Source organism: Rissa tridactyla, chromosome 18, assembly GCF_028500815.1.
Source record: "Rissa tridactyla isolate bRisTri1 chromosome 18, bRisTri1.patW.cur.20221130, whole genome shotgun sequence".
Lineage (NCBI taxonomy): Eukaryota > Metazoa > Chordata > Aves > Charadriiformes > Laridae > Rissa > Rissa tridactyla.
In genome coordinates, this window is record NC_071483.1 from 8,351,637 (window position 1) to 8,412,584 (window position 60,948).

The window sequence follows — 60,948 nt, forward strand, 5'->3', positions numbered from 1 at the left end:
ACAAATCATTACAGTCATTCGCCATGTGAATGATAAGGAACATCTCAGTACTTGGAACATGCTGTGAGCTTCAGCACCAACGTATTGAATTCCGGTACCCAACACCTGAGTTCAGCATTTGAAGACTGAATGTTGAACAGAAAACCTGAATGGTCTGGAGGAATAAATGAAAACGGACATCTGCACTTTTTGAAAAGAGGTCTTGATTTACAAATCTGGCAGAAATTAAGTTTACAGAAGGAATCCAGGCAGTATTGTTTTATATCTTGGGTACTGTCCTAACAAAGCGTCCCTTATAAATATCAAAACCACGACATTCAGCTGTTAGAGAGGAAGGGAAAATACTCTTGAGGATAGCTTTGTCCCAAGCCCAGGGGCATCCATTACATGCCCAGATGTTTCTTTTTCGGACTTTCACTCTTCAGTATTGATTTATGCACTTCACAGAAGATTTGTTCAGAAAGGAGGTGTGAATAAAAGATAATAAAGAATGATTTAGTCATCTGCAAGGCGAAAATGAAACCCACCTAAATTCCTATCACATATAGTACCACTTGTATTGTTATACACCAGAATTGTGTCTGGATGATTATGTTAACATTTTGCTGTAACAATGATGTCATTGATGTGATGTGATGGAAAATCTAGCTTAGGAGCATACTGTGTAAGCTGAAGTTTTCAACAAGTAAATATTTCTTCAGTGTTGGACTCTAGTATGAAAAGTTCTATTTCAGCAAAAAAGTAAGCGTCTTTCTTCATTGTCCCAGAAAGATTACACTGGAAAGTGAAAAGTGAAATCAGAGCAGAGGATGACTCAGTATAACCATTCAGCAGAGCTCTCTCTCCAGAGCCCAGCAAATAAGTCATTAAATTTCACTGAAACACCGCTGGCTTTGGATGAAAGGACCCTGTTAGGGATGAAGATTTCACTGTCGGTCCTTCTGTCTGTTATAACTTTGGCAACGATCCTTGCAAATGTTTTTGTTGTTATTACAATTTTTCTGACCAGAAAGCTCCACACACCTGCAAATTACCTCATTGGCTCCTTGGCAGTGACTGATCTTTTAGTGTCTGTCCTAGTAATGCCCATCAGTATTGCTTACACTGTCACCCACACGTGGGCCTTCGGCCAAGTGTTGTGTGATATCTGGTTATCATCAGACATCACGTGCTGCACAGCCTCCATCCTACACCTCTGCGTTATTGCACTGGACAGATACTGGGCTATCACAGATGCTTTGGAATATGCCAAACGCCGGACCGCTGGCCGAGCAGCGCTCATGATTGCCGTGGTCTGGATGATATCTATTAGTATTTCTGTGCCACCATTTTTCTGGAGGCAAGTGAAAGCTCATGATGAAATTGCAAAGTGTACTGTGAACACAGACCAAATTTCCTACACAATTTATTCCACTTGTGGAGCTTTCTACATCCCAACTGTGCTCCTCCTGATCTTGTACGGTAGAATTTATGTAGCAGCTCGATCCAGAATTCTGAAGCCACCCTCATTATATGGGAAACGCTTTACTACTGCACACCTGATTACCGGCTCTGCTGGGTCTTCCCTCTGCTCCATTAATGCAAGCCTTCATGAAGGGCATTCCCATTCAGGTGGATCTCCAATATTTATCAATCATGTTAAAATAAAACTGGCAGATAGTGTCCTAGAAAGGAAAAGAATTTCTGCTGCAAGAGAAAGGAAAGCCACCAAAACTTTAGGCATTATTCTGGGAGCTTTCATTTTCTGCTGGCTGCCTTTTTTTGTCATGTCCCTTGTCCTACCAATCTGCCAAGATGCTTGTTGGTTTCATCCCATCCTACTGGACTTTTTTACGTGGTTAGGTTACTTAAACTCATTGATCAATCCAGTCATTTATACAGCTTTTAATGAAGAATTTAAGCAGGCTTTCCAAAAACTAATACATTTCAAAAAGTGTTCGTCTTGATCCTCTCCTGTTGTGTTACTGACCCTTGTGCAATCTGGCAGCCTACCTGGAAACTTTCTGTGCTTTTATTCCTGAGGTACGGAGTAGTAATTGCCATCTCTGCTGCTACCCTGTGCTGTGCATGTAACTGGGAACTTCTTGCCAATTTGGTACTTTCTGTCTGGAATTCTGTATCCCATAGCAGAACTTGTCTGTGGTCTCTGCAGTGATTGTTTGTGTATGTAAGATCAACACATGAAGCAAGCTTTGTAACGAGTGGAGGAGCGTGAAGCAGAGAGCCGAGTTTGTACAATGAGATGACACGTTATCCAATTCTGCCATGCCTTTGTAACCTGATGGGAGGAAAATGGGTGCATATTTGCAGGACATCGGTATTTCTGCTGTATGTTATTAACAATTTATGTAGGCTGAGAAAGTTTCTGGAGAACAGGATCTGATGTCTACATTTTCTATGGCACGTATGTTATCTATTTGAAACTGATAAACCCTGTAACTTTTTCAGAAGTTGTGTGACACAGCTTGACTATAAGCAGCAAGGCATAGAAGCCATAGCATGTATGTAAGTTCTGTTCATGAATGCTGCATTTGAAGCTCTGCTTTTGGTGAACTGTAGAAAGAAGACAATTTATTTGAAACAATTTTTACATATTTTATCATGAATAGAATAGCCAGTGCAGAAATACTACAAAATAAATAGCATGAAAATTATTGAAAAATATCTCGATCTTATGTTTCTGTTATTTAATTTTTTAATACATAATGCATAACTTGGAGCTGTAGGCTCCCTTCTGGGCTGCCATCCCTGTATCCAGGCCTGTCCCATCTTCTGCCCTCGTGGGACAGCTGGTATGGCACTGCCAGTGCAGCGTTGGTCTGGTGGTAGCTGAGGTACGGTATCACAAAAGGTTGATATAACCACCTCTGCTAGAATAACGGGATATACAGTCTCATACTGGGCCTGCAGCAGGGCACCTATGTGACTACATGAAATCTGGAGAGATACAACTCCTGGATCCTTCAGGGCCTCGTCACTCTAAAGAACCATTTGTGGAGCCTGGGGGAAGTTCTCCTAGCCTAACATAGGACATGGCATATTCCAGAACATTGGCGTCTTCTAAAGCAGGCAGACAAGCAGCCAGTTCCTCCTCAGAAGACACAGTCTGTGTTATTTTGCAACAACCTTTTCCATCATGGGTCTGAGTGATACAGGTCTTCCTGGACAGCAGTGGCCCACAACAGGGTTTCAGTCAGCCATTGAGCTCATGTGTTTCAAGAGCTGATGTTTAAAAACAGGTTTTGTGCTTCTGGGCCCACATCACTGGAGCTCTTCACATCCTCTACTAGCTGTTCAAGGATTTGGAGGAGCCTTTCTGTTTGACATTGACTGCTTTTAAACTGACCCAGCAGTGCTGCCTGCAGCGGCTGACCCTCAGAACAAAGAGCACCCTGGGAAGTTTCCCATAGGCATATAGCATAAGCACTAGTATGAGAGTGCCCGTAATATATGATATCCCCTCATTCCTTCAGGAATCCTCTCCTGTCCCCCAACAATTTAACCTGGGAGACAGTCCCAGCCTGAAGAGTGTGTACCTCCAGAAGTCACGGGACCAGATCTCTGTAGACTTATTTTCATGCCATAGGCAAAGGTTTCCTGTCATGAAGACACTGGGGGTTTTGGATATCTGAAGTTTCTCCTCTTTTTCCCCAATCCTCTTTCAATGCTGTCCATCTTGCCTGCACCCTGTACTTTCTGGACCCCTTTGTGCTCATGTGGCACAGCCCAGTGACCTGAGGGGCCCAGGGTACAGGGAGACGGTCACACAGATTTAACTGCACAAACATACCGGTTTTACAGCTTGAAAACAAAAAAGACCCAACTAGGGCAAGTGAATAAAGGACAAACCAAGTAAATGATAGTGAGGGTTACAGTCGGAACCCAGAATGAAGGTCTGAGTTCCTCAGAGACTCGAATGAATCGAAGATGGTTTCTCCGCCTCCGCTCCAGCAGCCTGGCCAGCATAGTGGTGGTGTCTTCTGCCTTGTACCAGCCTCTGCTGAGAACTATAGGCTGGACTTCCCACCATATGGCTTCATGCTGCCTAAGGCTGGCCTTGCCTTCAGCCAGGTCCCTTATGAACTACTGATTCTCTTCCTATATTATGTTTCAAGATGTCATGCTAGCAGTGAGCCCTCAGGTCGCAGTGTTCCTGTGAAAACTTGGCAGCAAGGCTGTCACTGGGTTGTCCAAATGATGCTGAATTTTGGTCTGCATTTCACTTAGGGACCTTCTCCACAGTGTCCTTGAGGTGGCATCATGCCTGGTTCTAACCTTGAAATCAGAGCCTTGGAGCAGCTCATGCCAACATCTCATTAGAAATACTCATCGAGGCAATGACAGCAAGTGTGTCATTCCTTGATCAGATCTGGGGACATGCAATACAGAGAATCAGAGTAATTCAGGTTCAAAGGGACCAGGCTACTCAAGGTTCTCTTCAGCCTTCCAAGGATGAGGATGCACAACCTCTCTGGGTAATCTGTTCAAGTGCTTGACCGTCCTCATGGTGAAAAAGATTTTCCTTATATGCAGTCTGAACCTCTCTTTTTTCAACGGATGTCTATTGTCTCTCAGTCTCCCAACAGTCACTTCCTCCTAGGTCCTGGGGGAGCTGCTGTCAGGTTCCCTCAGAGCCTTCTCTTCTCCAGACCGAGCAAGCCTGGTTCATTCAGCTCCTCCCTCTGCGTTCCTGGGGCAAGTTCTCCAGTCTCTTGGCCATTCTGGTGTCCCTCCATTGACCTCACTCTGGTTTAAGTATGTCTTTCTTGTACTTAGAGGCTCCAAACTGGACACAGTATTCTAGATGTGGTCTAAGAAGGACTGAGTAGAGTAGGATAATCACTTCCCTTGATTTATTAGCTATGCTTCTGACAATATAGCCTTCTCTGCTGCCAGGGCACACTGCTAGCTCCTGCTCAGCTTGCTGTCTACCAAGACCCCCAGGTCCTTTCCAGCAGAGCTGCTACCCAGACAGTCAGTCCTCAGCTTGTGTCATTGCAAAGGGTTCTTCCTTGCCTGATGCAGGATTTTGCATTTGTCCTTGTTGAATTTCATAAGGTTCCTGTTAGCCCCTTCCTCCAGCCTGTCTAGGTCCCTCTGAATAGTGGCTCTGCCCCTGAGTGTATGCACGGGACCCTCCAGCTCAGTGTCATCTGCAGACTTGAGTGCACTCTGTCACCTCCTCCAGCCATTGATAAAGATATTAAACAGGACAGGTCCTAGGAGTATTCTGGAGTATTCTGGAGTCCCCTCCAGTATTCTGCTTGTTACCAGGCTGTCCACCCATCCAGACCACAACATCCCAAATTGGATACACGGATAATGTGGGAGTTATTGTTGAAAGCTTTGCTAAAGTCAAGGTAAATTACACTCCTCTCTGCTCATGTACACCTGCAGTCAATGTATCATACAAGGCAATCAGCCTGGTCAGGCATGATTTACCCTTTGCAAATGCATGCCTGCTGTTCACCTTCTTCTTCACTATACTCCTGCTCAGATCAGCCTCCCGAGGCAGTACAACCAAAGGCCACATCTTTGCCATTCTTTCTCAGACTGTTCAGACTGTGGTGTTGTTACTTAGAGAAAATCTCTGGGCAGGGTGGCACAGAAGCAGGAGCCTGAAAGACGTCAGTCTGAGTGACCTCTGTAGCACCTCGTAGCTTAGACTACAGACCACAGGGAAGAGTGTCTTGGAGAACAAGAGAAGGAGGGGACCACATGGTTTATGTCTGCTATGTGAGGAGTTCTAATTAATAAATAATGTTTCCCTGCTATATCTTTACAGCTGTTTCTAAGTAGTCAGTGGATTGAGATTTCTTCACTATTGCGAACAGTCCCAGAGAAGATGGCTCAAATGGATTAAAGACCAGTGGGCAAATGGAGGTAGGGTTTGTAGAAACCCAAGGGTATGTAGAAACCCAAGTCTTAGGGAAGTCCCTAAAGAAAAAGGCTTCCTCTTCATCTCATCCCTTTGGACTGAGGGATATTATCTCTGCTTCTGTGCCAATGTTCTGAGCCTGCTCTTTGTGCAGGACGTGGTGTGCTCTGTTTCTTCCAGCTATTCAGATGGGCATCTGGAACCTAGCAAGTTGATAGCACCCACCATCCTTCCTTCAGTGCTACCCACCACCTTCAGTGGTGCCCAGTGATAGGAGAAGAGGTAATGGGCACAAACTTGACCATAGGAAGTTCCATCTCAACATGAGGAGGAACTTCTTTCCTGTGAGGGTGGCAGAGCCCTGTCACAGGCTGCCCAGAGAGGTGGTGGAGTCTCCGCCTGGACGCGTTCCTGTGCCACCTGCTCTAGGTGACCCTGCTCTGGCAAGGGGTTGGACTGGATGATCTCCAGAGGTCCCATCCAACCCCTATCATTCTGTGATTCCCATAACTCCTGGATCATGAGCTGCTTGACTTTCCCCAGGCCTATGATAGTTCCTAACTAGAAAATTTTGCCCTCTTTGCACATATACAAATGAATCTGGGAAGAGGGAAAGGAGAGGAGGACCTTGACAGTACAGTCCAGAATTTAGAACGTACCTAGAAAGCAGATAACACAGGGCCAAGTCTGTTCTCTAATAAGTAGTAGGTGGTTTATGCACAGTAGAATTACTTCAGCAGGTGAAACTGCGAACTTTGTCCTTTGGTATCTGGGGAGTGACATTGTTTAACAATAGGCTTCCCAGCAGAGCATTCTGGTCACTGACTCAGGGGGGTGGCATTTCCAGGAAAGAGCCTGGTTGATATCAGTACCCAAAGCTAAGGAAAGTTCCCAGCTGAGAATCCTGGGACAATATTGACCCTTGAGGAATGCCACTCCTCACTGGTTTCCACTTGGACATTGAGCCATTGACCACAACCCTTTGAGTGTGGACATCCAGCCAGTTCCTTATCCACCGAGTGGTCCATCCATCAAATCCGTGTCTCTCCAATTTAGAGACCAGGATGTTGTGCGGGACAGTGTCAAGCACTTTGCATAAGTCCAGGTAGATGATGTCAGTTGCTCCCCCCTTATCTACCAATGCTGTGGCAACATCATAGAAGGCCACCAAATTTGTCAGACATGACTTGCCTTTGGTGAAGCCATGTTGGCTGTCACCAATCACCTCCTTATTTTCCATGTGCCTTAGCAGAGATTCCAGGAGGATCTGCTCCATGATCGCGCCAGGCATAGAGGTGAGACTGACTGGCCTGTAGTTCCCTGGGTCTTCCTTTCTTCCCTTTTTCAAAATGGGAGTTACGTTTCCCCTTTCCCAGTCAGCGGGAACTTCACCAGACTGCCATTCTCTGCCATTCTCATTCATTCCCATTGCTCTATCTGGATCAACTACGCTTTTGTCCTTTTCCTGTCTTGCCTACTCTTGAAGATTTCCAATGATGAATGTAATGGCAAAATACAGCATAGGATGATGATTCACTACTATTCTTTGGGCTTTTATAAGACGCTGTTTAATTCAAGAGCAAACAAATTAGGCCCTTTCATTGATTAGATTATAGTCTAATTTAAAAAGGCACATGGTCTAATTTTACACCATTCTGAATGCTGATAAATATTTGATACAGTGCTTCAGGAACTCAGAAAAAAATTATATGGAACTGGCACAGGAAAACACTACCTAAACATCATAAATGAAAGATAAATAACACCCCATAGTCTCTGAGTTGAAAAGAGGAGGCTATCATGTCTCAGAGATCAATGTCCGTATTTACCATGTCATTAATGCTCTGTGGATCAGTCAAGAGTACACAAATGCATTTCACAGAAGGTAGATGAGGGCTGCATGATTTCTAAGTGCCTCTCCAGTGAAGCTCTTGCAGTATTGAGCACACAGGTAAGTTAAAACACATTTTTTTATTTGTACAGAAGTATATATTGGGGTTGTCCCAGCAGATGGTTATTTCCATGATAATGTGGAAATTATTGAAAACAGAAGAAATAGCTAAATAAAAGTCAAAGCACATGTGTTCACTGCAGCACCTTGCAATTAAATTTCAGCGCAGGTTATTCCTACAACTGGAGAAGGGGATGAGCATCTGCAATGAGGAGTCACCATGACTGAAGGCTGGCAAGACAACGAAGGTGGAAGCTGATCATGGTCATGGAAAGTGTGTGAGTTGAAGCAATACTGCTATGCATACCAATCCAAAGATGCTTCCTTGTGAGTGGAGTAGGGAGGAACAAATGTCGTATGTGTAAGACTACTCCCTCCGCAGTAAACCTTCAGAGCCCTTGAAGGAAAGTCAGGAGGGATGGCTGTAGTTATGGTTCCTGTGCAATTTCCATTATGACAATCCAGCTACAAGTGCTCAGTAGCTCTTATCACTCAGAGGTGAGGAATTCCCAACAGCTTCAGCAAAATTCATTTAACTTTTCTGAATTCTGTTTTGAGAAGCCAAGATGCTTCTGTTGAAAATGCCAATGACCAGGCACATTCCATGCACTTGTCAATAAAAAATTTTGCATTTAGATTTCATCATGGGTGACCACAGAAGGAAAATAACAGTAGGTTAGTATATAGTGAAGATAAGAGCCCTCTCAGCCAGATTTCCTCTAAGCTGCCTTGTTCATATACACACCACATCCAGCTTCTGGTGATAACAGGCACATTTTCACAGCAGTTGTGTTGCCAGCATCTGTTACTGAGAGGGTGGCCCTTTTCCCTAGCTGCCGAGGTCCCTCCGAGTAGCAGCCCTGCCCTGCAGCATAGCAATAGTTCCCCCTGATCTGGTACTGTCTGCAAACTTGCTGGGAGTACAAGACAGCTCATTGTCCAGGCCATTAATAAAGACACTATTGACCTATGAGTGTGCATCTGTGAAGAACGCCCTAGCAACTAGTTGCCCCTTCAGCCCAACTGTTCAGCTAGTTTTTCATTCACTTCACACTCCACTTACCCAGTCCAAATCCCACCAACTTGCCTACAAGTAGACTGTGGGACACCATGTCAAAGGCCTTGATAAAGTCAATGCTAAAATCAATCACTACAACATCCAGTGTCCTCCTGTTGCCCACACAGGCTGTTGTCTCATTGTAGAAGTTAATCAGGTTCGTCAGACACAACTGGCCCTTGGTAAATCCCTGCTGGCTGCTCCCAGTCACTTTTTCGTCCTTGATGTGCTTGGAAATAGCTTCCAGGAGGATATGCTGTCCAGTCTTCCCAGGGACTGAGCTGAGGCTGACCAGCTTATAGTTGCCTGGATCCTCCTTCTTGCCATTCTTGACAACAGGTATGACATTTGTCTTTTTTCATCATCAGGAACTTTTCCCAATCACCAGGGCTTTTCAAAGATGATAGAAAGCAATCTTCAAATTACAATTCCAAGCATGCTTGGCACCTTCAAATGCTTCCCGTCTGGTCCCATGTGTAGGCCTAATTCAGCGGACATTTTTAAGACGTCTGCTCCAGGAAGGGGTGAAACACTCCCTAAACTCAACTGACTTTAATGACAATAGCAGGAATAGCGTGGCCAGCAGGAGCAGGGAAGTGATGGTGCCTCTGTACTCGGCACTGGTGAGGCCTCACCTTGAGTGCTGTGTTCAGTTCTGGGCCCCTCTGTACAAGAGGGACATTGAGGTGCTGGAGCGTGTCCGGAGGAGAGCTACCAGGCTGGTGAGGGGTCTGGAGACCAGGGCATATGAGGAGAGGCTGAGGGAGCTGGGCATGTTTAGCTTGGAGAAGAGGAGGCTGAGGGGAGACCTCATTGCCCTCTACAGCTCCCTGAAAGGAGGGTGCAGAGAGGTGGGGGTTGGCCTCTTCTCCCAGGTGAATAATGACAGGACCAGAGGAAATGGTCTGAAGCTGCGGCAGGGGAGGTTTAGATTACATATTAGGAAGAATGACTTTACTGCAAGAGTGGTCAGGCACTGGAACAGCCTGCCCAGGGAGGGGGTTGAGTCACCATCCCTAGAGGGATTTAAGAAACGTCTAGATTTGGCACTTCAGGGCATGCTCTAGTGGCAGAGATTGTAGGGGTTTGGGGGTTTTTTGTGTGTGTATGGTTGGACTCGATGATCTCAAAGGTCCTTTCCAACCATGAAGATTCTATGATTCTATGAATATTTCCACTGTCTAGGAAGGAAGACTGAAATGAGACTTCTATGGAAGAATCTGTAGTGTAGATGTCTAATGTATTCAGATAAACCCTGCTTTCAGTGTGTGCAAATCCTGTTTATTATTCCCAGCAGCTGCCACTCCCCATCCTGGTGTTCTCCAGATATGTCAGGTTCTGGATCCTTATGAAGCTGGTGAAAACAGATACGAAGATCCTTGATTTGGGGAGGACTCTCACTGCAATGCCACAGCATATGTTTTTTGACCAAGAGGAAGACTGCAGCAGTACGAACTAAGACATAGACCTGCTTCTGATGTTGCTGCTTGCTTCTCCGTGCCTTCGTTACTGTACCTTGATATGGCTGCAGGGTCCTAGGGGAGGCAATGGTGGTATCTTGCTGATCCTAGGAACAAGAAACAGTTACACACACGCATGCACCCGCGCACAGAAAAAAAGCATACCCAACAAAACTTATGTTGGTTGCCATACAGAGTGCTGATAATGATGTAAGACTAGCAAGCTATGCAGCACTGCTGCCCACAGAAGCATGCATCTGTTTCTTTTTTCCTGCTTACCGTGTTTAATAACATTCCTAAATTCTGTGTGGCACCTCACGCAGCCAAGGCTCCAGCTCTGTTAGGAGGTTTAAGAAACTAATTCAATAAATGCCAGGATCTTAAGAGGTTATAAATACTTCAAGCCAGAATACCTGGAATCAGGTAATGACAGGGGAATCTACACTTCCATTTAAAAAAATTCTAGTCTTACTTTGCAGAGACAAGCAAGAAATTTTGATTTGATGGATACCACTGGCTCAGAAAACAGTGGGCTGGTTCAACTCACTAAACTGGCAGAAAAGTATTCACTCTGTATTGGTCTTCTGCCAGTTGAATGAGCTGAACAAATGCCAGAACTGGTGCAACAGAAGCATCACAGACTCACATGTAGTTTCAGGAGGAGGGAAACAGAACTGCATGTATCATCAGCAGCAAGCTGTTAGATCAACTTAGACACCTCATTTAAATTCACCATAGAAACAGAGGAAGAACAGAATAGCAAGAATATCTGAAGAGTCAGTTCAGGGACTTCACGAACTGGGAGATGACTCAGATAGACATTTTTAATAGCCAGTGAGAAATCTGTTCATTGCGAGCCTGTCTAATCCCTTTTCAATCTCATGTCTCTGGTGTTCATGGCATCCTGTGGCTATCCACTTCTCACGTTATCAAGCTGTGCATAAACTGCATGAGCTACTTTTGTTTGTTTAAACCTACTACGCCATGTGGGTCCTCTGTTGTCAGATAATGCTGACAGCTTCTGTTGCTTCCCCATATTATTCATGATTTTACGGATGTTTGTCATCTCCCCTCCCACCACCATTTCTGGTCAAATCTGCCCATCTTACTTACACCCTACACCCTTGGTACTAAACTACCTTTTCTATCAAGTACCATAAGGAGTGGAGGCTGCCACTCCACAGTGATACTCTTCCAGGTAAGAAAGAGATTGCTACTTCCCTCCCAGCTTTAACCCACCCTGCTATCCATATCTGCCCACAAGCAAAGTGGTCTTTGTCAGCCCACCCTAAGCAAGTGCAGGCCACCAGCAGTGTAACCACTAGCAAACCTCCTCCTCCGCGCCCCTGTGCCTCTTCCCATTCCATTCCTTGCGTAGCTTTCCCCCCTCCCTGTCCTTTTTGCTCTTCAGTGTGAGCTGGGCTCCCCTACTTTGTTCCCATCTTCCCTGCCAATTGTATACCTTTTGTTTAGCAAAAACAGTCCAGTTAAGAGCTGGGTTCCCCTCCTCACCTCGTTGCACTCCCCATTCCACTTGTCCCATTCTATCCTTTTGTCTAGTCCTTCCATTGACTGCACTAAGTCCCCATTAATAAAAAAAAAAAGAAATTGCTCCTTCCCCTCAGAGCAGCCAGAGCTTCCTTATTTCTCCTCTTTTCCTTTTCTCTGAGATATCTGCCTAGGCAGCTGTAGCCCTGTTGCCGCAGCCACTGTATCACCATCTGCAGCCATGCCACTTCCGCACCACGCGCAGCAGGCAGGGTGTCTCCCACATGTGTCTGGAGGTCTGACATTTGTCATTCCCTGTTTTTCCACTCACTGTCTCTTCCTCTCACAGGAGTCTCCACCCAGATGTTGGTTCAGATGCCACCTTGGTGAAGGGCTTCTTTCTCACCCTTTATTTCCCCTCATCTCAGTTTGTTCCCACACACCTCACCTCGCCTGCCTCCCGTCACTCCTGCTGGGTGGCAAGGACTTAACCCTTTGCCTTGCACTTTCATTCCAGCAGCAGTTCATTGTCCAAATGCTGCTGGCATCCTGTGGCACAGGAGACTGAGGAGCATTCTTTACAGTCCATAGTGAGCTCTTGATCGCTTTGCTGCTTGAGGAAGACACACCAAGGCCTGAGGCATGGTCGCAATGGCTATCGCTTGGCTTGAAAGGATGGGTGCTGTGTTTCCAAACCCAAAGAAGGGTGCCAGCACCACTGGTAGAAACCTGTCTTCCTCAGATGTCCCCTCAATGGCTGCTAAGTAGCCCACCTGGGTGCCAGGAAGGATCCTGCATAGACTGCTGCAGCCAGTGGACACTGCTAATGACAATGACCAGGTAGGACCCACACAGGTGGTACGAAGGATACACTAAGGAGAGGCTCTGCCCTGGGGAGACACATTCCCTCTTCTGTCCCTTCTTGTCTCATCCTCTCTTGAACATGGTCCCCTGGAGCCCCTGAGTCCATCTCAGTGCTCAAACTTCCATCTTCATAATGATGGGGACTGAACTATGAACAAGGAAGGTGAATGCACACTGTGAGACCCATGACCCCCTTCTGCCCTGGGATAAAGCTTTCTCCACAGCATATTAGAGGAGGAGGAGTGGAGCTGCAAGGTGGTTACTGTCCTCGTCCTCCTGGAGGCCATGGTGCAGGAGGTCTCAAAATCCTTCGTGCTGGAACAGGGTTCACTCCTGGGCTTCAGGGAGGACTCCAAGAGTTGTGACTTAACTGTCATTTCCAAAGTCTGACCTCTGCCAACCAGTGGAACTTTTGATAGTGCAATCAGGGCCCAAGAGCAGAGCTCTGGGCCTTTAGGACGTCCCTGAATGGGGAAGCCTTTTGCTGAGCATCCAGCACATATCAGCTGAGCCTGTCAAAGGGTAAGGGCGCCAACCAACACAGCATCTCTCAACTAATTGGTCCAGAAGATGAGTGTGTCCCACACCCCCTATTTTGCTCCTACTGTGAGCAGGTTCTGCAGGACCAATGCCACCTGAGCCATCTTCACCTCTGGCCTCATAACCAGACATTTTGGACTCCAAACATCTCAGTGCTCTAAGTTCCTTCATGTTCTCTGTATTGAGAACTTGATATAAAATTGGATCTTCTCTATTTGGCTGCACCCACCCATATCCAGGAGAGCGTTAAGGCTTTTGATACGCTTTCAGCTGTTTTCACTGTGGAAACTATTGAAGACAATGGCAAGTAGATTATGCCTGAGGAATGGTAGAAAAATATGCCAAATGTACACCACCACTTTCCCAACATTTCTTCAGGCTCTTGTTTAGTCAGAGGAGGTCTTGTTGTGGGACCCTGGCAGCCCTTGACAGAAATTTTCTTCCCATTATTTGTTTCCTGCTTTTTTGAAATACTTATGAACATTCGGTGCCAATATCATGCTGCAGCAGTGAGTTTCACCATAAGCTCTCTATGAAAAAGTACCCAAGCACACTCTGTCCCAGCACAGCAGATCCAAGAAGCACATGGAAGGCAACCTAGGCTCTAATGTACACAACTCCTGGCAAGCTTGGAGCACATGCATTTAGCATGTGCTAAATTTTATTTAGCTGAAATAAAAAACTACCTTTTTTTTTTCCATTTAATCTCCCAGTTACACCCAGCTATGCCATTGATAGATGGATTTCAAGAGCTGGCATTACATTAGCAAACCTCCCTCATACCAGTTTGGAAATTAGAAGCAGTAACTGTAAAGCAGAGAACCAAAAAAAATGTGGAATGCAGTTGCACCGCAGAGCACATGTAACATGTGCCTCTGCTGCTGAACGCTGGTGTGCAGGTGAAGTTTCAGGGAAGCAAATACTTTCCCCATTTAGAATGGCTGTGCACAAGCCCTCCTCAATTTGCCTACAACTATGGTCTTGTTCATTCTGTATCCTTGTGTGAGCTTGGATTTTAGCTGTAAACCAAGAAAACTCACTTTAAAGTGTTGATACTTCATTCAGAACAAGTATATTTCAGAGCGTGCTATGGAAACAGGACCAAAGAGTAATATTTTAACTCAGTATGACAGCGTGGACAATATTCTATCAGAGTGTTACAAACCAAACCACCTAGTGCTCAAAGCACCTTCCTTTTGCATTGTCTGAAATGAAACAAGAGTTGGAAATACACTTTTACCTAGCATATATACTGGCAAAAGGGGACGACGCATTCTGAGACTGCCATGTCCAGCTGCACGGCCAGGAGGCTGGAAGGGATGACGGCTGCTGACTGGATCCTCTGTTGACTGAGCTGGCAATTGCCATACGAAAGTACTGAGCCACCGCCCCTCGGTGTGACCCTCCGGGTCAGCCTCACGTAACTCCTGGGGCTTCGCTTCCAGCCGAGTGACACTTGGAGCAGCTTCTCCCGGTTAGTGCTGGAAGGTCTCTGGTCTTCCGATTCCATCTAAACATCTTTGCGCGTACCAGAGGCGGAAACGACCACAGTCCCCACTCGATTCAACACCAAGTCGCAAACTTTCCGACAGACAAACACAGAAGGAGGTGTTGATACGAAGGCCCTGGAGGACGAACCTCTCTGTGCCCTCTGGCACGCAGCTCTCAGCCCTGTTTTTTGGGAGACGGGTCTCTTGTACATGAGTTAGCGTGGGGGGGAGCGCCTGCGACGGCACCGGCAGCGCCCACACCGACCCGCCCCTCCGGAGCCCCGAGGCGGCGGCAGTCCCGGGAAGAACCACCGCGGGACTCCGTCTGGAGGGCTCTCCTGCACAGACCCACGGGGAAACTCCTCATCAGAGGGCCTCATCTACACCCCGCCCCACGACGCCCACCCCCCGCCTCCCCGTTTCCCTCAGACGGCGGCAGCCCCTCGGCGCTAACACGAGGTCACCCCCCGCCGCCCGCCCAGCCCGGCCCGCCTCGCTCCCCACCCCCCCAAAATGGCCGACGCTCCCTCACCGCCCTCTCCCAGAATCGGGGGAGGGCGCCGCAGAGCTGCACCGCGTCCAGACCGGGCCCGGCAGCCCCCGCCCCGCTCCCCTTGACGTCAAGCACCGCCCGGTCCCCCGTCCCTCCCCTCATTGTCAGCGCCCGCACCCGCCGCCCGAGCCTGGAGCCCCCCGCGGGCTGCGGCTGCCCAAGCCCGGGCTGTCCCGCCGGCGGGAAGGGAGACCCGGCTGCTCCCCGCCGCCCAGGTAGGAAGAGGTGGGCGACGAGGTTACGGGCGGGGGGTGCCGCAGCCCCGCCACACCGGCGAGGCGGGGAGGAATTTGAGGCATCCGCTTTGTCTCCGCGGACAGCAAACCGCCTTCCCTGCCCGGGCGGGCGCCTCAGGGCCGGGTCGCCCGCGGTGTGGCGGCGGCGGGGAGACCCCGCCGCCGCCACACCGCGGGCGACCCGGCCCTGAGGCGCCCGCCGGGGCCTCGGCTCCCGCTCGGAAATGGAGCCGCCGTCGGGCTCCTTCCGACGTGACCGGAACAGCCGCTTTCCTGACCGGAGAAGCGGCCCCGCCAGCGCTCGGTCCCCGCCCGGGAAGGGCACGAACCCTCAAGGGCTGCCTTCGGGGAAGGTCCTAAACCCCTCGGTGCGCACCGTTGGGTTGTGGTGTTGATTTTGGAGGTTTCCAGGCGCTCTGTTTCTGTAAATAACCTTTTTTCCCCCCCCCGCCTCCCCTTGCTGCAGCTACATACTCCCTTTCCTGTTGCTTATTTTTTCTGAATTCCCCTGACTTTCCCCAGCCCACCCACATTTATCGTATCATTAATAATGTTCTCCCTTTTATATGTGAGCTTTCCGAGTGCTCTGTCTTTGTTAATCCCTTTAGCCCTCTTTGCTCCCCCGTCGTGAGGGAATTCATTGATGGAGCATTGTGAAACTTTGCTTTTTCTCTTCGTAAAATTTCTTAAAAGTACCACATTTGGCTTTGCCAGGTGCCCCTCGTGCTGGTATGCGAAGTAAGCGGAGTAGCAGGCATTTAGTGGTTGTCCTTGGTGACTGCGCTTTCATTGCAAATCTGCATTTTTTTTAATCTTATAATGCTACATCTGAAGCCTTTAAACCAATTAAACACAAGTTAAAGTGACCGTCCCAACTAATCGGCACATTTGAGTTACGTGCAATGGGATTAGATTTTAATTGGCGTGTAAATTCTGTTAAAATCTTCCACAAAAATCACAGGAAAGAGTGCTCATCATTGCAGCCTGTGTTGGGGTTGTTCCTCATCAAGTCTCCGGCCGACAGCGAGCACCTCCCCGCGCGGTACCACACAGTGATGACAGCGAAAGGGCGAAGTATTTTTACAACCCTGGAGTAGTCTCAGGCATTCAGCGTTCTGGGAAAAAAATGTAGTTACTTACCACACGCCTACAGTCTCTTGGCAGAGATACGCATCTCCTGACCTGCTGGATCGTGAGGAGGGACAGTGCCCCTCGGTGTCTCTGCTCTCTCTGTGAGTTCCAAACCGACAGCTATGTGCTCTGGTCGGTTCATGCAGCCCATGGCTAGCCAGCGCATTTCCTCAGGGGCAGCGTGCTCCATGGCTATCTCGTGTCCACAGCACTTGCAGGAGCATAATTCCTCCATTGTGTTGGCTCCACGGCGGTAGGGACAGCAGCAAACGGTCGGCGCTGCCTGGCAGGCTGACCCCCTGCCCCCAGGGAGCGATGGGGTGCGGGAGCCCTGGCCGGGATTGCGGGCTGGCAGCCGGGGCTGGGTGGGGCGGCCAGCCCTCCATGCAAGGCCAGGCACTGTGGGGAGGAGGAGGAGGACACGGAAAGGTGGTTGCTGTGTTTCTTTTGGACGTGTGGCTGAAAGTTCCTGCGGGCAGGAGTGAATCGGGGTACAGGGGTGTGGGAGAACAGAGCAGTTCAAGAGTTGGCAGGTCTCCATTAAGTAATCCCTATGCCTCTAGTCTGATCTGAGCAGGCCTTCAGCCTCAGCTTCCCCATAATCGTATACATGGTAAAGTTTCTTCACTCCAGTACAGGGCAATCTGACCGATTTCTACTTTCTAGGAAGTCAAAATAAGTTATGGGAATGTGTAGTCTTCACTAGCGCTCTGTCTTTCTCTGTGCTCTGAAAATTGGCCCAACTGAGAATAAGTTACTGAATTTATTTATTTAATGCGAGTTAGGAAGTGTAGACAAAAATAGCTCTTGTTAAAAAAGTACTCTCAAATATGGCTATTACCAGAAATGGTAATGTTTAAAAGCCTGGTATGCCTTACAATCTAGACCACATTATTTTGTTTGTTAAAATGGGTTGGTGATTACATCTTTGAGCACGACCTTACTGTACACAGGCACTCTGAGGTTGTGCTTGTCCTCCGCTAAACCCTTCTTTCCCACCAAGGGCTGTGGTCGGTGAGGAACCAGACAATATGTGCATCCTTCCTCATGGAAGGTTTTCAGAAAGTGTGGCTGGGCGTGACTGAGCCAAATAACAAATAGGAGAATTTTGATGAAATTGTTACGCTAAAATTAAGTGAATAATCTCTTTAGGAGGCCATTTGGATTGGAAGATTCACATGATGGTGATAATTAGTAGCAGTAATATGTTTTGCACTAACTAGTGCAGTGCAGGTCATAAGAACCCCTAAAACGTATTGGAAGGGAGAGCACTAGTTGTGATGCTTATGGTTTTGTTAGTTACATCCTCACAAGTCTAAGGCCTGTTGTACAGTCATTTTGCTTTGGGTAATGTTTGGATCTGCATGTGTGAAGAAGAAAGCACGAGTGTTTGGAAATGCTTGGTGAGAGCTGATAGGCAAGTGTTGCTTGCCAGCACTTCCTGCATCCCTGGTGTTGGTGGTCTGCTTCACCCTTCCATATTGTTATTCCCTCTGCTTTAGGCATGCTGCATCTTCGGAGGGCTTTGAGTCCCTTAATTTAATCTCCTGTGTGTTGTCACCAAAGGTGGGATTCATCTCCGTGTCCACGTTTGGACCATCTCCGTGTTTGCCAGGGTAACAGGGGAACGCAGCTTTCCACTGGTGGTGACTGCAGCCACCTACTGCAGACATTCTGGACAGCCACATCTCTCTGGATTTCAGGGTTTAGAGTTGGTGACAGAATCAGTTTGGTGGAAGACCCACAAACAGTTTGCCTTTAATAATTTGCCAGATTTAGGAACCTCCATAACCACCATGACTCCAAGAAGGCACTGCCGTTCCCACGTAGTTGGTGGCATTTGGGTTGATTCAACAGCCTGAAAATCAGAGCGCTTTTTGAAATGATCAAATATGAAGTGTGGCATTGGATTTCAGCCACCAAAATGTGGCAGTTTAGGCCTTAATCTTTTTGTGTTTCTGGCTTTGTCGGTTTGGGCAGTGATGTTTCCCTGCAGAGGCCCTAATGTGGGCAGATAAGGGGTTGTAAGGCACAGTTCAGCTCAGCCCTGTGTTCTTTAACCCTCGCCAGGGTGGAGTAAGATCCACAGGTGCAACAAGCAGCCTTACCTAAGCGCACCGGCAGTATGCACAGGAGCATAAACACCATGCGCAGGCAGTTTCTGTTTCCTTGTCTGTAAAACAGAGCTAGACTATTTCAGTGCTTTCTTCCAGTGGTTGTGCAGCAAATTTAACATTTCCATTCCTGAAGGTTTGAGGGTCTCTTAGAAATGCAATCCAGAAAGGTGAATGCACTGTTACAGTAAAGGTCTGTGTAGAAAATAGGAGTTTTAATGTTATACTCAGCTATGCAGCCTTTTGCCACGAGAGCTGGATAAGCTCTGCTGATGTTGGAAGCTGTTGGGATCCACACCAATACTCCCAGGAACGAAATGGATCAGTTATTCACGTAGGAACAAAGTTGACAAAATACACAGCTATAACAAGGAAACACCAGCTGATAAGTTTGTTTCTGTGTGACAGTGGGCAAATGAGAGCTGCTGCTCACTGCTGCAACTCTGTCAACTTGGAGGAGAGGCAGGGATTTTCACATCCTCTGCAGCCATGGCTTTGGGCAGCGCTACGTCAATGCAGGTGGGCACTGTGGTGGAGGAGGTGAGTTTGCCTTTCCCCTCGTCCCGGACGCTTTCTCCTCTGGGTGCCCTTTCCAGCCCTACCCCAGCTGATGTAAACTCTGTGCAGCCATGTGGAGGGAGCTGATCTGGGTGAAAATTAATCATCAGTCTCCCCCCGACTCCCTTTAACCCTACCTAATTCCCAGCCTGGCCTTAGTATTGGTTTTGTCTGGCTGGGGGAGGGGAGCATGGGGCTGGAAGGGGTCAGGTGCAGTGCAGGGCCACCTAAAAATGACTGTAAAACTTCAGTCTGAGCATCTGCTCCAAACTCTATGAGGTCACTTGTGCAGTGATAGCTTTCCCTGAGCGTATTAAGCGTTGCTTCCTATGTGCCTGCGTTTGTATCTCTGCCACCATCTTGCTTTCGTGGTGACTTTGGATGTGCTGCCTTTGCAAAGTTCCTGCTCTCACAAAGCACTGCCCAGGTTTGGGCAGCAGGAGTACTGACGCCATGTGTGGAGGACTTCAGTGGAAAAGTTCCTGTATTTATTGAGTCCCAACAATTTTGGCTTCCTCACTACCCCCTCACCATCTGCCCTGGTTTGGGAGGAATGTATGGTGGTTTTGCCCCTTCCAGTCATGAAGGAAAAAGTGTAGGCTTTAACGATTTTAATCAGTACTGCATGGACTAGCCCCTGCATGTAAACACTTATAGTTCTGAATTTACTTAGCTAATTGGTTTTTAAGTTGTAGATTAAGTCATGGTTTGACCTGCTGTACAGCTTAGGCCATAGTGTCAAACCTCACTTAGTATCAAATTAACTCATTAACTTAGCCATTTTTGAGGTTTGTGATTTCAAATTGCAAACTTGATAGTTGGTGGGGGGCGTTGATGAACATAAATAAGACTTTTTGCCATGAAAACCAGTGTTCCTTGGTTGGATTCGAGATCGTTTGGCTCAAGTAGCCAGACAGATTTCATTCAGACACCCGGCAGACAGTGTTGTGGCCAAGACCTGACACACATCCTCCAGTGTGCACGGCATGCCTTTGGAAAAGCAGAGCAGCAGGAGATGAGAGATGCTTTCTTAGCCCTGGTAGGAATCAGCTTTGGTGTTAATATTACAAAACCCCTGAAGCTTGGGGCTCAGGTTGCACGGTAGGAGAGAAGAGCGTCTGCTTCTGTAGGCAGGTGATGTGAGAGGGCCTGACCTGTGCCATGGCATAGCAGTCCTGCTGGGCAGCTGTGGAATGTACTTCCCGGTGGCACACCACCTTTGCCGCAGGACAGCCCCTCTCCCACTCTGGGAGCCAGCAGGCAACATGTTGCAGGTGATCCCATCAACTGCTCACACCTGCTCCAAGGGTTGAGGAGTGGGCAACAGCAGGCATGCTGTGTTAGAAGTGCGGTGCCACAGTAAGAAAAGATGATGTAGGTGTGATTGAGCACGTTGTGGTGTGATGTGGTCAGACCTGTGTCTCTACTTCCCATATATATATGGTTTGCAGTGTTCTAACTGACCTCTAAAGTTGTACCTTCATCCTAAGCTGAAAATGTGCTTTTCTAAATGACTGGTTACAATGACCATAAGCTCAAGCAACACTTTAATTAGCTGAAGCACATTTCTCTTTACCTTGAAAGTTTACTTTTCATGTTTTCCTCTGTTGCATGCAATCCAGACACTTACAGAAAGGTAAAAGAGCTCAAGGCTGTGCAGTGCGGGTGCCTGGCAGCATAACTCTGCTTTCTGGTGTCGTCAGCTCTGCCACAGCGTGCTGCATGCAGCACTGCACCGTACAGCTGGGAATGACAGATTTTGCTGCAGTGCTGCATCCACATTACGTGTTGCAGCAGAATCTGTCAGGCTTTGTTTTCACATTCCTTCTCAAAATTGCTGTTATATAAATGGCTTTTGTATGCATTATCTGGATTTTAAGCTACAGCACTGGCTTGTGGCTTCCCTGTTGGGTTGGTTTGAAAATCTCAGGATACGTTTCCAAAGCTTAAAGGAGGCTGCAGAGGCTCCAAGCTTGTGCTGATCATCTGATTCCACTGCAGCACTTTCAGCTGCTTGTGCCTTTGAGGTGCCTGTGCCTCACGTGGGAGTGCAGTGGGTTACCTTAAAGGGAAAATCTTATGAAACTGCTTCAAGAACTTGTTGTTACAGGTGATATCTTAGTGGAATTTACCAGAATAGAAAGGAGACTCCTGATCTAGGATCTGGAACAGAGCTGAAAAAACATTAATTCCTCAGGTAGTGTGAACAATTTGGAAATATGTCTCTTTCTACTGGAGAACAGTAATTCCTGTGTGATAATAAATAACTGCTGGTACTGTGTCGTGGTGAGAATTTGAACTTGGAGCAGCTGAGAAATCCTAATGAAACTTCTCACTCCATCGTTTATATGCCGTTCTGTATAGCTACTGTTTGGGATTGTTTTTAATGTTGTTGAGTGTGATTAATGTCTTAGCATAAAAGTATCCTGTGAAACATGTGGGTGTTGATGTTTCTATGTGAGATTTGTCTGTAGTATATTATAAACTGCCTGCATATGCTCTTAAATTCTCTGGATGTTGCCTTCAGGTAGCATTGGGCAGAGCATAGCAACAAGACGCATAGTTTGGAATAGGGCATTTCTTTTTGTCTGAAATGAACTGTCACAGAGGTACTGTGAAGGGGAGAGCGAGTATCATCAGTGTTTTGGGAAAGCTATGAAACTGTGTTTGAAGGTGAATGCGGGAGCAATGCTATAACCTGCTGTGGAGATGGGGGGGCCGTTTTCCTGCAGTGATTAGAAGATGGAAGGGGCTCCTTCAGTGCTTAATCTGTGGAGCACAGACAGCAAACGAGGTCCTGATACCTGAGCGTTAAATAGCTATGGATGTGAGGCAGGCTTTAGGCGCAAGCAGAATCAAACTGCAACTGCTGAGTACAGAAAAATAGTTCACTGCCTGATTGCTGTGTGGTACCTTGATTGCCATGTAACACTCCTTGAGCCTTGGTCACCTTCCCTGCTTCTCCCCCGAGCAGCAGTAGTGGCAAGCCCCATTCTCTAGCTTGCTTTCTCTGACTGTCTTATAACAGAAGTGTGCTCCCAAGCCCTTACCCACGCATAATCTCCATTCACTTTTTCCTCTGCTGCCTACATTTTGAGCTGTTTTGTAGATCAGGGCTTCCCCTCCCCCCGCCCTTTTTTTTTCTTCCTTTCCTATTTCTTTAGCGATCTCTGCCCTGTGTGCCTCCAATGACTGCTGCAACTGCTGGAGCAAGTGTCTGGGAGTGCTCAGCACAGTTCTTGCCTCGGAGCCCCGCTGTGCTGGTGGGGCGCACACAGCACCTCTCCTCTGCAAAAGCAGGTCTAGCAGCAACAGGCTGGACAGGGTCAGCAAAGCATCGGCAGCATGGCAGTGACTGCATGTGGGGCTGTGTGAGTAACAGCACAGCGGGCAGGTCAAGGGAGAAGGTTGTTCTCCTCTGCTTGGTACTGGTGAGGTGGTGTCTGAAGCGTCATGAGAGTTGGGAGGATCTTTCACTCTATCGGGTTGCTCAAAGCCCCATCCAGCCTGACCTTCAACACTTCCAGTGATGGGACACCCACAACTTCTCTGGGCAACCTGTTCCAGTGTCTCGACACCCTCGTCATAAAGAATTTCTTCCTTATGTCCAAGCTAAACCTCGCCTCTTTCAGTTTGAAACCACTGCCCCTTGTCCTGTCACTACAGGCCATGGTAAAAAGTCTCTCTCTGTCTTTCTTATAAACCTCCCTTATATACTGAAAGGCCACAACAAGGTCTCCCGGGAGCCTTTTCTTCTCCAGGCTAAACAATCCCAACTCTCTTGGCTTTTCTTCCCAGGAGAAGTGTTCCAGCCCTCAGATCATTTTTGTGACCTCCTATGGACCCTCTCTAGTCTTTCTGGGGACCCCAGAGCTGGAGGCAGTGCTGCAGGGGGGTCTCACCAGCACAGAGCAGAGGGGCAGAATCCCTTCCCTCTACCTGCTGGCCACGCTGCTGGGGATGCAGCCCAGGATGCCGTTGGCCACCTGGGCTGCAAGCACACGTTGCTGGCTTATGTCCAATTTTTCATCCACCAGTACCTACCCCAAGTCTTTCTCTGCAGGGCTGCTCGCAATCCATTCATCCCCCAGCCTGTACTGATACTAGAGATTGCCCCGACCCAAGCGCAGGAAGTTGCAACATGGTAAATTCTGACTTGATGTAAAGGAAAATAATTTTCACTGCGAGATTGGTCTGACGCAGGAACAGGGCCCCAGGGGTGCTGTCTCTGACCTTGGAGATTTTCACAACTTGATGCTGTCCTGAGCAACCTGCTCCAGCTTTGACACTAACCCTGCTTGGAGCAGGTGCTGGACTATGTTCTGTGACGCTTGGGGTTAACTTCATCCCCTTACTGGCAACCAGGGTGAGACAAAAAAATGTGGATTTCCCACTCCTTCCCTCCGCTGTAGAAGGGAACAGCCTGGTGGGGGAAGCGGCGCGATCCCGACTCGGTACAGCCAAGCCAGTCCTTCCTTCCTGTGAAACATCCTTCCTTCCTTCAGTCCAGGCAGTACAAGGGGAAAAGGGACACATAAATAAGGGAGGAAGTGAGGTTAGCCAGCCAAGCACTGGAAAAGTGCTGGAGGGAGACCCTCTGCTGCCATTTGTGGCTTATGCTCTGTTTTTCGCTCTCCACTTCTTAAACGTGTGGTAAGAAGAGCATATGCCCTCTTGGCTCTGATTCATTTAGGATGAGATTCAGATAAATTAATGCTTGGCATTAAGCTTGCAGATTTCCTTATTAACATCTTGAGTAATGCTCGCACATCATGTGTGCTTCAAGAGCAATAGAATTTGTCTGTCTCTTGTCCAGAGTACTCATTGGCCATTAGATACCAGTGGACTTAAAAGCAAATGCAGGCTGCCCAGTAAAGCTGCCTCTTTCTTGCTTTAATATAGGGTATTTCAAGATCGTTGGTTTTCTAGCAGCATGAAACTGAGAATTTTGAACAAAGTTTTCCCATGATAGTCATGAATTGGTTGGCATCTTTAACCCTTTCATGCCCTGTTTGAGGGTGGTGATGTATTCAGTCCTGTCTGTGGGAGAAGTGCTGCTCAGCACCTTCCTGCTGGAAATCCAGTCCCACACTTCTAACCCTAAACAGCTTCTTAGCTGCGTACTGAAAAAACCATCTGGATGCTGAGGATGATCTTTTCCCTGGGAAGTTACAATTATTCTTCTGCTGTGTTGGTGCCCACCCTAGTCAAAGGAGTCACTTTATGCAAGCGAATGGGGAATAACCCAGGCCCGTTTCTGGGAAGAGGTGGTGGAGGTCAGGTATCCCTCTGCTGTCTGCGTTAAGGAGAATGCCAACAGTGGTTGCTGAATCCCCTGTCCAGTCACCAGACCTTGGACCTCTAATTTGTGGAGACCATTGAGTCTTCCCTCACAGCTCTTAGCCCAGAGCAGCGTCTGTAGTGCAGGGCACGTGGCTGGTCTCTGCCTGCCAGTGCAGTGAGATGTACTCGCCTTTCTGGGCCATTTGCCCAGCTTCTGGTGCAATGCTGTATGTCCAGCGCATGAAACGCCTGTTGTCCTTTTGAGATGCTCAGCCTGCAGGTGAAAATATTCTGTCCGTAAATTCATCAGGGGTTTTACGTGGGCTGTTCTCAATGTCATGACTGAGCAGTGTCATAACACCATCCTGGTGGCTTGTCTCGGAGCCTCCCCGTTGTCCGTGGAGTATTAATTTTGAGGTTAAGGTGTTTAAGTTCCCACAGCTGCAAGTGTGCTCTCACAAAGGCAGCATATTCCTTAAAAGATCCAGGCTGTTATCTGTTATTAAAAGTTATTTTTATTTATTTTTTTGTTACATGAGGGTATTTTCAGCAATAAATTGAACACAAATACTCCTGTTACAGTCTTCCAATCCTACCCAGCTGTCGTCTTTGAATAAATCGCATTTAAGAGAGTGACATAAGCTCCTGAATACCTACTTTCATTTCACTTCACACTTGTCAGTGAACAAAAAAGATACATTCTGAAGCTACAGGATGGGAGTTTGCAGGAAAAAAAAAAAAAGCCTGTCGTTATTAAGGGAGTTCAAAATCACAATTAATATTTGTGGTACAGCCAGGGGACAGAGTTCCTGAGTTTGTGTTGGGAAGCCATGAAGGATTTGGAGATCACTCACAGTGTGTTAGCCAGCCACCATTTACCTGCTCAAGTTGTTGTGAAACCTGAGGTCCACCTAGTTCAAATGACTTCAGGGAGAAATCGCACAGGCTTTGGCTGCGTTGCCTGTGAGTCAGTGCGTGCAGTGGGTGGGGTACCCGGTGCTAACGCAGGGCTTCCTGCTTGGTGCATCGTGCCTCGTCTTGCCCGCCTGCCGTCCTGCCGGCTCCCGGCCTGCGAGGTGCTCACTCGGCTCAGCTGGCTGCTCCCTGCAGAGCACCCTGAGCACCTCTGGAAGAGACCCCAAGCTGGCGATGCAGCCTCAGTTTTGTAACAGCACCCAAGGTCTTGCTTTAGAGCGGAGCATGGATTTCATGGATTGCAAAAGGAGCACATAGTACGCAGTTTCCCCTCTGCGCCGAAAGGTTCACTTCGAGCCTGCAATGATGCTGGCGGTACAGCGGAGTCCCGCAGGTGGGCTGCATGGTGCAACCCAAGCCCTGCAGCCTTCGTGCCAGAGGCATTTCAAATGGCTGACTGCTTCCTGCTGCTCCCCAGTCAGCTAGCTGGGGGATGCTGCTAGTCTCTTCCCTCTCCAACAAATGCTTGTCCAGAAGCTTGCACGGTCGCACAGCGTTTCTGGTGCTGCTGGGCTCCAGCACACGTGTGAGCTGCTGCAGTCCTGACACGGCCAGCATGCGTGTGTGCAGTGCGCTGCAGGCTCCCGTGAAAACACAGCCCTGCCACTCGAAGTTTACAGTTCAAGTCTAAACACCGGTTTGCTCTGGGAGCAACAGCAGTGGCACCTGTAACCTGATTCATCTTCCCTGGCTTCCTCAGGGGCCCTTCCATGAGTCTGAATTGCTACTAATTGCAGCCTTCGTTCAGCCCCGTGTGTTTTGGCTGCAAGCGCAAGGCAGGGCAGGCTGCTGAGCACACCTGCAGAAGCACTGCTGTCCATACACCCCATACATAGGATTTAGTGTCCTAAAATAGTCCCAGCAATTTCATCTTCCGCATCTGCACTAAGCAGGGCAAGTGCTGAATTTGTGTCAGGGAGGCTGTGTCAGATGTCAGCTAGGCCAGGGCAAGCTTCTCACGGACGAGCCAAGGGTGCCCTAGAGAGGCATACCCCAGCTAGAGCAATTTTCCAGAGACTGGAGTAAAACTTTTACTGATTTGGGGGATTCTGATGATTGTGTTTCTTTCTAGTGGCAGGGCTTTTTTGTTCAGTGGGTGGATAGTAATGCTAGTGGTTTATAAAGTGGACCTACAAGGGAACAGTTAAAACTGGCCTTATGCTTTAATATTGAATTTTATCAGAGTAGTTAGTCCTAGATGTCTGCTAGGGGTTATTGAGTTAAAGGGCTGTTAGTAAAGATCAATGAAAAATTAAAATCGGAATGATTCAGGTCACATTTTATTTCCTTGTGCCACTGTGCCATTGGTCTGAGGGTCTTGCGCAGCGCCTGCCAGGCCTGCTCAGGACAAGCTCCTGCGCACACAGAGTGGAAGGAAGTGCAGGGCAAGGTGTGCAGAGAGGACAGCACGCCTTTCCCAAAATGTAGCTAAAAGGTGGCTGTTTGTCTGAGCTGTTCCCAAAAGATTTTCCCTACTAGTACTAGGGAGTACTAGAAGACAATCCTGAACCATGAATCACCATCTTTATGTTTGTACGGTTCTTGGCACAGCTTGACCCAGACCTTCCTGGGCCCCTCCTCAGGATGGCTCAGGAGTTAGCAAGGACTGTCCCATTTGGAGGCAGAGCAGGTTTAATAGGCTAGGGGGGCTCATTCCATACTAGTTGGCCCTGGGGTGGAGGGCAGACCTAAGCAAGGCTGACGTACTGATACAGGTGTACCCTTAAGCGCTCTCTTTGGTCAGCGGGATGACAGTGCAGTCTCCAAGGGGCCATTCATCCACCTGGCCTTAGGCAGCAAACTGAGATCAGGTGAACAATTATCTGATGGTGCTGCCCGCTTTCTTTTTTTCGTCTGTGGAAGGTTCCTGAACACTCTTATATTGAATGCACTGCTTTAGAAGGCTAAATTTGGGGGGCACAGGTACTGTCCAAGGAGATGGAGTGTTCAAGGAGAGAGTTAAACCAGGTTTTTTCCTCAAACCATACAAAGGTAGGGCTGGGTAGGATCTGGAGGTCAGGCAGTCGGATTTCCCGATGTAGGAGAGCTGGGAGGGGTGCCACAGGGCTGCCTTACTCACATTTGGTTTTCAGCAGCCGCTTGGCTACCCGTGGCACTGCAGCTGAGTGGGGCACTCGGTGCTGAGGTTGTGCTCACCCCGGGGGTGGCTGAGCCTGGCGTACAGGTGGGCTGTGAGAGGGACATGGGAGTGAGCCACCGAGGAGCAGCACAAGCAGCTTGTGAGAAGAGCTGTGCCTCTGAGCCCTGCGTGGCACTGTGGTTGCATCTTCCGTGCGGCACGGAGCTACCTGCTGTCTCTGGCCGATTCCTGGATAACACGACGATGCCTCGATGATCCCTTTGCGTGGCTGTGTACTCCGCAGTGCGGCCCTATAGCCAAGCCCTGAAGACAGTATCGTGTCTCAGGCCCCAAAGTCCTCAGAAAAACAGAAAAATTACTCCACCTGCTGTGCGCACAGCTCTTCTCTTAATGTGTCCAGAGCACGACTTGCCTTTTTCACAAAAGATGACCTTGTAGGTAGGTGGAAGCCTGCTTTTACCTCTGTATTTTATTTCTGCTGTGAGTCCACCCATTCTCTGTTTAGGTGGTTCTGTGGTCTGTAGTGCAGGGCTTGGACTGGGGTGAGTTTCGGTTTGGGTTCTGAAGTATTCTTCCTGTGTGTCAGGATTATTCTCTGTTCTGGGCTCACCATTGCTCTCAGCTTGGTGGCATCTCTATGTTGTCCAGTCACCTTTCCACTCCATTACCTGTGCTGATAATGAGACTGCTCAGCAGACGGTATGGAGGGGTTGTACTAGGAAAACATAAGAGAGGAAAGATCACTGTTTGTCATGTTTCTTATATTCTTCCCCTAACAACCATTGCTGGCGATCTTCAGAGGCAGATTTTGGGCTGCACAGACCTTTGTGTGACCTCACATAGAAGTTATTACCATCTCTGTTTTTTTGTTATTGAAAAGGCTTCTCATTTTCACACTGAATCAGGGGACAGTTTCAGACAGTCCTGGGCTTTCTTGCTCATTGTGGTTTCGTCGAGACACGTGTTTCCCTACTCTGCTTATGGGAATCCATGTGTGAGTGTCAAAAGCTTTAATAAAGTCAAGATACCTCACGTCTATTGCTTCTTCAGCTATACAGTGTGACTCTTACCTGGTTTAAGGGTTAAAGGAGTTACCAGCACAGCTATGAGTCTGAATGTCCCAGTTCTTTCTCCGTTTTCACAAGCTTATGTTTTTTACACTTCCGAGATGAGAACCTCCCTAACCTGGGATCAGTCTCCTTTTTCAGAGTTTAGGCTAGTTAGCAGGATTGTATGTTGCTCTTGACGATGAGCAGAGTCTTGTTCATTGAGGCTCGCACAGAAGTACTTGCTTAAAGAAATAAAAGATGCAGATAAAGTTGTTAAATAATCTGTTGACAGCTCTGTCTTGGGTTGTGACACGAGACCAGAACATTCCCTCTGCGAAATTATGTGTTGCTGCGTCCTCCTTGCAGGGCCTCCACCTCTGGGCAAGTGTGGAGTCAAAGCCTTTCTGAAACAGCAGGCGCTGAACAACATGCAAGTGAGCACGAAGCTACCCATGTCCAGCCCCAGACAACATATTTGAGTTGTCTAGCCATGCACAGACCTCTTGGAATTTAAAACACCAAGGACAGGAGCAGGTCACCTGTGTCGCCTTCTGTGTCAGCCTCAGGATCAGAGGATCCAGCAGACCTGGATGCTGGGTTTGCTTTGGCTTCTCCTTGTAGCTCTGCCCGCCTCCAGGAGTGTGCTGAAGGCCGATGTGTGGATGAGATGAACCCATTCTTTACCTTTACTGTTAAACCATGCTGTTGTGCAATGTGTGGTCCAAGGTTTTTACGTCTGGTCAAAGTCATAAAGCAAAGCATAGCTGCTACTGTGCCTGGCCTGCTGGAGAAGGCAGAGACCTGTCAATGAAGAGCCACTCTCCGTGGTTTCCATCTCTGTCATAATCCTTGTTTTACCCAACTCCTGATGCAAATCTAGCAGGCCGGATCTTTTCCTTCTTTTATGATTATAAGCAGGGCTTGACTTTCCTACCCAAGGCCATTACACTTGTACTGGATCAGACCACAAGTGTATCTAGCCCAGTATTTTTGCAGTGGCTAAGAACAGGGCCCTAGGGAGGAGAGTAGAAACAGGGAAAACCTGCAGTAAGTAGTTCTTGCGTGCTCCCCCAACCTCTGTCCCCATGTGGCACAGGGATTTACAGAGCTGGATGTGGCTTCTGTGGATTTACTAACCCTCAAAAGACATCTGTGGTGTCACTTTATCTGTTTGCCCCAAACCCACGGAAACTTTCAGCGTCCCCAGCATCCTGTGGCAGAGTCCAACAGCTTATCTGCATGTCGTGAGGAGCGGCATCTCTCCTTGTTTATTGGGATTGCAGAGACAGTGAACATTTGATCATATCCCTCTTCCCCCAACTATTCATGATTTTATAAATCTGTCATATTCCTCCTGAGTCGTTTAATTTTCCAGGTTAAATAGTTCTCGTTTGTCAGTGATTTCCTCTGCAGGAATCACACTTTTGAGCATCTTTGTTGCATATCTTTTCTATCTGGCAGCAGAGGCCGAGATGGGACCAGAACTGCAAACAACTTTGGAGATGCTGGCACACCATGGATTGATAAAACGGCAAATTAATGATGTTTTCTTTTTTTTTTTTTTTTTTGTGCTATACTTATTTCCTAATAATTCATAGTGTTAGACTTGATTTTTGACCACTGTGGAACAATGAGCTGGTATTTTCCTGAATGGTTGCGGTAAGCTGAAAGATTATTATTTTACGTATAAAGTTAGGATGGGTTTTTTCCATGTCTGTAACTTGATGCTGATCTATACTGAATGTCGTCTGTCATTTCCCTGATGAGACTTGTGAGGTCCTTCCATAGATCTGCAGAGTTAGCCTTTGCCTCTGTGACCCTGAGCTCAGCGTCTTCAGCCACTTTCACTGACATGGTGGAGGAATGCGTTGATGCAGGGTGGCAACGAGAGCAGGTCCTGCGTTGCCGGTGTCGTGCGGGGGAAGTAGCTTCTCCAGCAAGGTGCGAGTTCAGAGTTGGAAGCGCAGATCCATGAAGCTTTCTGGACGCAAATCCACTTCTGCTGAAGTATTTATGTAGGTGGGAGCTAATAAGACCTGTGTCACTGTTTTCCTTAGGGAATGCTCCTGGCAGCTGTGGGCGGTCAGAAGTCTCGCTGATGGAGAAATGGTGCCTTCCTCTGCCTCTTCCTTCCTTACTCTTGTGCTGCTCACTTTCACCCTTGTTCGTACCTTCTACTCCTTCATGCTGGGACAAACATTTTCCTGTCCACTGTTTCTTACCTTAATGAGGTTAGTTTTAGCCCAGATTAGTCCTGTGTGAATGCCTGGGATAGCAGCGTGTGAGTGTGTATAGCAGGGACAATATGCAGCAGGGAGTGAGAAGGCATCAAATCCAACTCTGTCAGCATGCACTGCTCCAGCAGCTGCAGCGTTAGGACAGTTTGGGACATCCCTGAGCAAGCAGCAGCAGACCTATTACTTGTTTAAATGGCTGAAGCAGAACAAAGTGTAGGAATCCAAAATTGCAACACAAGGAAGGAAACTTGTGTTTTCATCAGATCATGGACCTCAGGAAAGACAACTTGTAAACCTTGTGTCAAATGGGCAGCGGAAGAAAGAGGACCTGGGGGAATCTTTGAGTAAATACTATCAAAGGACACCTCCATGGGTAGACTAGCTCAAAAACCTGGAAAGTGCCAGCTTCCTTCTGGAGTGTTATTGTATGGTCTGAGGGCCAGAGAGCCATTGCCGTGGCAATAGATTTTTCAAATGCTGCTTTAATGAATGAATGTTCAGAACAATGTCGAAAATAGGCCATGGGACTAGCTGTGCTGCAGTGCATCAAAAGACAGTCAGGGCTGCTGGGGATGCCCAGTAGCAGTGGGTTGGGGTTCAGTGTGATGCCCTACAGGCTTTTTTGTGTGAATCGAACATGCCACTGTGGCTTTTCAGAGTTGCTCCATGGCAGCAGCAGGCAGCCTGGGACCCTGCCCCTCCAGATTATTAGCAGAGCTGCTGCTTTCTTCTGAAATATACTTCAAACGATGATGACAGCAGCCCTACTGGTCCTAGAGAAAAAAATTGGGGCATGCATTAGAAAGCTAGGAGCGTGCACTGTCACGTTGAACACTGGGGATAGCTGGGGCTGTGTGGGTGGGGATGGGAGGTGCATGCCATTGTTCTCTAATTGCACTGTTGATCAGCACACTGGTAGATGTTAGGTAGTTGTTTTCTGCTTAGCCTCCCCACATGACTTTGCCCTATAGCCACATTGCTGTCTTGGCCTCCAGACACTGGTGCAGATGTGAAGTGTAGCTTCTTTTGGGCCTGTACACTTCCTTTTCCCAAAACTCTGCTGTGTCCCAGCTTTTGAGATCTGCTGGGAGTTTGCCGAATTGCATTTCTGTGCCAAGGCTGGGCAGGCACCCACCCACAGGTGGGCAACCAGCCTGTCCTTTCATTTCTGTCCAAGGCAGAAAACAGATGGTTCAGTAGCTGCCGTAGTTCAGGGCGGTCAGGAGCTGTGGCAGCTCCCTAAGCTGTTCTTGTGGTGGGTGTAAGGGAGCTAAAAAGCTTTCATTTTAGCACTTACAAACTTCATTGATTGAGTTCTTCTGTGAAGAAAGTCACAAGAATAACCAGCTTTCTGTGCTACTGGGTCGATGAGCTCGTTTTTTTGGGAGGTCTTTTGGAGCGGTCCCCATTTTCTGCAGGGTTTGTGGGGATCTGTGTGAAAACATCTGAATGGCAGAACTAGGCTCTTGGCCAGGGAAGCTCACAGCGATCAAAGGAGGGTTCCTGCCTAGGAGCTGGCTCAGATGTCCTTCCACCACTCCTTAGGAGAGTGGAGTTTACCCTGTATCAGATGGGGTGCAGAGGAACATAAAATACCCTGTAATTTTCATGCCAATGGGGATGTACGAGTGCCCGTGTGGCTCTCAGGTGTAATGCTAGGAAGAATGTAAAAGTTAAAGCTGTCTACGCCAAATGAGCAAAATGATTCAGAGATGGTTGTGAGTCCTTGGAGCTGCTCTTAATAGGTGTATCACAGAATCGCAGAGTCACAGAATGGTAGGGGTTGGTGTACCAGGCATGCCTTTCCCAGCTCTGTACATGTTGCTGGACAATAAATTGTGTGGGTTTATGCTTTTGGGTACTTAGCCCATTTGTAGTGTGGCGCTTGTCAGATGTGCAGTCTTAGCCCTGTCTGACCTGGATAGGTGTTTGGGGCAGGACAATGCAAGAGCCCAAGAAGATGATAAGAGCTCTACTGGATGAGAGCAAAGATTTACCTACCCCATATCCCATCTCCAGCAATGGCTGGACGTGGTCTCCCAGCAAGGATAGGGACAGGGAAACTGTGCAATGATGCGGGCCACAGGATTCTCCCAATGTCCAAGTTTTGGCTCAGAGACTTGCTGAATTAGGAGGGGGTCCCTGTCCCTATATGTATTAACTTGAGGGATTTTTCTTCCATGAATTTATCTAGTTGCTGCTTTATGTACCCATAAGGACTTTTAGCTTCCAGAATATCCTGCAGGAAGGAGTTCCTCAGCATAACACCACGTACAAGGAGGAGAGTGCTGAACAGTGAGCCCAACCAGGGATGAGCGGAAGAGGGAGTGAAAACACCAGCAGGAACGGGAGCTGATATTACTGTCACAGCCTTCAACACAAGTATGACAGAAGAAGGCGGAGGGAATAGAGCTGTGCTTGAAGGGAAAGATTCGTGGTGGCCAAATGAAGAGGTTAGAAGATCAAGTGTAGGAGGCAAGCTTGTTAAAGTGACAATGCAGAAGATGGGTCTGAGAAGAGCTTTTACCATACACTAAATATCTGGGGAAAATGAAAGTTTGAGAAGCAGAGGGAGGTAGACTGAAGTGACGTGGGAGAGAACAAAAGGAACAGAAGAGAGGGCACTGTAGGTCAGACCAAGGTGCCCGTCTCCTCAGCATCCTAACTGCACCAGTGGCCAAAAGCAGATGTTGGGGATGAGCATGAGAATAGCTGACATACAGTATGATTCCCCCCGCCTTGCCCACTTCCAGGGACTTCCCGAGTCATAGGATTTTGCGTTCTTTGCATTCAATAATCTTTGATGTTTTCTTCCATTAATTTTTCTAATAATTTTCTGGATCTGTATAAACTTATTCTGCAAGTGGTGATTTCCATGGTTTGGCTGCTTGCTCTGGACCTTCCCGCAGTAGTTTCAGCCGATGCCCATCAGTTTGTGTTTTATGGATGGCAGCAAACATCAACTTCCTCTGCTTCTCTCCTGATTTTTATGGCTCTGTCTTAATACCTTCTTCCCCCATCAGCTGTTTCAGGCTGGAGGGACTGATCCTGGGCAGTCTGCTTACATGCATCTGAAATGGACGAGCCAGAAGCCCGCAGCACTCAAGACTGGGCACTAGTTTTCCCTGCTGGTTTACATTCCTCCTCTAATACTCTGGGGTTTGTACTGCTATTAACATTGAACTTCATAATGTCTTCGTAAATATTGCAGTATCCCTGAGGAGTCTGAGGTCTCTTTCCTCAAAAGAGGCAGTGTTGGAGAATTACAGATAAAAAACCAACGACAACTGGGTACAACGTAGACAACAGGAACAGACAAAATCCTGGCCCTGTGGCAGAAGAGTTGGGAAACTTCAGTTAGCCTGTGGCCTCCTAAAGTTTGGATCCTCTTGACTTTCAGCCAGCCCATGGGTGGTTCAGCTCCAGGCAGCACCTTGACACTAGCACGTTATGGGGGTGAAGAGAAGTGACGGTAGCAGCCATGGCCCCTGAAGCCCTTGCAATGCTGACCCTGATGGAGGTGGGAGGGAGGGATGGAGGGGTGAAGGAGGTGGAAGACCTCCCTGTCCAATAAATATTACAAAGGCGCCACTGAGCTGGGGCTGTTTTTCCCATGCCATCCGCAGGATGCTGCCAAGTTTGTGACTCACTGGAGAGATGCCTGCATAGTGTTTGTGAAGTCAAACGTGACAGTAAAATCTGTTTCTGAGGACAGTTACAAGTAGCAGCACGGGACACCAAGTCAGAGAAGAAAACCATGTTCCTCAGCTTTGATTCCAGTGTTGGATGGGGCAGTTTTATTGAGGCAGTGTGAAGAAGGCAGGAAGGTAATTCTTGAGGTTCTCAGCTGTCCACCAACTCTTCTGCTTGCCTACAATACATAAAAATGTGTTGCTGAATTCAAAATAAGGCAAATGTAGAACTTGTCAAAATAGGTAACTTGTCTGCTGCGTGTACAAGGCATGTTTTGATACCTGGCAGATAGGAGCAGCATGCTGGGGGGCTCTGAAAGTATTGATCCATTTCGGATCAAGAGCTCTGGAGTACAGGTACATCTTCCTTGCCATGGGGTTCCCAGGGTAAGGATGCCACCATCTGCAGGGCTCTGTTTGGCACTTATGCAGGCTAACACAATCACGTATTGCTGGAAGGAAGATGCTGCACCTAGTCACCAAATGCTCAACCTGGTCTCAGCGAGTCTTTATTCACGAGTCTTTACAGTGCGAGGCAAGCAGTGATTTTGAAGGGAAGCCAGAAGAGAGCGGTAGTAGGTTTGTAGAGAAAAGCAAAATCTCTGCTGTGCACAGTAAAGCAACAGCAACTGTGCCTGCTCAAACCCTGTTGCTGCTCAAAGCATCTGCCCTGATCGACTGGGCTTGGCTTGATGCTCTGCTTCTTTCACATTGGCCCTGCCAGCTCCATGTATAAAAATTCCTTTTATGATGCTGGAAGCAGAGCAGCACTAAGTTCATTGGGTGATCAGACTGCGTAGGGTCAGTGTGACTCGGTGACATGCCAGCTCCTCTGCTGCATCTGCAGAGCCCGCTGCAGTCTCCGACACTTGCTGTAGATGTTACTTGGTGTCTTTGTTTTAGTCTCCTTGAACGTTGTGCTGACTGTGGTTATTTTTGGCTGCTGTCTCATTATTTCACATGTCTCTGGTCTAGCATTGTCTAGTCAATATTCAGACCGCTTCCAGATTGCTTAGCTTGTTCTGACTTTGAGAATTTCCTCTCCCACTAGATGCAGACATTTCTGAAACAGTTCATCCCTCAAAATACAGACATCTCTAAAAATCACTTGCCATTTTGCCTTTGTGTTCAGTGGGGCCAGGTTGCCCCTTTCCCCACCCTGTGTAAGCAAACACATCGTCTGCTTCTCCTCAGCTGCCCCAGGAGGTTGTATGGCACTTGCAGGTGGCACATGGCGTTGATGACACATAGTGGACTCTGGCTCTTATCTAGTCTTAATATCTTTTTTTATACCCTTTTTTCTTCTGGAGTATTTTTCTCTTGTTCCTATGAGTATGTATCATTGTGTGGGGTCAAGAACTAGGTGCTTGAAGGAGCTCATAAAAGGCAAAATAAAATTAAGAAAAACTTTCCTTCCTTCTGTCTTTAACTGATTGAAGCTCAGTATCCTCATCTGCTGCAATTTGTGACACCCATATCCTTATTCTATATAAACGGCAGAGAAATTCTGCTGTACAAATGAAGAATGACATGCTGGACTCCTCCCAGACCATTCCACCCTGGGGCAGGGAAGAAAAATCCCACTGATGCTCTCACCGTGTTGAGTGGTGATACAAGCATGAATTGTCAGAAGCATTACCGCATTTGAGCATAATATGTTCACACTCCATTGCATACGTATGCAACACCAGAAACCCTTTAATTAAAACTGCAAATGTATATGCACAGGCAGCAGAATCCAACAAACACACCTAACCTATAGTTCAGGTAGAAAAGCGTGCGTTAGAACCAGAGCATAGTCTAGTCAGCTCCCCCCTGACCTGCTTGGCCATCTGGGACCGCTAAGAGGAACTCCCTTGCTACCCCAGGTTTTGCCGATGTATGTCTCCAAACCTGTCCTTATGCCTGAAGTGACTGTCAGCCTCCTAATGCAATCTGAATACACAGCGTGGAGACCTGCGTTGCCTAAGGCTCCCTTTCCCCAGGTGTGCGCAAACACTCCCAGCATTGTGCTCAGTGCAAAAATACAGTTCCCACGGGTATTCTGAGTAATAACTTAGCAGAAAACAGAACAGGGAGGATCTAAGCTCACCCCAACATTTGGGGAGGTGGAGGGAGTAGCACCAGGTTTACACCCCATTCACAAGAGCATGGACAATAGCCGCACTCTGCTCCTCCCCTAAAATTAGACCACCTGTCAGCTGAGGAATGCAAAACTCTTAACTTGTGTGCATTCGACAGTGTGGAGGACCCCTAGGACATCCAACTACAATGGGGCAAATTGCTATTATCTCTGAAGTAGAAGGCGGCAAAGGCAGGGGCTATGAGAATGAAGAACCACCCACTGTACGAGAAGATCAGGTTCGAGACCATCTGAGGAACCTGAAGGTGCACAGGTCCATGGGACCTGATGAAATCCATCCATGGGTCCTGAGGGAACTGGCGGATGAAGTTGCTAAGCCACTTTCCGTTATATTTGAAAAGTCGTGGCAGTCTGGTGAAGTTCCCACTGACTGGGAAAGGGGAAACATAACTCCCATTTTCAAAAAGGGAAGAAAGGAAGACCCAGGGAACTACAGGCCGGTCAGTCTCACCTCTATGCCTGGCACGATCATGGAGCAGATCCTCCTGGAATCTCTGCTAAGGCACATGGAAAATAAGGAGGTGATTGGTGACAGCCAACATGGCTTCAATGGCAAATCGTGCTTGACAAATTTGGTGTCCTTCTATGATGGGGTTACAGTGTTGATGGACAAGGCAAGAGCAACAGACGTCATCTACCTGGACTTATGCAAAGCGTTTGACACTGTCCCGCATGACATCCTGGTCTCTAAATTGGAGAGACACGGATTTGATGGATGGACCATTTGGTGCATAAGGAACTGGCCGGATGTCCGCATTCAGAGGGTTGTGGTCAATGGCTCAACGTCCAAGTGGAAACCAGTGATGAGTGATGTTCCTCAGGGGTCAGTACTGGGACCGGTGCTGTTTGTTGGAGACATGGACAATGGGATTGAGTGCACCTTCAGCAAGTTTGCCGATGACACCAAGCTGTGTGGCACGGTCAACACACTGGAGGGAAGGGATGCCATCCAGAGGGACCTCGACAGGCTGGAGAGGTGACCCCATGTGAACCTCATGAGGTTCAACCAGGTCAAGTGCAAAGTCCTGCACCTGGGTCATGGCAGTCCCAGGCACAAATCCAGGCTGGGCAGAGAATGGCTTGAGAGCAGCCCTGAGGAGAAGGACTTGGGGATGCTGGTGGACGAGAAGCTCAACATGAGTCGTCAATGTGTGCTTGCAGCCCAGAAAGCCAACCGCATCCTGGGCTGCATCGAAAGAAGCGTGGCCAGCAGGGTGAGGGAGGGGATTCTGCCCCTCTACTCTGCTCTGGTGAGACCCCACCTGGAGTACTGCGTGCAGCTCTGGAGTCCTCAGCACAAGAAGGACATGGACATGCTGGAACGGGTCCAGTGGAGGGCCACAAAGATGAACCGAGGGCTGGAGTCCCTCTGCTGTGAGGACAGGCTGAGAGACTTGGTGGGGTTCAGCCTGGAGAAGAGAAGGCTCTGGGGAGACCTTACAGCAGCCTTCCAGTACCTGAAGGGGCTCAAGGAGAGCTGGGGAGGGACTCTGGATCAGGGAGGGGATCGATAGGGCAAGAGGTAACAGTTTTAAACTGGAAGAGGGGAGATTTAGATGAGATATTGCGAAGAAATTCTTGGCTGTGAGGGTGGTGAGCCCCTGGCCCAGGTTGCCCAGAGAAGCTGTGGCTGCCCCATCCCTGGAGGGGTTCAAGGCCAGGTTGGACGGGGCTTGGAGCAACCTGGTCTGGTGGGAGGTGTCCCTGCCTAGGGCAGGGGGATGGAACGAGATGATCTTTAAGGTTCCTTCTAACCTGAACAAATGTATGATTCTATTGCCTATGATGAGCGCTGCTTTCCGGAGTCTACTGGAAACCCCTACAGCTTCAAGAGAAAAAGAAGAAATGAATAAGAAGTGGCTCTAGGCCAAGAGATTAATAATTCTCATTCATCTTTAGGATTAGGTAAGGCTAAAACTTAACATATATGATGTGATCTTACCCTTTTGATGATGGGTACTGCGGAAGACCAGCAGTGCTGTCACTGGGGGCCCCAGCTCCCCCAGTCACAGTGAGGGATGTGGCATTATCAGTATAAAAGTGCAAGTAAAAAGATAAAAAAACCCCGAAGATTAAGTGCAAAATGTGCTCGTGAGGGATAGCAGAGTTCTTCTAGCACTCGAGAAACACGCGTGGCAGCTGGCAGCATTTTCATCTTGGCATAGCAAAGAGCACAGTAGGAGCGGGTGCCAACATGGGTATGTTGGGGACATCCTGAAACCCAGAGCTTGTGGGGCTCGTACCAACACCCAAATCAGAGCAAGGAACACAACACGTAGGGTAAGATGCTTCTGTGCATCTGGAGAGCAGCAGTGTCACAGTTCTAAGGACTTCTGGCAGAGATTATCTGTGTAGGTCTCAAGTAATAGTCATTTAATTGCTGTTCCTGAAATAAAAGATGGTTATCTCTCAATTCATAAAGTATTTCAGCTAGCATAAATGTTTCTAGCTAAAGGTTTTTTGCCTCTATGCACAGCTGTGAACTGACTGTGTGTGCTTTTTGCAAACAAGACAATATAGTCTCACTGGGAGGTTATATCGAATGATGCTGCTAAAGAAACATTTTCATAAAACTGTAGGTAATGATGAGCAAAACTGAGTGTGCAGAAAAAACTAAATTTAAAAACGGGAAGGGTAATTTAGAGTCACAAAAGTACTCTAGTAAATGTCCTCAATACTGAATTCTCACAGGTGTTAAACAGGATGCCATGGGCAAAACCACGCAGAGTCAAAAGAGCCCCGAAAAACAGTCTGTACAAACAGGGGGAGGATGCAATTGATAATGATAAATATAGTTAGGAGATACACGCACTTGTTGAGGAAGACCAGAAAACCCAATGAAAAATCAATGGGGAAAGGCAGAACCAGAATGAGTCATTTAAATAGTGAATCCTGGTAAATTCACTGCAGTGAGTCGGTTAAATTGTGTGCCACATTTCACAGAATCCCAGACGGGCAGGGGTGGGAAGGGACCTCTGGAGATCATCTCATCCAACCCCCTGCCAGAGCAGGGTCACCCAGAGCAGGTGGCACAGGAACGCGTCCAGGCGGCTTTGGAATGTCTCCAGAGATGGAGATTCCACCACCTCTCTGGGCAGCCTGTGCCAGGGCTCTGCCGCCCTCACAGCAAAGAAGTTTCTCCTCATGTTTAGGTGGAAGTGCCTATGCTCCAGTTTGTGCCCGTTCCCCTTGTCCTGTTGCTGGGCACCACTGAGAAGAGCCTGGCCCCATCCTCCTGACACCCTTTCTCTTGTGAAATTGGGTTTGGGCTTCATGTACTCTAATGAAGAACCTTGTAGATCAGGCAAAAATCTTTTCTCCTTGTAGGTATTTACCGGCCACACATTTTTGCCTTGATATTTGCTTTGAATAACAGGTGGTTGGAGATTCCCCAGGCTTCCTACATGTCTCATCGGAAAGGAGTTTTTTCAAGAAATCGAATCCAAACAGATGCTATTGTGGTTCTTGGTTTAATGTAGGATTACCCTTGTTGTTCAGGTGAAAAACTGTGATTTCTTAGAGTTTTAAAGGGTAAAAGCACTCATGACTACTTTACTGAGCTTTCCCAAAATTTTCCTCAGCTTTTCCCTAAATTTCCACTTGTGTTTTTGATGCGTGGACCCTGGAGAGAGAGGGGGACCATTCCCAGGGGAGACAACTACCATCCAGAAGTCGGTGCCTGAGCCCGTGTCTAAGCTCCTTTCATCATCAGTGGGCAGAGTACGATCCCTCAAAGGGTGATTCCTCTCCTTGTCCCCGGGAAGGGCAGATGAAGACGCTCGAGCATCTTTTTCTCTTTGAATCTAGAAGACTGAGGAGCAATTTGTAGGTGTCTCTCTTGCTCTATTTCACTACTTAAGCAAGGTGAGATGCGTCAGACTTGGGGGTGTAAATGCACGGTCCAGTACTGCATACAAAATAATGTCATTTCTACTGTCATTCTTCTACTCAGTATTTCTTGCTGATACAGCCAAGGGCGTCTGCCTCTGAGCTGCAGCAATGCGTCACCTCTTCTGTACATAAGGTTTCTGCTGTGACCATTTAAGCCTTTTCAGTGTTTGCAGGATACGGCGCTTCGGAGTCTTTGATCTCCCTTTATCAGTGACTCAGATGGCTCTGTTTAACTGAACTGTCCATATTATATTTGCCACTGCCACGGTTTTTTTTGCTATTTGTGAAAATTTTCATCCTCTTTTCTTCCTATTTTTTGCTAAAAAATGTAAAATAGAGCTAGGATGAGAACTGCTCATTTTCCAAAAAGAGAGAGAGAAATCTCGAGTCCGTACCTTCACGTCAGATCGTTCAGTACCTTTACAAGCTGAGCAAGTTATTGCCTTACCAGATTTATTTAACAAGTCCTGTTTAAACATCCCCCAACAATATTAATCAGCATTAATAATTGAATATTGAATCCTGCACCATTCCTTCTGATAAGTTGATATCAGTGACAGACTAGCGAAGAACAGTCACGAACAGGCAGTGTAATTTAGGCTGGAAGTACCCCTGGAGGTCTCTCACCGGAGGTCCAAGCCCTCACTCAAAGCATGACCAGCTTAAAGCAGCCATTACATCTAAGATAGTATTTTATATTGGCTGATTCCCCTCAATCTTATAAATGTGCACTTTATTTGTAATACTAATTTGTTATAGATTCTGTTTCCAAGCACTGGGGTTGGTTCTGGCTATGCCGCCAGCAGGGCCTTCTGCTAGAAGACTTCTGATACTTTCTCTTAACATATTTGTTTGTAGAAGATGTTGCTTTGCGTCTCCTTCTCCTTATTAAACTAAGTAGATTGACCCTCTTTCATCTCTTGCAGTAAATCATGTCAGCTGGGGAGGTATTGGGGAGTTACAGGGTAGAGTAGAGCAGCTTGGGGAGTAGCTCTGGTAGAGCTCTGAGTACCTCCAGGGATGGAGGTACTCACAGCCTCTCTGGGCCCTGTGCCAGTGTTTGACCAGTCTGAAGGTGTTGGGGGGAAGGTACTAATATCTGCTTGGATTTTTTTCTTCTTGTAGCTTGTATCTTTTGCTTCTTTCACTGTGTTCCTCAGAGGAGAGCCTGACTCTGTCTTCTCTACACTGGCCTATTTGGTAGCTGCAAGCAGCAGCAGGTCTTTGTCTTCTCTTCTTCAGGATGAGTAAACCCAGTTCCTTCAGTGTTTCCTTGTATGTCCACTGCTCCAGCCCATGGCCATCCTACAGGCCTCAGCCCAGGACATCTGTGTCTTTCTTGTACTGGGGCAGTCCCAAACTATGCACTGCACTTTAGATGTGGCCTCGTGAGAGCCAAACAGAGGAAGGATCACCTCCCTCGACCTGCTGGCTGCAGACATGCTGACACAGCCTGACCTGTGGTTGGCCACCTTAGCCAGAAGGACACGCTGCTGACCTGTGTTCAACTTCTCATTCTCCAAGAGTCCCCAGATCCTTTTCTGTGAAGCTGCTTTCTAGCCACCGTCCCTAGCCTTTCCTGTTGCCTCAGGAGCAGGACTTGGACTTCATTTTCCTGAGGCTGCTGTCCACTCCTTTCTCCAGCTTGTCAAGGTACCTCTGAGTAGCAGCCCCGCCCTCCAGCGTATCAGCCGTGCACTCCCGCACCTCCCAGTCTAGTATCATCCATGAACTTGCCGAGAATGTGCTCCATCCACCTCTGTTGTCAATAAAGACATTAAACATCATCAGCCGCTGAGGGACACCACTAGTAATTCATTCATGCAATTAATTACTGAGTTCAATTTTCTGCTTCATTCAAAGATTTGAGCGTTTCCTCCTAAATCAGGTTCTCCTCTGGGCTTCTGAGCCAGCCTCTGACATCCACAGAGGGGATCAGTGACTCAGTCCCAACATCCCTCTCCTGCTCTTTATGACAAGAGGTCATATGAGCTGTGACAATGTGGACAGAGGGTCTAAATCCTGACTCGTGGCCCACACCGAGCTCTTCACCAACCATTATCTTGTGCGGACACAAACGCATGTTATTAGCCACGGTCCAGACTCTGTAGGAACCAACTTTACGAGTGTGGTTTGGTGGAGCAACAAGATGGGTGGTTCATCAGCAATACTGGTCCCTTCCCAGGGATCTGTGCCCATAACCCCCTTCCTTCCTGGTGGAGACTGCGTTGGACCATCCCACATCACCTCCTGGGGTGATTGTTTCTTCTGTCTGCAGAAACCCGTTGTCTTCACGGCAAGGTCACCACTCTGCACCCAGTTGCTCACTGAGCTTGAGCCTCTACTGGCCTCCATGGTAGGGCTTCCCCAGGGTGCTGAGTGTACTGGGGGGAGGTCCTACTCCATCCAGGTGCCAGCTGATGCTGCAGGAATATTTGGGATGTACAAGGGGAGGGAGAAAAGGGAAGAGTGGCCCTTCTGCCTCACCCCTCTGCCCAGTCGCCTGTGGAGGTAGCTCTCCATTTCTCCCCGCTTCCCACAAAGGGGAGTGTAGGACTGGTCCCACTGGCAGAGCTTGCTGAGCCCACCATGGTCTCTGTGGTGAGGAGCCCGTCACGTGGGAACCACCCCCGCGGGCCCCCTCTCCCCTGAGCTCACCAGGAGCTGTGGCCTGGACCCAGCGCTGCATGCCAGCCCTGCTGTGCCCTGCCCGCCTCAGGCTCTGCCGTCTGTGTCAGGGGGACCAGGCCGCTCTCGCTTCCCAACCTGTGGCCGATGCCAGGTTAACCATTAACTCCCTGCTCGGAGGCCTGCTGGGGACAGGGCTTTGTTCTCGGGGCACTGCAAAGCTGCTTGCTTTGGCCTCTCCTGCAACGCGCTGGTGACGTTTGTAGATGGGACCCTGCCGGGGCCTGCACAGCCGTGCCTGTCAGCAGACAGCCGCGCAGCAGGGCTGTGGCCCGTGCGGCCTTTACGGTCTGTGGGCAGTGTGAGGGAGGGTGGCCCAGGAGCAGGATGTGGTCATGGTGGGGAGGGAGGGGACAGGCATGTGGCCAAGGCCAGGCGCACCGCAGTGCACGGCGTGCTGAGGTTCCTCTCTGGGCGCACAGCGCAGTGCTCCTTTCAGCTTCCTGAGGTGCGCGAGACCAAGCAAACAGGTTGGTGACGCCCCCCCTCCCCGAGAGCGGGAGGTCCCTTGGGAGAGGGGTGGCGGGGTGCCTGGTGTGCATCCAGTGCCCGGTGTGTGCGGCGGGCGCCTGTTGGCAGCCCGGGCCCCTGGCCAGCAGGAAATGAATCACCTTCAGTCTCAAAGGCTTCGCATCGGGGCGCCGCAGTCTCCCTTACCAGTGCTGTCTCCTCCCCACATCCTGCTCGTCGCCTCTTGGCACTGTGAAATAGGAAACTCCTGAGTGTTTCCTCTGCTGGGAGCTCCACAAAAATGCTGTAGGCGAAGTCCTGCTTCAAGGCAGACAGCCTGAGCAAGGGTGCAGTTCAAAGAGCTGCAGTCACCCTCCCCTCAACTTTGCAGTAGCCCTCGCACACACTGGGGATGTGCCTCAGGCCCAGGACTGGACGATGCTAATGCTGAGCACCAAAGAGGGACGTCAGATCCTCCCCGCAGCTGTTCTGGCTTGCTCAGGTCCCCCTGCCTGCTACTCCCTGCCAAGCACAGAGGGGCTGTTTAAAAAAAGCCCTGCCACCTCTGGGGTGAGCTGGGAAGAGATCTACATTTAACGCATCAGAGTGTGCCCACGTGTTATAATCGCTGCTCATTCATTGTCAGCAGCAGCAAGGAGGAGAGGCGTGAGCATTCGCAACTGCTCATCTCCTGGGTGCGAGTGGGTGGCAGCAGAGGGCAACAACAGCTTTTGAAACAGCAGGGAGAAACTTGAAACTCCACTGGCATAGTGTCCTTGGGATGTGACTACAAGCCGTGTGAAGTCGGGATGTGACTACAAGCCTGAGCAGTCTGGGCTGCAGGAGCAGTACTGGCAGCGATAGGCAGTGCTGACTGGCAGCAGCTCTCACATCCCCCATCTGCAAGCTGGGCGTGGGGGGCTTGCCCCTTCCTCAGTGGCCACCAAATGGCTGGGGGTTGCATTTTCTAGCTTCCAGGTCTTGTTTATGTTTCCTGAATCTTTGTCTCTAAGGCGTCTTCGGGAGACTGGTGCGGTGCTGAAAAGAGGTGTCTGCTGCGTGGGCATGTCCATGAACAGGGACCCAAGTCCTGCACGTGCCTGACCCTCCACAGCCCAAGAGCTTGCATGTGGGCAGAGCATGCAGAGTGCCAAGCGCTGGCACGAGGGCCTGTCGTCTGTTGGTTGTGCACAACCTGCCTGCGCGGACCAGCAGAGGAGGGCCCTTCCTTCCCTTGGCTATTTGGAACAGGCTATTTTTGGAAACCCTGTATAACCGAAGCAAATGGACCGTAGCTCCTCTCTGCAGTTTCATTTCTCCTAATTTAGCACTCAGAAATGTGTTTAATTAAAAAGTTATTTATATAAATATATATAGTCTAACTTATACTGTGAGAATGTTTATATTCTGAGCTCTTATATTGATTTTAAGCATTTTTTCTTTCAGGGTGAGATTGCCTCTGTTCAAAGAAACGGTAACGTACCAGGAATCCACAAGGTGTTAAAAGACCACACCATTCATCCAGACTAAGCAAAGCTTTCACCTAAAAGGAATAAAAAATAAACATGGCAGAATTTACAGGTTACAAGGAAACCTCAAATCGGCACCTACGATTCAAATTGCAGAGTCTTAGTCGCCGCCTTGATGAACTGGAGGAAGCAACCAAAAATCTGCAGAAAGCAGAGGATGAGCTGCTTGACCTCCAGGACAAAGTGATCCAGGCAGAAGGCAGCAACTCCAGCATGCTGGCTGACATCGAAGCCCTGCGGAAAAGAGTGCTGAAGATCGAAGGCAAGGATGAAGAAATTAGGAAGGCTGAAGAGCTTTGCCGGTTAATGAAAGAAAAACTTGAAGAGGAAGAGAGCCTCACCCGAGAGCTGAAGTCAGAAATTGAACACCTTCAGAGGAGAATGGCAGAGCTGGAAAAGCTGGAAGAGGCCTTCGGTAGGAGCAAGAACGACTGTACGCAGCTGTGTCTTAGCCTCAATGAAGAAAAGAACTTGACCAAAAAGATATCTACAGAATTAGAAATACTTAGAGTGAAAGTGAAAGAACTGGAAGCATCTGAGGACAGGCTGGATAAAACCGAGCAGAGCTTAACAGGCGAGTTAGAAAAACTGAAATCCTTAGCGCTGAGCTTTATCAATGAAAGAAAACATTTTAATGAAAGAGAAAAGCAGAACGAAAAAATAATCCAGGAGCTAACACAAAAATTAGAACAAAACAATAAACTAAATAGGGCAGACCAAACTAGAAATGCATCCAACTTGCTAGAAAGGTCATCAAATAATCTCCTGGACAGAAATGATTTGAGAATTGAAGACGACTTAACTTCTGCATTGCCCTCTAAGGAGACCAGGAGGAAGGGAAGTGTAGATTACCTTAAACATGTAGAAAATGAAACCAGGAATAAATCAGAAAACCAAAAGAATAAAAATCAGGAAGACAACAAAGTGAAAGATCTCACCCAAGAAATTGATAAACTTAAAGCTCAGATCAAACGTTTTGAATCTTTAGAAGAAGAACTTAAAAAAATGAGAGCCAAAAACAATGACCTGCAAGATAGTTATTTAAGTGAACAGAATAAAAACAAACTCTTAACGGGTCAGCTAGAAGAAATAAAAATGCAGATAAAGAAACAGAAAGATTTGGAGAATGGCGAGGTTGAAAATGAAGATACAAGCTTTTCTAGCAGAGGAAAACATGACAGACCTAAATACAGAGGTGTCGCAGCTGATTTGGCAGCTGCCAAGCACAAGCCAAGGGAGCTCTCACCCCAGCAGCGCCGGGAAAGAGCAAGGAACAGAGATTTCTCTGTCAGTAATGACAGCTACAGCCATGGTGGTAAGCAGGTGCCCAGCCCAAGCCTAATGAACAGAAAAGCAGGAAAAGCATCTGGTGCATCTGCACTTTCAGACACTGCTGTGACAGATACAAAAAGACTGGAAGAGAAATCCACTTTTTCTTCTGGTCAGAAGGAAGGCTGCATCACACAAAATGAGGGGAAGAGATCAAAAGAGCAGCCCTCTGTCCTCAGCCGATATCCTCCTGCTGCACAGGAGCAGAAATCTTGGAAGTCACCTTCCAAACCTGTTGCTGACACAGGGCCAAGATCCAAAGCTGAAAAGCCATCTCAGGTGCTCCGTGGCAACAGCCAAGCCGGTGCTGACGCACGGGATGAAAAGTCAAGTAAAGGAGAATCAGCGGCTTCTTTGGCAGAGAAGATGAAAACAAGCCAGGCAGAAGTCAGTGACAGCTCAGGGGACACGTTGCTTGCCAGGGGTAGTCACGCTTCTTCCAACAGCACAGGTTCGGCATACAGGTACCACCTCTCCTCCCATGTGTCGGCGTTGGACTCCGCTGGCTCTAAAGCAGAAGCAGTGAACACTTCTGCTGCATCACACAAACAGCCCTTGGAGGGGAGGGCTAAAAGAGCAATAATCTCCCAGGAAAAAGAATTTGCAAGCACATCACTTGAAAGTGCGAAGCTTTCAACACTAGCAAAGCGTTCCCATCGCTCCAGGAGTCAGGAGGACATTCTGCAGATTCTCACAGGTCTTGATAAAGAAGACGTGGAGCAGTCTTCAACTTCAGCAATGGATCATGTAAACGCTGGCTTAAAAACGGACTCCAAAACCATCCAGAGTAACCTGGAAAAAGTTAATTCAGATGAAGAATTGGGAAGAAGCAAAAAAGCAATCACTCACTCAGATTCTGAGACAAGAAAGAAAGGTTCCAAGCAGTTCTCCAATTCCAGGGGAGTTTTTAGAGCGTCGCTTTTTGAAAATGACAAAAACACTGTAAACGATGAAGACTCCAGCAAGTGTATAAAACCGTCAGATGCCAGCGTTGGAGAATTTAAATCCAGGAGGTCATTCAGCCCAAGAGAAGCTCTGAGATCAAAAGCTGTCATTAAACCTGCAATTGTTGAAAAGGATATGAAGGCAGTCATGGGAGGGACTGTTTCTGAGGCAGAGTCAGAAAAACAGAAGTCTGTTTTTAAAATGGTAACAAATAAAATGACAAGCAGCATCACAATCTTTCCTTCTGAGCCAACAGCTCCAAGGACCAGTGCAGATGTAGCAGCAAGGGAAAGGCACGTTACCACCAGCAACATCAGAGTTGCTCCAAATGAGCCTTCACCAATAGCAAGCAATGTCCCCACACCCTTTGAGATATCAATTAATAAAAGTGCTCTGAAATTATCTGAGATGGACAGAACTGGCGAGGCAGCACCGAGAAGTAAAGCAGAAACAGTGGTCTCCAGAAGCAGCATTGTGATAAAGACTTCTGAACTCACGGAGAGGAACAGTGAGCCGCCTTCAGAGACAATCAGCTGGAAGAGCCATGGGTCTTCAGATGCAGCTTCATCCGAAACAAAACATGTCACTGTGAGAAGTTCTTGGAGAACACGGCAAGGCTTACATTCCCTGGAAGACTCTCAAACCAAAGTGGAGAAAAGTGCAGCTTCCAGCACTACAAACGCTTGTAGGTCCTCAGTGGACCTCTCAGAAATGGAAGCGAACAGTACAAAACCAAACTCCCTGGAGCAGACCTCAGCGAGGACCAGTGTCACGGCTAATTCCTGGAGTGGCCCTGAACTGGGGTCCCGAAGGACCAAAAGTAACTTAAGTGCATCTGAACTGCTAACACGCAGGAGCTGTGCAAGCGATCCTACAGCAGCTTCTGCTTGGCACCGGACCACGCTACCTGTAAGTATCCTGTATTAAACAGACTTGTCTTTCCGTTGCTGAGGTTTTCCAAGTTGCCTGTTAGTTGTAGGGTGCCTGATTTGAAATTCTTACAGTTTATTTTCTTAAGTGCTGCCCTCTCCCAGCTCCTGCTGTCTTCAGTGGAGCATCTCATATGTGAAGTACCCAATTTAGACTTCTTGCAATTAGATCCATCTGCTTGGGTCTTGTAATCCCATATGAGTAACTACATAGTAGCATTTGGTCTTGCCAAGATTAGAGAAGACATAGTCACAGCTTATGTAGGATATGGTATGCTTTTCAGAGTGGCTTTGCACAGCACTGTCAATTTGGAATAGTAATGAAAAAATGATGGAAATGAGCAGATTTCAGTAAGGTGCCTCAGGTGGAGCTATAGCTCTAATGGCAGCTGTAGAGATATGGCTCCTTTTGGTGAGCTGCATGGTTTCCCCATGTGAAACCAGAGCTGAGAGCCGGACTGGACATGCTTCCTGGGCCTCTCCTAAACAGATGACTGGTGACTGGTTACAGAGGGCTACTCCCTTCTTGGTCTGTGGCAATATCCCACCTGAAAAGAAAGAAGACCCACAGGGGTGGCCGTGCGCTTTTTCTGTTCCTTTGGCTGGTACCAGTGAGGGGAGTCCCTCAAAGCAGGGCTGACACACGCAGACTTGAGCTCTACTTGCCACCGGAGCTGCAGGCTCCAGTGTATTTCAAGCAAGGTCGCTGGCACCACGTGCTGCTCCGGTCCATTAAACCACATTGTGGTTCCTGTTGCAGCTCTGGGCTCTGCCCTTCACTTAGAGCTGCTGTAAGCAGCTGCAGCCATTGCCAGTCTCGAGGAGGAGCCAGCTGAGTAACTGACAGGGCTTGTGGCAGAGGGGACAGATTCATCACCAAGTGACTCTGGCATTGACAAAGATGAGGTTGTGAAGACGTGAAAGGAGTTTTACATTTTCGAAACTTCTCTTTCACTTCTGCTTTGCTTTGCAGAGTCTATTGCCTGCTGTCACAAAGTGCAGGTTGGCCTTCCAGCTACATTTGGATGCTAAGAATACATCAGGGGCTTAAGGCATGATGTCTGCTATTCATCAGCACCAGTGAGCAACCTAAATACCCTGTATTGAAGGGGACGCCTAGGAATGGCGTCACGCAGACACTGTGCTTGAAGCAGGTGATGGAAATCATGGGGACAAGGGTGTTGCGCGCCCCCGTTTCTGTCCTACCTGTAGGGTGAGAAGTTCCAAGTCAAGACCATCTTCCTGGCCAGGGTCGCTCATGGGTCACAGGCAGTCTGTACTTCTCTCTCATGAATCCACGCAGAACTGACATCACTGAGGTTGTCCTTTTGCATAATGGCAACTTATGTGCTTGGGGAAGGGGAGGTCCATCCCTGGCCCTCTCTTTATCCAGGCGTTTGAATTCACAGCACCCACAACTGCGAGTCTCACAGCTGCAGAGGTCTCCACTTGCAGCTGGGCTCACAGTGGTCAGTCATGAAGCCCTAAAGAGTGGGCACTCAGGTATTTCTTTCCCATCTTCCCCCTAGCAGCCCACCCAGGGCTGAGTGTAGTTCTGCGGTACGTTCTGTGGGTGGTCTCAAGGTCGCTCTCATATCAAATTTGTTAGCTCTGCGGTGTGCCTACAAACAACAGCTGCCGAAGTGTATGGGACAGAGCGAACTGATCTCTGCGTGGTCACCCTGGGTATCCCTGATGGATTAGTTGGCTTCCAGCCTTGCCTGTGTCCGCAGTGACAAGCAGTCAGGAAAGCGATCGCATGGTTAGTTCACGGAGGGCTGCTGAGCATTGAGTTAGGTATCTCTCTGCATCGTACTTTAAAATAAAATCACCCTGACACCACACAGTCACAAATCTGAATTCTCGGTCATAAATTAGGTATATTTTTAGCTTGTAAACGAGGAGCATCAAGTTACCCTGAAAGACTGCAGATACACAGATATACCAAATTTCATATATTTGGGCAGCTCAAATTATTGCATATGCCCTTGGAAAAAACCGCCAAGTATCTGCCTTTGAAGGCTATCTTCAGACTTGTAATATGTGTCATATCACAAGCAGTCTGTTTCTGCTGGGATTTGGGTTTCGATTAAAGATGTAGCTATTTCTCTGGCAGAAGGCTTGGCGCTGATCTGCGCTAACTTTGCACATTCAGCTTTCCTGTGAAGGCATCACTGTCGCCTCTTCATAGCTCTGCTATCCAAAGCTGAGATTGCCTTAAGAATCGTGTTTGGGAAGCACAAGGTCTGTGCTGGTTTTGCCAATATACATCTTCCGCTCCTCCATTAAATACTCACGTCTGACGATTTGCTGCAGCACAGCAGGAGCCTAAAGCAAGCTGGAAGCTCAGCTCCTGCCTCTTATCCTGTCCCTCAGGACAGACCCAAACCGAGCACCTGGAAATAATTCTTGCAAGGAGATGCCAAGGCACAAGATATAATTTCAGCCTCCTGTTTTTGTACCACTGATGTAGGAAAAGGTCCCCAGTGAAGCTAGAGGAGGTGTTGGCAGCCTTTAGCAATACCTGTGCTACAGAAACAGCAGCTCCTTTGGGCGCTGCTGTGGGAGACCCAGCAAGGAAGAGGTGCTGAGGGATGGATGCTGCAGCCTGAGGACCAGCTCCCTCTAGTGCTTGCAGACAGCCTTCCTCGGGCACCCATAAAAGACACGAGGAGGTGCAAGACCTCAAGCAATCATTCTTTTGGGCTTTGTGTTTCAGATAACGAAGTTGGTATTTCTCTGGTGTGATGTTGGACTGGTGAAAATTTGCCATGCCCAAACTAGTCCAAAAGCACTGGCAGGCAGTGAGCAAATGAGCAGGCAGCAAGGCAAGATGAGCGCACTTAATTTGTTTGTCTTGTGGCTGTAACATTAATATGACTGGAGCTGGGCTGTGTGCTGCATAAATTAGGTAAAAACCTAAAGGCAATCTTCTCTTCTTGTGTACCTTCTTATGGTGGGCGGTTCTCATGGAAAAGTCTCACTGACAGCATCCAGGGGTGTGCTGCCTCTCACCCCTTCTCTCCTCTGCTTAGGGATTAACAGAAAGTGCATCCATCAGCATTTCGCCCTTGCTGACGTCACATAAGCATCTACTTAAGCAGCCAGCCATGCCACATCCCTGTGTTTTCATCTTTCATTACTTTGTCAGTACTGAAAGATGTCAGACCTCAGTAACTTTGTCTACGGGTTGTGTTCTGTTTTGTGCTGAGGGTCACAGGCTGTTCAGAGCAGCTTCCAGGGGCTTGCCAGTGAGCAGCCCGCATGCACCTGGCTCTGTGAAACTCTTTGAGACCAGCATATCTGGGTTGATAGTCAAAAATTCATGCTGCCTGACAGCAGAGACAGGACTGACACTGTCAGATGCACAAGGGCATGGAGCATCTGTATGCTCAGCCAGTGCCCTCATCTCTAAAGACAACTACTGTATCAGAAATAGGTGCCCAGCCCTTGCTAAGCTCTCTAGGTCCGTCAAGATGACTGCCATTCATTAAATTAAAATTATCACCTCACTTTTACGAGCAGCCTGGCCCATCATAGTTACCTCTGGCCCATGGTTGGTTGGAGGTCCCTGTCCCTGTGTTGTGTGTGTTCACTGAGGTGCTGCTGTTGCTCACATCTCGATTCTCTTGTAGGGCTTGGATCACAAGAGGGAGGTCAGGTCCAGTGTTTGCTGGATGTCATCCACAGCTCAGGGCAAATGTCTGCCCATCCAGACCCACCAGATGTCACAGCTTCTTTCTGAGGGCCCATCAAAGCCTGGTGGCCAGCTCAGATGCTTTTCTGCCAGGCACAGGGGCCGCTGCCTCCCCCTTCCCCACTGTCCCTTTTGCCACAGGGCAGGGACCAAATTTGTTCCACTAGTGCCCGCAGGCCCTCACAGGGCTGTGCACTGGGTGGTTCAGCAAATACGATGCCATCCCCAAAGCAAGCAGAGCTGATAAAGCCTTTAGCAGTGCAGTGCAGCCCTTGCGCTTTGCCCAGTGATTGTTTCGTTTCTGATGGTGCTTTACAGTGTGGCGGAGGTTTTCCAGCCAGCAACAGCAAAAGCGCTGCTGTCTTCTCAGGGAGCTGGAAGGCGCCAGGGACTCCTCACCCCGTGAGTCACAGCAGGGTGCAGTAAAAGACATGGGTGCCCCAACCACCCCTGAGGCAGCCTGTAGGCACCTGAGTCCCAGGGTTATTACCCTATAAATGTCTCTGCAGACATTCAAGAAAACATTAGTGAGTTTAAAAGTGCCATTTAGATGCCTATAGCAGGAAACGGTGTAGGACACTGCCACATCACATCCTCATTGCCAAGAAAGTGGGAGATTCAGGTTGCTGGCACCCCCATCCATGGTAGTTAAAACCCAGAGTTAATATTTTCAAGAAACTGCATCAATCACTGAACTGTGGGATTTTTCTGCTGCCATTGGTCCCTCGTGGATACCAGTATTCTAGGCCCAGCGAGCCACGCAGATGGAGCACAGATTTGTGCATGGGTCACTCAGCTGAACAGAAGACTCCACACCCATAAAGCTGGGTGGTTTTAAATTACTGGATGGTTTTAAAAAAAAAAAAAAAAAAAGAAAACCTGTATGAAACAGCACGTAAGCGAGGACATGCCAGAGCTGGCCTGCGCGCAGAGCACCTTGCACTGCAAACCCAGGACCAAAAACCCAGCACTGTTCCAGACCCCTTCGTAGTCCCTGAGTCCCAACCCTCTTTATTTTCCTTTGAACAGGATGAAAGCAAAGATTTTGTGCCCAGTTCCAGAAGAAAACAATACGGCTCTTCTGAGTACCTCTCCCAGGTTGACACAGCAGGGAAAAGGCCAGCCACTAAGATTGAGCTGCAGGACCCCGAATCCAACACACACGCTCCACTGGGTCTGCAAGCGGAGGAGCAGGTATGTGAGTTCAAGGACCATCCAGAAAAGGGAGTTACAAGGCAAGAAGCCAGTATCTGAACTGACCTCCCAGTAACATAACTCAGAGAACTTGTCCAAATGAATGTAAGCCTTTTAGGAGAAATCCAGTCTTAAATTAGCACTGTCCAGAGCTGGACTGTCTACTGTATTGCCTTGGTAAATTATTCATCACGTTCCTATACCGGTAAAATGTACTCCCTTATTTTTCTGTTCTAAACTTATTTCAGCTAGCTTTACAGCTAAAAATTTTCTCCAGGGAATAAGAGGCACTGCATCTAGTCATCCCCTGGCATGTATTGGACAATCAGGGCTGGAAACAACATTGGAGAGACAAAATCAGAGCCCTTGACTTTCCTGCTTCAGCTGGCTGCTGTACTACTAGGGTGCTTGTCGGCTGCTACGTACCTGCTGCTCTGCCTCCAAAACCACATCTTCCTGGACACATAGAGAAATGGCCCATGTTATAGTGACCGTGACTTACTGCCTGACATATGAAAAGCCATATATTCCAGCCTTTCAAAGGGCACTCCCTTCAGAGGGGTCCAGGCAGCCTTTAATTCTTAGGTGCACAGCCATGCTTAACGTCTGTACAAAAGACTTTCTTTTTCTCCTGGCATTCCCTCTCTGCCTCTGCAGCTGCCCAGAGCAAAGTGCATATTTCCATTCACGGATCACCCACAGCAGGAAACATCTTAAGACCTCAAATTTGCCATCAGTGTGTCTTCCTGGACGTGCACAGGAGTGGCTGAGTCTTCATGTGAGAGCAGCAGGGCTGCAGCGAGGCAGCTGAACGCCCTACATAGTCACATCTCGGTGACGTTGCACAAAATTAGGAGCCCAGAGGGACGTGGTCCCAGCTGAGCTTTGCAGACTGGCGTTTAGAGATAGGTAGCGTTTGCAGTAGGAAGCAGTGAGCTCACACTGTCCCTGTTGGTAGCTGAGGAAGGGGACTCCACAGCGATGCTCTGTGTGGTGACCAAGAGGTATCACCCACAGTGACGTTCCTCGGGCCAGATGGAGACTCCCGTACCTGAGGCTGCGCTGTGCTTCCTTTGTCTGCACAGACTGGGTCAACAGCAAATAAAAACCTGGGTAAAGTCAGGTCCCCATAACATACACACGGTCATTTGGATCTGCTGTCTTGCCCAGAGCTCCACTGACTGTTACAGGAGCACGAACACCTCGCACACGGAGATTCACACGTTAGAGCAGCTCCATCTCCTCTGTGCTGTCAGGTGTCACACATCTCACTTGTGAGATCCACATGCCGAGTGTGGAAGTGGGTGCTGGGTATGCTACGGCAAAAAAAAGACAATAGGTCCTGCCTGTGTGGGGCAGGGCCCGGTCATTCTGCTTGGGGCCTACTCAACTGTAACCGCTGGCAGAGCCCGTATCTTCCAAACCGATCCTGCCGCTGCCCTCCCCTGCCCCACCATTGGGCAAGGATCCTGCTGGGCTTTGGGGTCGCTGCCTAAGGGCAATCACAACACTATTCCCCAGAGCAAAAATGATGCCAGAGGCAGCTGTCAGTCTGTGATGCTGTGGGGTTGTATTTTACAGAGCGCTTCCCGTGCCTGCTGGACAACATCTCGGAGATGAGTTGTATTCCCTTCTGCTCAATGGACGTGCTGCACGGTGGAGCAAGAGGCAGGACAGTACCTAGCTCTCGGGCATCACAAGCTAGCCTGACCGCAGTTTTCTAATGTGATTTGCAAGGTACAGGAGCTTTACCAGTGAATTCTTTTTCTTCATTGCTGAAGAGGCAGCTGCAGAGACTTTGCTCAGGGGACTCGCACTTCTCATCTCTGTACCTGCAATCTTAATCTCCTTCATAGGATGATAGATCTGTCTCCACATGGAAACCTTGACTGCATAGCCACTCTGAACCATGGTACTTCTTGTTAATCACTTGCATTTAGACAAAAATCCCAGAAGTATCCCTGTGACTACGGTCCACCAGCCCATGACAGCTGTCCCACATGGCTCCACACGGGGCTCAGTCCTAGGGAGAGTTTGCAGTCTCCTAATAGACCCTTGTTGGCTCGGATTGTGGTCACCTCACTACCTGTGTTCCCAGCACCGCCTGTGTCTCAGCAGGAGGAGACCATTCCCCACTGGTTGCTTTACACGTTAAGAGAGAAGGAGAGCAGAAAACGTTGTTTAGAAGCAGTTTCTTCTTTATTGCTATCGGTCTCTGCAACAAGCTTTGCCTGACCTACTCATGACCAGCTGAGATCTCACGCCAAGTCATCATCCGCTGAGCCAAACCAACAGCAGTTCACGCAGCAGTGAAACTTCCCCCTGACTCGGACTGAGGTGCTTTTTTACCTGAAGCTTTATGTCCATCACGCTCTGCAGGCAGCACTTCTGCTGCTCGCTCTCAGCAGTTGAGCTCTAAGGGAAAAAGAAATAAGTGCTTTTCCTCGTAGACAAGCAGAACGTCCTTGTTCCTTCCAAAACCAGGGTGGAGACAGCAGGATTAGACCCTAAATTGAGCTCCAGTATGGCTACGTAGGCAGCCTAGGTCTGTGCCCCTCTTCAGAACCACCCCGTTCACCGTATGTGGGACCCGAGTATGGTCAGAGGCTGCTTCAAATACAGAGGTCTGTTACCCTTTCAGTGCCCACAGGCCACCGAGCGCAGATGGCATCACTGTCGGGGAAGGCACTGCCCCTGCAGCTCCAGGAGGTGCTCAGGTGTTGGAGCAGCATCTGCCCCGTGCGCAGTGCTTGTATCTGGCTCACCCAGCCAGACCTCTGCCAGTGCTTCCCTTACATCCCACCACCCAGCTTGGGGCTGGCCCACGCTTGTCCTGGCCTGGCCCCAACCACCGCTGACCTCCCCCGGTGCTTTCTTCCGCCTGTCAGAAACAGTCGCCCCTCGCTGCAGAGAGACGACGGCGCCGCAGAGGGGAGACGGTCCCTTACCTGTTTTGGAGGTGCTGCCACCCCGCAGCTCCTGTAGCCGAGTTGCACCCCACGCTCGTTCCCACACCTTCCAGACGAGCAGCTGCCGCAGCCGCGCGGTGTGACTGTCTGCGCGCGCCTGCCCGCGCTGCCTCCTCCCTCTCCCTTGCCATTATATGCCTCAATTCTGAGAGGCAAATGAATCAAAAAAAACCAGAGCTGGTTGGCAAATATCTATGGAACCATTTATATAAAAGGAAAGTGTTTAAATTCCTTTTTTTTTTGTGTTAATAAAGATTGATTGGAGGAAGGGAAAGATTATTTTTGAAAAAAAAGCGTTTCCTTTTGCAGTTTTTAGATGGTTTCCCAAACCTATCTTTTTAACCCTTCATTTATTCTTTTATATTTTATGACATGTATAAGTGTCAAGTTGCATAACAAGACAAAAAGATAATGCTTTTAAATTAGTACTAAGTGGCAGCTCTAATAATGTTAAAATTAAATTATATTAAAATAAATTATATTAACTGCTATCTCTTACCATTTCATGACATGGCAGTGCTAGTGGAGAATGGCATAACTATATCGAGTAGAACGGCAAAAAATTTTTAAACTCAAAGTCCAAACTAAAAGTGGAAGAAACTGAAATTCTGAAGTTAAATTCAGATTTCTGAAGTGTCCCATGTTTATCAGGAAATACTGAAAATTAGACATTTTGCAATCTAAAGCCACAATGGAGATTATTTTTTTTAATGAGCCTGTGAAATTGTAATACCCACCCTGAGAGTCCTGCTGTGCACAGAGATGAACTGTATGGCAGGATCACCGCCCGCCCAGGCGAAAAAAAGACATTACTGAGATCGCTTGCTTGAACAGCATCAGCTCCCCCAGCCCGGTCGCACAATCCCGCGGCTGAGGGACACAATTGCAGCCTGACCAGAAGTGCCACATCTCAGCAGGGCTCTCACAGGGCTGGCTCGCTTGCCGGCCTCTGCCAGCCTCAGGATGCTACGTGCTGACTCTTTGTCCCTTATTTTAATTTTTAAGGAAAATATTTCCCTTCAAAACTCAACACGCTGCCTCAGGTCCTCTTCCATCTGCATGGGAGACGCTGCTCTGAGCCAGCCGCGGCTGCGCTCCCGCGAGCAGCCCAAATGGTTCCTGCAGTACCTGCTTGCTGAACCTGGGCGTTCTCATCTTGGAGGTGTCTTGGCAGGTACCCGCCTCTTCAGACAGCACAGTAATTATGTACTTCCATTTACATTCCCAAACTTGCTGCTGAGCAGCTCTGCAGTTGTGTGATACATACCCAGTTGCAGTCACTGGGGCAGAACCGCTGCCGACGACCTGCTTGGCCCTGCAGTTCAGTCTCACAGGGAAGCAGCACATTTAGGAGCCCCCCCGGCACCACCGCTGCCCAGGACGTGCAGCTTAGTTTTACAGGCAGCCAGCACATACGCACTCGAGAGGATGAAGGTGGCTTTGAGCAGCGACTGTATGGCTTTCTTCCCAGCGACGATCCCTGTCCTGCTGCAGGACAGTGGGCCCCATCCCGCGGGACACTTGGGTGCCTGTGCACGTCCACCAGCCCTCTCCTCGCATTCCTGGCGTGGATCCAGCTTAGCATGGTGCTTCCAAAGCTCCTCCCAAGGAAACTCGTTTCAGTCCCGGCCAGGAAAGCTGTGCGTCCCTAAGACATGACGTGCCGGGTTAACGCAGGCTTCCCTGTACCTACCCACAACACTCTGGCTCATCGGAGTTCCTCAGCCGCACAGCTCACCCCAGTAACGCAGCCCCACGTCTGAAGGGCAAGGGACGAATCCACCAGCAGCAATAGCTGTTGGTTCTCCCCTTCCCTCAGCCGGGACCAGGCTTTTCCTTAGCCACAGGCAAGCTGGCTCACCGCACACAGCTGGAGCCCCAGCTGCTGACCCAGCAACGCAGCTCCTCCGGTCCCTCCTCCGGCACTCCCGGCTCTCCTCAGGTGCGTCTCGCAGGTGACGTCTCTCCTTTCCCCAGCTGCCTCAGTCCTGTTTTACAGCACATACCTTGAACTCTGGCTCTAGACTCAGTCTCGCTGCTTGTAAGTAACGAACATGGATGTCACTCGGTAACTCTACACTGGGTTGTTTCTACCGCAACCAAGATTAAATCTGAGAAAGAAAACCCTCCTTAAAATTGAAAGGGGCCGTACCCTCTAATCATGAGTGCAATAGGAGCTGATTGTATTATGAAACTTATAGCAATGACTTCAGGAAACACAATGTGTTTTACTCAAATTGCACACTTTTTTTGAACAGCTGTAAAATAGAGTATATGTGTAAATATTGCCATCACTGAAGTATTTGTAATTGTAGCATATAAATATAACAGGCTTTTCAGTGGGCTTGATGATGCCACGAGGCTGCGCATCAAGCAGTCGGGTAATTCCAAAGTTGTAAATGTATTTGCTGTACAGAGGAAGTCTGTCAGTGCTCGCTTCTCCCTGGGAAACGGAGACGCTGGTCCCCTCTGGAGAGCCAGTGGCTTCCCCCAGCACGGGTGGCACCAGCCTGAGGGGCCAGAAGCTTCCTGCCTCGCAGAGCGGCTTCCTCTGTGTCCAGAGGCACCACTTCAGCAATGCCGAGCAACGCCTCTCCAGCTGCTCCAGCAGCACGGGGAGTGCCAGCTCCACGGCGCAGCCACCGGTGCTTTGCACTGTCAACCCACAGCTCGGTGGACACAGAGGAGGGGAGACCCACAGCCCTGCAAATGGTTCCTCCAGGAAAGGAAACGAGCAGGAAGCACGGGGCAGGGTGGCGCACCTTGGTGCTTCAAGAGACACTCGACATCAGCAATTGCCTAGCTACGGATCGAAGCAATAGTCGCATCGGTGTCATCGCTAACATAGTAGACCTCATCTCTGCTACCCTTGCACATCACTGGAGTGGTCACAGCACTGCCCCATGGCCAGCCCTCAGGGGACTGCTCTGTACGTGATCAAACGCAAAGCCATTGTCTGCAGATGCCTCTGACGGCCAGGAACCTAAGGGCCCAAAGGACCACCGTCCTGGGCTGCCCAGCACGCAGTGCAGCCTCCTGCCTTGGGGAAGCAGCACTCCAGGCTGCATGGAATGTATTTTTAAGAGAATAAATCTATTTTTTTGTATTTGCAGACATATATTTGGGCTGGGGCAGCTTAGTTAGAAGACAAATAATGCAAGAAATCTTTTCATAATCAGAGACTCATCCAAGTTAAGCAAATTTTCCAGGGCGACAGCGTTGCCTGTTGCCCCAAAACAAATTTTGTGTCCGATAGAGCTATCAGCACTGTTTCACCCTCTCAGAACTCTCCCTGTCTCAGCATGCTCAGTAGAGGGAAGCCGGCGCTTTCCTCCCCAGGCTGCCTACGCAGCGGATACAGATGGTGCTCACCTCCTTCCAGTTACACAGTGCTCTCAGTCTGCATGCCAAATGTAAACACACACTTTATCTGCATGTCTCTCCTGACTCGAACACTGTCAGCTCTACAGTATATAACCAATAAAAACTCTTCTCTTTTTACATGTTTGTGATGTGGTGTTTACAGCTCTGGCCGAGTCCGTTACTGGGAGGTACCGATGCCCCTTGGTGAGGCGCTGAGGTAGCTCCAGGCTGCAGAACGGTGTGTTAGTGCTGACTCTCACCACCTTGTCCTTAGTTTTTCCCTGTAACCAAGCAGATCCCGTACATCCATTCCCAGGCTGCATTTAAGGCACGGGCAGTGCGTACACACACGGCAAACGGAGCTGAACGCAGCCGTGCTCCACTCAGACCACGCACTGCTTCTCCTCCCGTGGGCTCCTGACGTGTCACTCGCAGAGCTCTAAGTAGTGTCTTACATTTTAACTCTGGCGTCACACCCGAAGCGGTATTTGCCCAAGCTACAGAGACAGCCGACAGCTCCCCTTAAATGTGTTTCCTAATCTTGCAAACTGATCTCACCACCGTTACCACCACTCCCATCCAAAAATCAGTCCTCGCCAGGTAGGGAACACCCGCCTGACTCTGGAGCCAGTCCCACTCGTCTACGGATGCCTTTAGCCAGCACAGGGCACGCTGCCGGCCTGGTGCCCAGCTACTCACGTTCCCACCAGCAGCCTGCCTCCCCTCAGCTTCCCAGGCTGCTTCTCCTCGGTCATACCTTCACTCGTGTGCTTTTTAATCCAAGCCATCCGAAACCCAGACTTAGTTCCTTGCTTTTGGCATTTGCACAGATGGACGTACACAATTGTTTTCAAGTTCTCTGCACTCAACTTGAACTGGAATTCCATGTAGCCGTCATCAGGTTATGGAAACAAGGTTTGAGGATACGTAGACCCTTCAGTCCCCCAAGAGGTGATCTCTGTTACATGCCCTCCAAGCACACACATGGCACCAAGTCAGCCACAGCTATTTGCCTTCAAAAACAAAACACTACCAGCTAAAGCGGTTGTATTTTTTATTACTTGGTGGCCTAGATGCCACAGAGAAGGGAAGGTCTCCGTTCATTCCCCTCAGCCTGCTGAGAGTTCAAGTCAACATCTGTCAGGCCTCAGAAGACCAGGGTAA

The 60,948-nt window shown here is 48.6% G+C and overlaps 2 protein-coding genes across 3 annotated transcripts; both read left to right on the top strand.

The window, feature by feature from the left end:
- Positions 1–809: 809 nt before the first annotated feature.
- On the top strand, positions 810–1,946 carry HTR1D (5-hydroxytryptamine receptor 1D). The gene has a single exon (XM_054223811.1). The coding sequence runs from the start codon at positions 810–812 to the stop codon at positions 1,944–1,946; it is 1,137 nt and encodes a 378-aa protein (XP_054079786.1).
- A 13,303-nt stretch (positions 1,947–15,249) lies between these two features.
- LUZP1 (leucine zipper protein 1) lies at positions 15,250–59,922 on the top strand. 2 transcript variants are annotated; one of them, XM_054223330.1, is made up of 4 exons: positions 15,250–15,496; positions 45,276–48,541; positions 53,288–53,452; positions 55,034–59,922. In XM_054223330.1, exons 2-4 carry the CDS (start codon positions 45,395–45,397, stop codon positions 55,070–55,072), a joined length of 3,351 nt encoding a protein of 1,116 aa, XP_054079305.1. In that variant the 5' UTR covers positions 15,250–15,496; positions 45,276–45,394; the 3' UTR covers positions 55,073–59,922. The 2 variants fall into 2 exon arrangements, with proteins under 2 accessions (XP_054079305.1, XP_054079306.1); XM_054223331.1 differs by lacking the exon at positions 15,250–15,496 and adding an exon at positions 43,776–43,849.
- The last annotated feature ends 1,026 nt before the right edge of the window (positions 59,923–60,948 follow it).

Coding starts and splice junctions, on each gene's coding strand:
- HTR1D (XM_054223811.1), top strand. CDS start 810: ATGACTCAGTATAACCATTCAGCAGAGCTCTCTCTCCAGAGCCCAGCA.
- LUZP1 (XM_054223330.1), top strand. CDS start 45,395: ATGGCAGAATTTACAGGTTACAAGGAAACCTCAAATCGGCACCTACGA. Junction 48,542..53,287: donor GGCACCGGACCACGCTACCT/GTAAGTATCCTG, acceptor TCCTTTGAACAG/GATGAAAGCAAAGATTTTGT. Junction 53,453..55,033: donor GTCTGCAAGCGGAGGAGCAG/GTATGTGAGTTC, acceptor TGTATTTTACAG/AGCGCTTCCCGTGCCTGCTG.